The sequence below is a fragment of the Meleagris gallopavo genome, chromosome 1, assembly GCF_905368555.1.
Source record: "Meleagris gallopavo chromosome 1, MGAL_WU_HG_1.1, whole genome shotgun sequence".
Taxonomy (NCBI): domain Eukaryota; kingdom Metazoa; phylum Chordata; class Aves; order Galliformes; family Phasianidae; genus Meleagris; species Meleagris gallopavo.
The window spans coordinates 112,115,187-112,186,806 of record NC_139404.1 but is presented as its reverse complement, the minus strand read 5'-3'; the positions used below and the strand labels follow the sequence as shown (position 1 = coordinate 112,186,806).

At 41.8% G+C, this 71,620-nt stretch overlaps 3 protein-coding genes and 1 long non-coding RNA gene across 4 annotated transcripts in view; 3 read left to right on the top strand and 1 right to left on the bottom strand.

Moving 5' to 3' along the window:
• Positions 1 to 29,442: 29,442 nt before the first annotated feature.
• LOC146545576 (uncharacterized) lies at positions 29,443 to 32,136 on the top strand. Its single transcript, XM_085223365.1, has 6 exons — positions 29,443 to 29,622; positions 29,781 to 29,903; positions 30,284 to 30,461; positions 30,635 to 30,786; positions 31,148 to 31,291; positions 31,789 to 32,136. Exons 1-6 carry the CDS (start codon positions 29,443 to 29,445, stop codon positions 31,978 to 31,980), a joined length of 969 nt encoding a protein of 322 aa, XP_085079491.1. The 3' UTR covers positions 31,981 to 32,136.
• Positions 32,137 to 32,144: 8 nt separating this feature from the next.
• On the top strand, positions 32,145 to 33,076 carry LOC146545575 (uncharacterized). The gene is made up of 4 exons (XR_014879887.1): positions 32,145 to 32,234; positions 32,354 to 32,467; positions 32,550 to 32,623; positions 32,956 to 33,076. It is a non-coding gene; the product is annotated as an uncharacterized LOC146545575 (long non-coding RNA).
• A 1,887-nt stretch (positions 33,077 to 34,963) lies between these two features.
• LOC146545574 (maestro heat-like repeat-containing protein family member 2B) lies at positions 34,964 to 37,274 on the top strand. Its single transcript, XM_085223285.1, has 7 exons — positions 34,964 to 35,251; positions 35,408 to 35,530; positions 35,666 to 35,821; positions 36,045 to 36,167; positions 36,477 to 36,556; positions 36,848 to 36,983; positions 37,100 to 37,274. The coding sequence occupies exons 1-7, from the start codon at positions 34,964 to 34,966 to the stop codon at positions 37,268 to 37,270; spliced, it is 1,077 nt and encodes a 358-aa protein (XP_085079411.1). The 3' UTR covers positions 37,271 to 37,274.
• Positions 37,275 to 62,061: 24,787 nt separating this feature from the next.
• TMEM47 (transmembrane protein 47) overlaps positions 62,062 to 71,620 on the bottom strand; it is a 25,562-nt gene continuing 16,003 nt past the window's right edge. Inside the window, exon 3 of the mRNA XM_031556829.2 lies at positions 62,062 to 64,719. Within this exon, the coding sequence (XP_031412689.2) occupies positions 64,541 to 64,719 (179 nt within the window). The 3' untranslated portion in view covers positions 62,062 to 64,540. The remainder of the gene's footprint in view (positions 64,720 to 71,620) is intronic.

Below are 71,620 nucleotides of genomic sequence, written 5' to 3'. Positions count from 1 at the left end.
TTATATATTCATGCACTTCTAACTAAGAGAGTGGAAGAATTCTTATAGTAAGAGTAGGTTTTACATGAAGGCTGGCAGATATGATTCTATGATTCTATGATATTTTCCAGTCATTGCTGATTATCTGCCAGAAGATAGAAAAAGGAGACAGAGAAAAGTGCTAGTGGAGAGGAGAATGAGGAATTATAACAATATGTATTTTTTAGATCCAGGTGATGTTCAGCAGAATTGAATGTCTTTTTTTGGGGGGGTGGGGGGGGTAGAATTAATGGATGCTAGTTATGCTAGTTACAGAGCAGTAAGAAAAAGCACAGGTCACATAATTTTAATTTCAATGCATCAGCTTCTGTGGTGAAAAAAGCATTTGATGTTGCTATATCAATATATTTAAATTTGAGAACTGCTCAACTTTCTTCTTTTGTGTCAAGGTTAGAATTGGCTGTTTTTCCTTCATTGCACCAGTTATTTCTACATTAAAATAATAAAAGAACAAGCTGAATTCATAATTTTCTGTGCAAAACAGTACTTTGAGGATTGAGAAGGACCCAGTTATGCTGAAGAGGTAACAACGCCATGAATGAAAAACCAAAACATTTTTCTTAAGAGTGAATGTATGGGTGGAAATTCTTAGTACTACCTACTGTTCCTAATAGAAAGGAATACCTTTCCTTTAGAGAAAGGAAAGCTAGGTTTTTTGTGAACTGCTTATAAGTCACGACTGATTTAAATAATGACAACTACGTGTTTACGCTATATTATCATATTTTGCAGATGTTCAAAGCTATGAGTAAGCCTTTGAGTGCTCAAAAATAAGAATGATTATGAGGACCGAAGAACTTTTATATGCCTCTCCCCTCAGTGCTATCCATGGATATTCTTTGAAGAAGTTTTAGCGTGAGCTTCAGAACTGAATCCCTACAGTTTATTCTTTTTTTCCAGGAGACAAGTGGCAGATTTTCATAGTGAAGCCAGAGCAAATAACAAAAGCTTCTCTTACATTTGTAAATGTATTTAATTTTTTTTTTTTTAACATTTTAAAGAAAGAAAGAAGCAAGAAAAGGACTTTATGGAACTGGCCAATACATATAAAGTAGGTGAGCTCTCCTAACTATATTGATAGAGTACATGCATATATTTTCAAGTTGACCTTTATGTAACTATGTGCTGTTCAATATTGCAGTCATACATATATTGTAATCTTGACTATCAGAATTCTCATATATTGATTCTTCAGCTTCTGTTTCCAGGCTACAAAGAGGAATTTGCTTTTCTCTTTATGTTCCCAGGTATCCCAAAAGAAAAACAAATAACACTGCTGAAGAGCCTGTGTTTGATACGCAGCATTATGTGTAAACATACAGTATGTATATATATAACAGCGGAAAAGGGGAAGTTTCACTTGAAGTATGCATAAACATTTTACATATTATGAAACTGTATGTAAATAAGAGTGTACATTTCATGCTGATATACTGCAGGTAAATACTTTTATTAAGACCTACCTACAAGCTATTACATCAGTTAAATTGATTTAAGGCATTGGAAGTGAAATTTGGAAAGTCTTCCCATGCAAAGGGGATTTGAGAAATTTCACCACACATTTTCTGCAGTTAAATAATCGGTGCCTTTTAAGCCAAATGAACAAGTTAACATACTCTTTTTAGCTCAGCCATTTTAAAGGCACTTTAAAAATGTGGACAAGCCTTTCTGTAGTCCATGAGTACGCAAGTTACCACATGATCAGTCAGAGAGGCATGGTAGTATTGCTAAGATTTGGAAGGAGCTATATGAATAACAAGGAAGACAAGCTATATGCAGATCAGAGAGACATCTGCATAAGTCCTGAGGGAACCGGATAGACTGAAGCTGTGAGAGTTACTTCATTTTGTGTAGTGCCTATTGCTGCTGGAGCCAGCAGGGATCCCCACAATGGTGCAAAAATAGTGTGGGATGAACATGTGGGAGAGGAGGCCGACAGCAGGAATAACCACAATTAGGTTCAGCCTGCAATTAGACTGGTTTAGTACAAAATGAAACTGCAGAACTATACGACTCTCATTACAGCACTGTCTCAAACCTTCGAGTGCTCAAAGCATAAATGTTCTTGGAGCTCCCATGAAGTAGGGAGGAGTTATCTCTGCTTCATCAGAGAAAAACTGTGACGCATAGCAGTACTTTCTCCAAAGTGTCAGAGCTTATAAGACCCCACTAAAATACAGCATAGCCAAGTATCTGCAAGCACTACTATTGCTAATGCGGCCTTTACTGATATAGGTCATATTAGCTCCTCAAACAAAATAACACCTACCAGCTGAATTTACTGTTTCTAGTCTAGATTAGGACTTCTGCTGTCATTAAAAACATACTTGAAGAAATATATAAATCCTAACCATTGTTAAGGTGTGGTTTCATAGCTACCTGGTGCTGGTTTAAGGATCTGCCTCACCTGTGTATCACACTCCCACTCTTCCCCTTATGCTCTGTGTACATATTCCCAATGACATCCTTTGTGTCTCACCAGGTAATTCCAGACCAGACCGTAAGTGAAACAATTTCATAGAATTAGTCATTTCGCTCATCCTTGGGGTCATCTTTCCCCCAGACTGCTTCATGCCAGAAAGAAGATAGCAATACGGGAGAGTATCCAGGGGCGCTGGGAGGGTGGATTGTGTTTTTCAGAAGCAGCACAAGTTAGGTAATCTTAAAACCATCATATAACAGCACTGTTATTTTAGCAGTACAAAATGTTTGGATCGGGCAACCCTTATTCTTCTGAACATAGCAATTGACACATATAATCGATACACTTTGACTTCTTCTCTAGAGAAATAAAATACCTTGTGCAAGGTCCCACAGGATACCTGTGGAAGAGCTGCAAGCGGAGCAGAAATCTTGTGAGCTTTAATTGTTGTGATATATATCCTGCAGAAGGCTTACACTTCTCCTGTTATAAAATGTTTATCACCCCATATTTCAGTATCTGAGGACTTTTTTTGTCGTCTTTTTAGAATGTTCATCTCTGAGCAAAGATATTTGTAATAAATACTACTACTACTGGGGAAATCCAGTGGTGCGTCAGACAGCTTACTGAAAGTGCTCTGGTGATAATTTGGGGATTTATTGGTACTCTCTTCTAATTTTGATGCAGAACAATTTTAATTATTTTTTAAATTTATTGTTAGAAAGTTGAATGGCAAACGAGAAGCTCATTCAGCTACTGCGTGATATGGGATGCGTTCCTCACACATGATAATGAATCACTTGGGGGATGAACAGCTGCATATGACTCTCATAGCATAATAAACCAAAGGTTCATAAATTCCAGGTGCAACAATTTACAGTGTTAATATGCAATAGAACAGAGTTGATTTTGATTTACAGGATTTTCTGACTAGCCAAGAAAAAGAGTAAGTGGCAACAGAATTTCAAGTTTATTTTTGAAACCAGCTGACCAAGGAAGTCCAGATTGCTGTGTAAATTACATGACTTCCCAGACAGAAAAGAAATGCTGTGCGTGTAATCACTTACTTTACTAAAAATGCACCATGGCCTTTCTTTTCATCTCATGCTCAATGAGTATGGAGCTAAAATGTTTTCCATCTGCTCTTATTTTCTTCAGATAATGTCACTGAAGTTTCCAGATGGAGGTGCAGACATCAGGAAAAACCTACTTGAGCAAAATGAGAAAACCATTCAAAACAAGTTGGAGGAGAAAACAGTGATACAACGACCATGAATACTGTTTCACAGCTTTTTTTTTTTTTTTTTTCAGGTGTTAGCAGTCACTCTAAGATATTTTTATATTTGTTTTTTATCAATACATTCTACAGAGTGATTTTTTTCTCTCTAGATACTGGATTCCTTCCATAGTAATTTCTAATACTAGGAATCCATAGTAAATATTCTTCACTGGGTACAAGACAGTTGACTGCCTGTGAGAAGACCAATAGTACCCATGTGCTCACGTGAAGAATTTACTTTCAGTATTCATACAACAGGAAATACTGAAGGAAGTAAAAATTGAACTACTGCTGGTAGCAATTGCCAGAACTTCAGTTCAGGCAACCAGTTTCCAAGTATCTCAGGATGAACCAACTACAGATTTTAAAATAAAACAACATTTAAACAATGCTGAGAGGTTATTAATTGAATTATCAGATGTTCACCTCCAGGCTTGCTACAATGGCAATTTTTTTTTTTATTCTGTCGTGATTCTTCTAACCCCACATGGACTTTCCTTTCCCTTCTCCTGTGTCTTGACATCTGAAAGAAGACATTGTACAGACATAAGCCAGCACATTTAGCTGATAGGGGTTGAAGTGTGAATTTGAATAGTCTCAGAAATAGCTCCTGCCAAGTGCCCCAGCACCAGGATTTGGGGCAAAGAGAGCAAACTTCAGTGACATTATCTGAAGAAAATAAGAGCAGATGGAAAACATTTTAGCTCCATACTCATTGAGCATGAGATGATAGAAACTTCCTTTTCTAATGTGTGCTGTAAAAGGAGAAAACTTTTTTAAAACTCCAAAAGTTCAGCGGAATTGGTTCTTGTTTCTGCTGCTATTCTTGGCTCCTAACGATGCAGAAAAGAGCCTTGGATATCTTTCAGATTCAGACCTAAGACTTCAGTTTTTCTGAACAGAAATAGATAAGGTATTTTAATACTCCACAGTGTAATTCTGTGTCATAAATGCTCCTGCTGGAAGCTTATGGCTCTGGAAAAATTGAGAAGCAATCTACTCTGTACGAGGTGGCCACAACTTTACGACTTCCAAATGATAACACCACCTGCTAATTTGAATAGATGGCTGTGAATGTGATGGATCATATGCAGTACCAGATGGCATTTTGTACTAGACGGCACCTAGATAATACAGAAGGTAGGGGAAACAGCTTGATATGCTGGCAGCTGCAGAGGAGAGGGAACAGCACTGGTTGTGAAGCTGCAGGTTGCTGTCCTCACTGGATCATCCTGCAAAGCTGGAAAAGACTGATGTAGCCAACATCATCTTTCTACAAGGAGATTCTCACTCCAAAAACCTTTTTCCTCTTTATTTTTTTTCCCCTCCCTTGTCAGGCAGGACGAAAGCTCTGACTGGTCCTGTCTCTGACTCCACACTGAATCCCAGAATGTGTGCGAGGAGCACGGGCTGCCAAACTCATCACCAGAGCACCACACTCATCTACAGTGGACATCAGGGGCTTTGAGGTCTCTTGCATGGGGCCATCCAGTTTTAGGTCTCTGCCCAGACAAGGTCCCTGGATCCCAGGCTCTTGAGAAGGGAGCTGGGCTACAGTGAGCAGCCAGGTCTGATTTATAAGGGGCCTGCAGGAAGGGCTGAAGACCAAACCAGGGATGACTTGTATACTCAGAGAGTACCTTTTCAAAACTAAAAAAAAGAAACAAACAAAAGAAAACCCGAACAACAAACCAAGAAAACAAAATAACCTGTGTAGTAATTGTTTTCTAGCCTGACTATTGTCAGTTTTCCCTGCTTCCATTGTTGATAAAGTTCCCCAAGGTACCATACAACAAATGCAAACGAGCACTGTGCAGCTGTGCTCTTCTGTCCCTCCATGCTTCTTATGCCTGCTTTGGTGTGACTGATTGGTAAAGAAGTTGGGTAAACAAGCTACATGCCAGTGGAAATTTCCCTTTCATCACAGATATTCCCAGCTGGACAGATGCTGCCAGAAGCAGACTATTTTATTCTGCCTAGGCAAAGTAATGGAACTGATTCAGTGGAAGGGATATTGGCCTACATATTTGCTATTTAAATAGCTTTCAAATTTAAAGGGATGAATGAATAAAAAGTAAGCAATGTAAAATAATTTCATGTTACTAGGAGACCTCAGTGTGTGGAAGAGATAGTGAGGATATAGTTTATTCAATTGACAAAAAATTTCAAAGACTACATGAATAGCAAAATATAGTGTCTGCAATTCCCAGACTTCACTCTAAGACATTATTTTGATAAATGACAATACTCTTTAAATAAAATATTGACTATTTTAAGTTCAATATATAGTCACTACAGAAGTTGTTACTGGTAGATAATTAAATTCTTAGTTATTTTTGATGAAAATGGAGATAGAACGAGAGTGGACATAATGGCAGACCATTATTGGAACATCTGATATTCAGACTATTAGAGTGAAGATATATTAATGGTTTTCTTTTTACATATATTTTAAGTTCCATTTCTAAATTCTTTAAGAAAAAACAAACAAACAAACATGTTGGATTGGCTAGATTAATTAAAACTGTCAAATTCCATAGCTATCCCTTTTTTTCCCCCTTATTTTATTACAAATTCACACAACTAATTGTTCAGCAAGCATGCGATAACTGAAATTCACGTGAAAAAGACAACCTTCTAAAGCATAAAATACCACCGTTCTCAGTATCTCATGAATTTATTACTATTCCTATTACGATAAGGTGCTGGTAATTCACGTCCGCCCTTCACAGTTTTATTTTGTTTTGGTTTGGTTTTTTTTTTTGCAAATGCATCAATGCAAAAATGTGAACTAGCGTATCTTTAATTTAGTAAACATCTATTGTAAAGCAACCTGAGCACCGCTATGATTTCCAGCACTTAGAATTCAACCCAAGAGGGACTGCACAAGATTTTACCAGATAAACAAGGGAAATCATGTCTGAGTCCAAGAGCATTTAGGAAAAAAAAAAGTTGAAAAGGAAAAAATGGAATTATAACTTAAATAGATTAAGAATTAAATATTGATTTGAACTTCTGACTTATAACATTTTCCTCTAAAAGGCTATCTTTAAGGGAAGGAGTACTACAAGGAAGAGAGATATGAGACTCACATGTGGGAGAAAATGGTTAGTACTGGGATACTAAAATTGTGTAATTAAAAGGGAATCTCCAATACATTTATTTTTGGCAGGAGCTGGCATCTTCGATTACTACTAGACTCCATTTTTGGCAGTTCTCTGTAATAATGATTATTGACTGCTAAATAAAAAGTAAGAGAAAACATTAATATGATGATAACATTGCCATATACAGCTCATGTGCAAAATGAGCTGCATAGTTTTTGAGACAAAATATCCTGGGTTATCTCACCTCTTTCTGCTGGAGGTGACCTCCCAGCTGAAGGGCCACGAGGCTGCGCTGCCTGGCTGCCAGCTGGCAGAACATTGGACAAATCGCCTCTGCTCCTCAAAGTCTCTCTAAGAGGTCTTTCCTTCTCACCAGGGCCAGTCCTAGGGACACTGGCCTGCACATACTGCCCTCTTGCAGTGAGTAAGAAAAGTGCACCAGGCAGATCAGTTGAAATCAGCCCCAGGCCCCCAAGGTGACAGGCAGTCAGATATGGAGGTAATAATGTGTCATCACACCTCACATCTCCACTCTGCTTCTAGTTTGAATTGCAAGCAACATCGATTGCTTTCACAGATAATTAAATTAAATTAAATTAAAAAAAAAAAAAGAAAAAAGAAAAAAAGAGTTCTGTACCACCAGATAAAAACAAGAAGTAAAGGAAGGAAAAAAGATTCATACTTTTCATGGTTCACTTTGCTTAGTCATTAATTCATTGCCTAGCTCAATTTTTATAGAACCATGGAGTTACCAAGGTTGGAAAAAATCTCCAAGATCATCTAGTCCAACTGCCCACCTACCACCAGTATTTCCCCTCTAAACCATGTTTCTTAGTATAGCATCTAAAGATTTCTTGAACACCTTCAGGGACAGTGACTCAACCACCTCCCTGGGCAACCTGTTTCAGAGACTGAACATTCTTTCCGAGAAGATATTCTTCCTAATATCCAGCCTGAACTTCTCCTGGCACAACTTGAGGCCATCCCCCCTATTCCTATGGTGGGAGAAAAGGCTGACACCCACCTCTCCATAATCTCCACGTAGCTGTAGAGAGCAATAACCTCTCACTTAAGCCTCCTCTTCTCTAGACTAAACAAGCCCAGTGCCCTCAGCTTCGCCCCATAAGACTTGTGCTCCAGACCTCTCACCAGCTTCACTGTCCTCTGGACACTCTCCAGAGTCTTGATGTCTTTCTTGCCCAAAACCGAACACAGTACTCGAGGTGCAGCCTCACCAGCACTGAGTAGAGAGGGACAATCACTTCCCTGCTGCTTTTGGCAACACTATTTCTTATACAAGTCAAGATTGGCTGTCTTGGCTACCCAGACACACTGCTGGTTCATGTTTAACAAAGCATCAACCAACACTCCCGGGCCACTCCTTCCATATAGTCTTCCAGCCACTCTGCCCCAAGCCTTTGGTGTTGCCTGGGGTTGTTGTAGCCAAAGTGCAGGTCCTGGCACTTTGTCCTGATCTGCATCCCATTGGTCTCAGCCTAGCTATCCATCCTGTCCAGATCCATCTGTAGGGCCTTTCTATCCCCAGGAAGATCAACACTTCCCACCAATGTAGTGTCGCATGCAAACTTACTGAGGGTGCACTTAATCCCCTTGTCCAGGTCATCAGTAAAAATATTATACAGGACAGGTCCCGGTACTGCCCCCTGATTTAACTCCATTCACCACCACTCTCTGGGCCTGGACATCCAGCCACTTCTTTACCCAGCAAAGATACACCTGCCCAAGCTATGGACAGCTTCCCCAGAAGAATACTGTGGCAGACAGTGTCAAAAGCTTTGATAAAGTTTAGGTAGGCTACATCAACAACCTTTCCCTCATCCACCAGGCAAGTCAATCAATCATAGAAAGAGATCAGGTTGGTCAAGCAGGACCTGCCTAGCATGCACCCATGCTGGCTAGGCCTGATCTCCCACTTATCCTGCAAATGCTATGTGATCTCACTCACTATGATCTGTTACATAACCTATCCTGGCATTGAGATTAGGCTGATAGGTCTATAGTTCCCTGAATCCTCCTTATAACCCTTCTTGTAGATCAATGTTACTGGAGGCTATCTCACTGGCAAGCCTCCAATCTGAGTATTTTGGATTCTTCCCTTAGCTCTTTCACATCTTAAGTTAGTTTAGTTCAGTTTACTTCTTATCTCATTGCCTCTTTAGTAAACATGTCTTTGCAGACCTTTCACTGCACTCTGAGGCATAAGAAATTGTTCACAGAATCATGGCATATCCTGAGAAAGAAGGGATCCGGAAGGATCACTGAGTCCAACTCCTGGCTTCACACAGGACCATCCAAAATATCAAGTATTTCTGAGAGCATTGTCCAAACATTTCTTGAACTTTGTTCCATGACCACTGCTCTGGGGAGCCTATTCCAGTGCCCGGTTGCACTTTCAGTGAGGAACCTTTTCCTAAGATCATTGCTATCAAAAATGGCTACCTCCAGTAGTCAAGACAACTGTCCTGAAAAGGTGAGCATGCTTATCCTTTGTGTACTAAATTAAAGTAGGAGTTTTAACATTGAGAAAAGACAGGCTGCTCCAGGTGTCAGTACTAGGCAACGGGAGTCAAGCTGTGATCCAATCAGCAGGGCAGCATTGGGGCAGATTTTATGTTGTCACCATGTAGCAAGATGGAATGGTTGCGCCTTGCTTCAGTGAACCCTCCTGATGTACAGTTCTAGCCTACAAAACAGAATACAGATTAATTCTTCAAACAAACAGTCACAGTGTAAATCAATGCCTATATTATCTCAGTCCTTTTCATATTCTGGGGGCTCCAAAGTAAGGGCCTTCAGCTACAACTACACTTTATAAATCTGTAGAGCAGATGCTTTTCAGGAAATTTGAGGGTTAAACCATCTTACCTCTGCATTATTGAAGCATAAAGAGCATCACCCAAAAGCGTGGAGGTCTGAAATATGTACTGCAAATAAAACAATTCAGTCACAACATTACCCATCTTAAAAATTCTCTGCCTCTTCCAAATCATAGCAGGATCCAAAAAGAAACAAGTTTTAGACTCTAAAATACAGTTCATGGTCTGCTTCATGACATATAAAAGTAAAAAAAAAAAGATTTATGCTTTAAGTCAACGTTTAGAAAGAAAAATGAACCTACAGCAAGATGTGCCGCCCTCAGAAATATGCAGTTCTTAGTTGTCCTAAAAACTGTCAGCGTGTCATCTCATTTTTCCATTCTGGTAGAAGCGGACAGATGATTAAAATGAACAGAAGAAAAATTTTAAGTAGAACAGATGTGACTCAGGGCTCAAACTAAAGACAGATCAGTTATCTTGTGACATGCTGGAAAGGCTGGTAAATAGAGGTATGTTAAACCATCTAGTGCACGAACTTGCAAAAAACTGACATTCTCCAGAACTATCTGCCTCAGCCCAGTATCCTCCTCAGAACATCATTTATGCTGTGCTTATCTTTGTTAGGCTTATGGAATCCAATAAATATCTCAAAAGAAAATTTATAGGGCATCAAGGTAATAAATATCCTTCATCACCTGTTGTACATACGTACGTTTCATCCCAGCTAAACTCTTTTCAGTTAGACAAATGGCTTGTAAGCACTGATGTCCTGTTTACTGTTGAAGTCAGTTCAAGCGCAAAGCTGAATTTTAGGATTAAATCTGTCCATTACAGAGGTTGCTGTAGCAACAGTGATGTTTTGAAACCGAAATGTTAGTTTTACAATGGCCTTCTCTTTCATTTTCTGATCATATCCAGTAACCATTTCATTGGGTTGGATGTTTGGGATATGTCTAGAATGTGATTTAATTTCAGTAATTTACATAGCAGCTAACCTAGTGACCCTAAGTTCTGTTTTTTTTTTATTGAAAACAATGCATTATAGCCCTAACCTGTGCATATCAACCTCATTTGTGCGATATATTTTGATTAAATGTTTTATTCAGAATCAAAAAATTTAAACTTAGCTTGTTTTATAGATCGCAAGCACAAAACCAAGTATGAAGAAGAAACAAACAGACAGCTCCAAGTCCATTTTTCTTCTAACTGAAGAGTCCTGGCCAGTTCAGATGCCTCTTAGAAAAACAGATTCACTACTGATCAAATTCCAGACTTTGCCATTTAGTTCTGCATCACATTTCAGCATTTTCGTTGCACAAAAACCTCTTTGTGTAATTAACGCACCATTAACAGTTCTCTCTTCTCTCCTGCACCACTGAAACACAAAGGTTCCAGATGCTGTATCAACAAGTTTGTCTAGGCTGTCTAAGTGAGAAGTGTAACATTCAGGAGATTTTACTGGCATTTAAAACTAGCAAAACCACAATGATGCAAACTGCAGCAACTCTCCCAGACATTCCCAGTCAAGGCCAGCATGGGCAGTCCCCATTGTGCCAGTCAGATTTGGTATGAAGCAGTCTTGAATGCATTTAGCTGCTTCCATTGTCTCTCTCCTCTTCCCCTTCATTTTCCCTCCAAAATCCACGGCTGGCCAGCTGTTGGAAAGGCACAGCCAACAAAGTCAGGTAGGCCTCTGCCTACCATGGCAGCCTTCTCTGCCACAGGCCGTGCAGCTATTGGCAGCACTCACGGGGCTGACAAGCTGTTGCAAAGGTCAGTCACCCATCTAACACCAGCGAAGCAGTACTACCAGCATCCCAGATCCCGCTATAAGATTCTGAGATGCCTGTGCTTATGAGCCTGCTGCCAACGTTTGTGTTGCTAGCACCTGGGAAGAGGGAAGTACAGAAGCGTTCCTTGCCGCATCCCTTGGAGCAACATCAACCTCATTATTTTTCAATGAGAGGAACATCAAGAAGAATGATGCCACCCAGCCTAATTATTTTATCAATCTTTGTATTGAATTGTTAATTATACTCTTCTTAAGTGCTTTTCATTTCAGATTGAATGTTATTTTTAAAATACCTTTTGCTGATAATATTTTACATTATGCTTCTTCAAGATGACTGGTTACAGCAGATCTATTAATAACTTCTTAATGAAGTGAGAGTTTCTTAATATGTCTTAGTCTGAGCTGTGCTAAAATTTCAGTGTGAGAGTAATTAATTTAGGAACTTCAGATATGGTTTTCATTTAAATAAGATTGAGTGATCCGAGATTCGTGCATCTGCACAGATTTCTGCTTCTGTAGAAAAGGAATTCTACAGTATCAGATATAACAATAGTAGATTTCTTGCCTATTGTTTATTTACATGGAAGAAACAGAAGCTGTCCGTTAAAAGGATATATTCTTATTTTCTTTTTGTCAGGAACATGTTCACAATGTTCTCACTCTTCCGTTTCTTTCCCCTGAACAATGCTCTAGACATTGCTGATATGCAGCTATGGCATTCACAGTCATATTAAAGTTATTTACAAAATTGTTGGAGGCAGTTACAGTCTGGAGTACATGTCCCAGAATATATTGCCTTTAGAAACACAAGTTACAAAGTCATTTCCTCTAGTTTAATCAGAGCCCTGAGATGTTTCAAATGGCATTGTATAAACAAAGCAAAATATTAAACAACATCCTCCTTGTTTCCCTCAGCAAATGAATAACTCTGTGTTTCCCAAGGGAGAGAAGCTCCATAAGACCTGAAAGAAAATGAAGTTAAAGGATTACAGTATGACCTTGGAAGAAAAACTGCAATCAGGGTATTGCCACATTTCATTTCATCTTCAATTAAAAACACCTTGAAAAATAGTGCTTTCTGGCTCACAGAGGAGTGCTTGATATTTAAAAATAATGCTGCATCCCATTTTGATCTGTTCAGTGGAAATATTATCACCACAGTCTATTAATTTAGATATCTGATCTGTATTGTGAGAGGAAAAACCAGTTTCCTTCTTCCTTGTAAGATGGTTTTATCAGATGATAGAAAAAGAATGTCAAGGGAAGAAAAAAAAGCTCTACAGATAAATTGAAAGAGCCTTCCAAGAAAGCTCATGTGTAAAAATAGTTTCTGGAAACAGCAAACCCCACAGGTTTTAGCTCGTTTCACTAGGTTCAGCCTAATGCACACTCTCACATCAATGCAAACAAAAAAGGAAAAAAAAAAAAAAAAAGGAATAAAACTCTTTAGCTCAGGTGTATGATCCATCAGTTCATTCTTTATGCAATCAGCATGTTTCCAAAGGCAATTTTCTCATTAAGAAAATCCTGAGTGGGTTGCTTCATGTTCTTAAGAATGTTCTTCATGTCATAAATTGAAGGGAAAGGACCACATGGTGCAGCATAGTTTTTGTTTTTTGAGTAAAAGAACACTACAGGAAAAATTGTAAGTAAAATTTTCCTTTGCTAACTTTTATTACTTATAGTGTCTCTAAATGAACTTACTATGGACTGGGGGGAGGGGGGGGGTGAGGGAAGAAGGGGGAAATGGCAGAATAGGAAACATAAAATTTCTGCTGCTGTTAGGATTCCCTGCATTTGTTCTTCAAGGTAGAGATAAAATTATTCTTTGTATATTAAAAGAAGATAAAGTATACTGTTATAGAAAGATAAACAAGTCAGTGTTAATAATTAAAAGCCCTGGCTTCAAGACCACTGATCTGTCAGCTTCTGTTCTCGTCAAAAGTTAGAGGTGAAGTTGCAGTACACACAAAAGATGAACAAGCTGAGTTGCAAGACCACAGCTTTCACAAATAAATCACACAAATTTTCACCCACTGTTGATTTTGAATTAATGGCAATTATCATTCTTGTTTATGTCCTTGAGGTTTAGCTGTGCATTTATTGATATATCCCACCTAAGGATGTCTAAGTGCAGTGCAACTATATATATATATATACACACACACACAATCTTATAAAAAAAGGTTTTCTATGTAGGGAAATAGCAGATTATCAAGTTTTGCAGTTCTCCTTGAAAACACTATTTAAGATAGGACCAGTAAACTTTTCCCTTTATGAAAAGCTGCCAAGTCCCTAATCTCAGGTGATCTATGAAGAATGATAATCCTAGAGTCACAGAATAACAGAATGGCTTGGATTGGAAGGAACCTCAAGGATCATCAAGTTCCAGCCCCCCTGTCATAGCCAGGGCCAACAACCTCCATATCTGGTACTAGACAAGGTTGCCCAGGGCCCTATCCAACCTGGTCTTGAATGATCTGTACCATGTCAAAAACACAACTTGGTAGGATTACTACTTACTGCCTTCCCTACAATCAGCTGGAAGTCCCTAGCAGAGATCTTCCCTTATGATTCCTGTGTGGCTTTATGACCACCTGAAAAAGAACTGAAAGAGAAAAAACAGGCATGTGAACTAAATCTACTACCACTTTTTCAAACTGAACAGCCCCCATCAGCTTCCTCTGTACATGAGTATGCACTCAAGAAACAGAGTAATTTGTTTTGCAGATTCCTGATTCAAGAGCTCAAACGTGCTTAAAAAGTTAAGTAAATGTTCACTCATCTATATTAAAAAAAAACACCTATTCTACAGAGAAAAGCTCATCTCCTTCACGCTTGTGTCTATTCACATCTATATAGGCACCAGTGAGTCATACAGCAATTCTCTAAATTATGCAGAGTACCTCACAAAATTGTTTAGTCCAATTCCAGGTGAAATGTTTTCCTTCCTGCCCCAGATAGCAAATAACATACTGTAACACATTTGCACACACACAAGGCCTTTTCTGTACACTGTACACAAATCTTTCCGAAGCCTCTTGCCCAGTGACTGTTACACATTAATGCTGTAGAGTGACTTCCTTTGCATTCAAAATAGCAGAGAGCATCACTAAGCAGCACTTAGAAAGATAAACATTTTTTTTTCTAGATTTCAAGGAAAAAAACTTACTGTGTGCACATGAAAGATTTCTGTGCATTTACAGCTGTTTTCTAGTCTTGGAGCAGAAACTTGTTGGACAGAAGTAAGCAGGGCTATTACTCTTGTCATTAAAGAGCTGCCTTAGCAGTTATACAGTCATGGGTGACTCACAGCATTTAGATGTCATAGGTAGGTTACGGCAGATTAAATGTAGTTCTGTATGGCTGGCCTTTTAGGACATCAAGTAAATGACTGAAATAATTGAAAGCAATTGGCCCCCAATAGTGACATTTCTTTCCCCTGACTAGAAAGAGAACTTTGTAAGCATCACAAGTAAATAGGATGAATCCTGACTGATTGCATAAAGATATTTTTATTTTTTGAAGATCCTTTCATAACCTTTTGTCACCTCGCACTTGTGTTTATACTTAATCCGACTTGAGTGTGCTGCCTAGTTACCTCTGGATACCTCTGAGTACTGGAAACTGAGTACCTTCACTGGCCTTGTTCTCCTCCAGTGGTAATTATCCCAGGTGGTTCAAAAGCAAAAAGTACAAATGTAGCCTCTAGCAAGTTCAGCGTCTCTTTCAGAAACTCTTGGGCAAACAAGAATTTCAGAAATGTTGTCCTGGAGCCATTTTAAATCTTCCCAGTTACTGTCAAAATAGTATATTCTATTTTAATATAGTTACTTGAAATGAGTGGACAGAAGCAATAATTGCTTTTAGTCAAATGTCAAAATATGGACCAATTTTTATTAACACCTAGTGTGAAAATTATGACTGTGGTAAAATGTTCTTCTATATGTCTCTGAGGATAAAAAAAACCACTATAGTAATTGCAGAGTACAGAATACTCTTTGTGACCTCTTCATAGACATTTGTGAATTACCAGTTATTTTGCAGCTTCGGCACCTGTCCTCAGCAATATTATGGAAGGAATACTATTTCAAACTCTTCTGGTGTAATGGTGACTCAGCACTTAGAAGGAATCAGGGTGAGTTTTGGGTATTCCTTCAAATAGTAATATAAGGGTTAACTTGAAGCACAACACAGTTTGAGAAACTATTGATATACAGTAATTCAACACATAAATAGAAGTCATCTTTCTCATCAGAAGTGGGGGAGTATCACTGAATGACAGAATTGTAGGGACTTGAAGGGACCTATAGAGATAATCTAGTCCAACTTCCCTGCCAAAGCATTCTCCCTACAGCAGGCTGCACAGGTAGGCATCTAGGTGGGTCTTGAATATCTCCAGAGAGGGAGACTCCACAACCTTCCTGGGCCTGTTCCAGTGCTCCATCAACTTCACTGTGAAGAAGTTCTTATGCACATTTGTGTGGAACTCCCTATACTTCAGTTTGTGGCCATTTCCCCTTGTCCTATCACTATGCACCACTGGCGGTGCATCAGACTAACTCAGAAATACCACAATAAAAGGAACTTCGTTTTAAGTTACACCACTAGTGACAAGGTTACTACAACAATCTTTTGGTTAAAATCTCATCTGAAATTAGTGGACAAGATCTATTCCCCAGTGGGTTTTGCCCTCCGCAATGGACCTGGCCCTCAGCATTCCTAGCATAATGTCATATTGTATATTCAAACCTATTGTGTGAGGTAATCCCAAGCTCTGTTTTCACAGTATAATACTGCCACAGGGAGAAAAATTTTCCCATGGCATCTCAAGCAGAACACCAGCATACCTGCAGTAAGATCAAGATGGAATTCATAACAGGATAAGCTACATAAAAAGAAAGAGTACTGCTAGGATTATTCTGTCCAGGGTTCACTTTTCCTGAGTGTCCTATTGCAAAGCAAAATAATTCTCACTCTTGTGTTTGCAGGATTTTTTATTTTTTTTTTAATTATGGCCCAGAAGTGAATGGTCAAGTACCTTTACACCAACCTATGGGCTTCTGGTAGCTCTGAAATCAGAGACTATCTGAGGTGAGGGGAATGAAATAGATCTATTTACCAGTCCTGTTCAATGAAGACTGACACACTAGCTCACATGATTGAGTTTGTGGAGTTGCCTTTCTGTTAGTTTGGATATCAGTAAAACAAAATACATTCAATACAGGAGGCTTCCTAATGCCTTCTCCTAATGGTTCCTCAATGGATCCAACATTTGAGAGAATGCAATCAATACCATGGCATATGAAGTTGGAATTTCCAAAATACTTTTCTTATTTAGGAGGAAGCTTTTCACTCAGAGGGTGGTGACACACTGGAACAGGTTGCCCAAGGAGGTTGTGGATGCCGCATCCCCGGAGGATGTGGCTCTGGGCAGCCTGGTCTGGTGGTTGGCGACCCTGCACATAGCAGGGGGGGTTGAAACTAGATGATCTTTGTGGTCCTTTTCAACCCAGGCCATTCTATGATTCTATGATTCTAAAATTGATTTCCTATGAAATAGTTTTACAGTCTTTTTCCTTTGGTTTCAGTGCATAGTATCACTGATAGAACAGGTCTTTGGTTATTTCTTTTTGACCAAGTCTTCTCTTAATCAGTGTTTTGTTAAATTAAACATAGGTGCTTTAAGGTAACCATTTCCTTTGAAGGTAAGCAAAATATGTGACAGCTGCTCTGAAAGTAATGCCTCCTACTCTATTATGTTGATCCACAATGTCAGAGGTGGATGTTGGTGGTATGGCAGGCAGTACAGGTAGAAACTTCCCACCAATATCCCGTTACATGTTGTTGCTGTGTGACAAATGGTAGTAAAGGGGCACTGACATGGAAGTGTGTATTAGCCAAAAGTATGTCCCTGTACTTCTTCAAGCAAAAAAATGGCATCCACTGACATTCATTAACAGCAACAGTGGGTCAGCTCCACTGGTGCAAATTTTTAGGAGTGAAGAATGCTGTTAAAAATGCATAGCTCATGGAGGTGACTGTGTTGAAAAACAGTGCTTTGTATCTGAAAATTTGCACTTTGAGACTGTTATTGTGCTCTTTGTATGTATTGTAGTTTCCATGGAAATAAATAGGAGGCCTTACTTTCAGGGCAACCTCTGTATTTCTAATTTTGTATTTTCTAAAGAGCTCACAGTATTTTTACTGAAGCTCATATTTGAAAAGAAATAGTCATGTGAATTTGATAGCTTAGGTCATACACTTAGCCAGGTGAATACATGTCCAGCAAATATCACCTCAGATAACCTTTGATTTCTGAGTTACAAAGGATTTTATGTAGATTGGTGAAAAATATATAATTATTGACTCACTGGCCACAAAGATTAAAATGAAATTCTTTTAGAATCTGAGTGTAGCCAAATGTGGTATTATTATAATTTTGCACGAGATGTGGGGATATGGAAAAAAATAAAAATATCCACAAAAACCAAGAAAACTTTCAGTAATGTACTGATGAGCTAAAAGGATCTAGTTGTATAGAGCCAAAGTTATTATTTCTGTTACATTGTTTTGAAGAAATTTTTATATCAGAATAGAGATTCCTAAATCATTTGAAGAATGAGAAGTTAAAAAATTGCAAAACCTAAAAGAAAGACAGCCTAAAGCAAACACTAAAATTGATGGAGCAATTAAAGCTTTCTGCGTTTGCCAAATTATAGGCCAAGTTGTGAGGATAAGATTTTGTTTGTATTATGGGAAAATGGGCATCCCAGAGCAAAGACAATAGATTTCAGTCAGTTAATTGAAGCAAATAGTCCCATATAGCATTTTTTGTTTACTGAAATATCATTATGAAAAGATTCTGGAGCTAAAAATCTTCACACAATATATCAAATTCACATATAGTAGGCATTGCCTGAGAATGGACCACCTGAGAAACATTCACCCCGCATTTGCATGAAACCTTGGAGAAATTAAAAGCTTAATTAATTTGGTAAAATATGACTTCTGCTCAGCTACTTCCATTGGAATGAATAAATTTCTTATTAATTCCTGACACCTTTCTCATTGCAGTGGTGGATTTTTCAAACAAAGGGGTTTTTTCAATAAATGTGGAAAAGATCCTGGTAAGCACTATCAGGAGAACATGTTTTGGGAGAAAATTAGTTAATCAGTAGTTATCAAAGTTAATTTTTTTTCCTTAACATGAGCTCTATATGTACTCCTTTTGACGAAAAGAAAAAAAGAAAAGAAAAGAAAAGAAAAGAAAAGAAAAGAAAAGAAAAGAAAAGAAAAGAAAAGAAAAGAAAAGAAAAGAAAAGAAAAGAAAAGAAAAGAAAAGAAAAGAAAAGAAAAGAAAAGAAAAGAAGAAAAAAAGAAAAGAAAGAAAAGAAAACAGCTGATTTCCACCAGAGCCTTCAGACTTTGAAACAAGCATCTTTTGAAGGGTGCAGCTGCCTTCTCTACCTAAGGCTTGATGATTTCCTGATGGAAAAGACTGGACCATGCTGATTCCCCTCAAAACTTTGATAGCACTGGGGCTATAATAAATATTAAACAAATTTCATATAGAAGCAAAGGATCAGAGGCACTCACACCCCTCCTCCTCCACAATTTCATAACTTTCTGGGCTTCTCAAATAAGGAAGAACAAAATATAGGATCCAAAAAAGCAGGTAATTAGCAGATGAGGGAAAACAGTAGCAGATGAGGGAAAACAGTAACAGTGAGGGAAAAGCAAAGAACTGGAGTTTGTTTTTTTTTTTTTTTTTTTTTTTTTTTTTTCCCCCCCTATGTGCTTATGGGAATCACCTTTTTAGTATTTTCTTGAAGGAAAACACCAAACTACGAATGCTAAGTTGGATCCTGTGCTGTATTTAGAGCATGCATATTACAGAACCAAAGGTTCCAGAGTTGTCAGTAGCTAATATTTGGTTCCACAGAAAGATGGACAAAAGAATATCTGCTGTCTAGGAACTGACAGACATGCAAGGACATGCAAGTGACGGATAAAGCAAAGAGGGAAAGATTGCAGAGGGTATTGCTTCATTGATACTGCACATTTTAGGATGAGAAGCACCAATAAAAACAGATGCAATTTTCCCCATCTGGATAAAGTCACCCCAAAATGTCCATACTCCCACAGGAAACAGGTCATCTGCCAGAAAGGAGGGATATGAAGCACATGTTTAACTTTTTGCCTGTGGATAATCAACAGCAAATTAGAGGGAAATCCTGGGGGAAATGAACAGCAGATCCAGATTTCAGCACTTTACCAACAATGGTTGTTGATTGTCTTGGAGATGCTGCCTGTCTCAGGCCAACCATGCAATGTCATCATCTAGTTCTTTCATTTCTCTTTGCAGTACTTGATCATACTAGGATCATTCATACTGGAATGAGCATGTGTATTTAGCAGAGGAGATGAGTACAAGTTTTGTGCTGAGTGCAACTCAGATACAAAACCCATTAAGCAGGCTCCTTGCTTCAGAGTAATCTCTGAGAAATTTGTGGCTAATACATATTCATATCAATATCTAAATTGTGATAGCTGGAATTCCAAACTTAACTAGTGATCTTCAGTTACATTCCCAACATCTTTACCAACAATAGAAAAGAGCAATTGTTTATGAAACAGATGTAATTTTTTGGGTAGTGTAAAACTGAAATGTTTCTTTATGTTAGGTAACTTAATATAGTATAGTGCGAGCAAGTCAGTGCTATGGCAACTAAAATATAAAAAAAGAAGTTTTTTCTTTTATTTTCCTTCACACTCAATAATTTGGATTGCCAGTTTTCATCTTGTTTTGTGCCCTGTATGACCTAAGAAGGGCAGATGAACAAAAGAGTGAAATATGTGTGGCAGTTAAGTTGGCTTGTAGCATGGTTTCAGGCCTAACTGAATTATTTCCCAGTGATGCAGCACACCTCTTCTATGAGAAGAAATATTAGAGAAATTAAAATCGCTACTAGCCTACTTTTGTATCCAGGAAGAAATTATCTGATTGAAATAAATAAGCAAGAAAGAAACTTACTGCTTACCTCTAAAGTCATAAATAATGCCTGCAAATGAAAGTCTACTGGTAGTGCATCTTGAAGATATTTTTAAATACATTATCCTATAACATTTACTCTGAAATATATTATACTGCAGCCAACAATATTAAAGGGTTAAAAGTATTAGCTTCTCTTAAGTTTCCTGGTATCTTATTCACATTTCCTGGTGAGTGTGGGTCAGGATATGAATACCCATATAATGCTTCGTATGCTGCAGAAATGACATGAGTAACAGCGAAACACAAATTCAAATTTTGCTTTCCTTTCCCCATAAAACTGAGGTTGTCTGAACAACAGACAGCATAGAGAGTTATAGATATTCCAACTTAAGTCATTCCTTTCCTATGCTAAAATTGAAAGTCTTATTGTTAAGAATTATGGAGGCCTTTAACCACAGATCATACATGCTTTTTTCTTCTATGACCACATCAAATTATTTCCCAGGTACTTGGTCTTCCAGACATAGAATCACAGAATCATAGAATCATAGAATTACTCAGGTTGGAAGGGACCTCAAGGATCATCAAGTCCAACTGCAGCCTAATCGTAGTACCCTAACTCTAACAACCCTCTGCTAAATCATATCTCTGAGCACCACATCCAAACGGCTCTTAAACACATCCAGGGACGGTGACTCAACCACCTCCCTGGGGAGCCTATTCCATTTTTTAACCACCCTTTCTGTAAAGAAGTGTTTTCTAACGTCCAACCTAAACTTACCTTGGCGCAACTTGAGGCCATTTCCCCTCGTCTTGTCACCTGTCACCAGTGAGAAGAGACCTACCCCGCTCTCACTGTAAGCACCTTTCAGGTACTAGAAGAGAGTAATAAGGTCTCCTCTTAGCTGCCTCTTCCCCAAACTAAACAGCCCCTGCTCCCTCAGCCTCTCCTCATAGGGCTGATTTTCCAAGCCCTTCACTAGCCTCGTTGCCCTTCTCTGGACCTGCTCCAGTACCTCCACGTCCTTTCTGTACTGAGGTGCCCAAAACTGAACACAGTACTCGAGGTGAGGCCTCACCAATGCCAAATACAGGGGTAGGATGACTTCCCTAGTCCTGCTCACCACACCATTCCTGATACAAGCCAGGATGCTATCGGCCTTCTTGGCCACCAGGGCACACTGCTGGCTCATGTCCATCAGAACACCAAGGTCCCTTTCCATCAGGCAGCTTTCCAGCCACACCTCCCCAAGCCTGTAGGGTTGCCTGGGTTTGTTGTGATCAAAATGCAGGACCCAACACTTGGTCCTATTGAAACTCATGCCGTTAACCTTGGCCCATCGATTCAGTCTGTCCAGGTCCCTTTGTAGTGCCCTTCTCCCCTCTGGCAGACACCAAGACACCAAGACACCAAGCTTCCTAGCTTGGTGTCGTCTGCAAACTTACTGAGGGTGCACTCAATCCCCTCATCAAGATCATCAATGAAGATGTTAAATAGAAGCAGCCCCAGTACTGAGCCTTGGGGCACACCGCTTGTGACTGGCCACCAACTAGATCCAACTCCATTGATTACGACTCTTTGGGCCCAGCCATCCAGTCAATGCTTCACCCAACGGAGTATACACCCATTAAGACCATGGGCAGCCAGCTTCTCCACGAGAATGTTATGGGGGACCGTGTCAAAGGCCTTAATGAAGTCCAGGTAGACCACATCGACAGCCTGACCCTCATCCACTAAGCGGGTCACCTTGTCATAGAATGAAATCAGGTTTGTCAGACAGGATCCACTATTCATAAACCCATGCTGACTGGGCCTGATCCCCTGGTTGACCTTTAATTGATCCATGATGGTTCCCAAGAATTGATGGGAGGTTTCCTTTAAAGTTAGCAAAACTTCTCATGTTGCTACAGCATTTTGTTTAAGAGCGGAGAAAGAAACCTTAAGGTATTGCTTCTTCATTTTTGAATCATGTGACACAAGTACAGTACAGAATGCTTAAATGAATGCTCCAATAGGCTTTTGACAGACTTTTTCGTTACAAGATAGTAGGTAAGGGACTTGCCTAGATTCACACCAGCTTGAACTATGGTAGTCTTGTCCTATGGTAGTCAAGCAACAGTTACCTGTGGTTGAGTATACAAGCCCATGCTTTCTCATATCAGAAAGTTTCATTTATGATGAATTTATATCATGATTTAAAACAAAACAAACTGCAAAAAAAAGCGAGGGCCATATTTAGGAATGTCTGCTGAAGGGATCCCGGAGTGGTTTGAAATTCTACAAAAAATTTACGCTGTACTTAGAGGCTGAAGGGTCATCTTCTCTCCCATCATTCAGGCAGTGGATATAGCTGGGACTGCAATCATAGCTATAACTTCGGCTAGAGAAAGCTGGTCTCCAGTTAGCACCAGTAGTGTGGAAGTTAGAACCAGCTGCTAAATCTGCTTGAAGATGTTAAGTCAGGCAGCAATGAACATCATGCTGTCAATGTTATATACCTATCACCATTCAACTCATTTAAACTTACAGTGGGCTTATCAATTGCTGGGACTGTAGTGCACACACAACTTTACATTTTTACCACTCTCAACGATCCAAGATCAGAAATTAAGCAATGAGGAGCAAGAAACTTCCACCACTGCTTCTCACAACACACTATGATCCCAGCACACCATGGCAACTTGACCAGGACAGATAAATGGAGAATTCACCCAGAGAAGTCTGATGAAACCATGCTCTGAATAACACTCAGGTATTCTATATTCCCACTCAGTTTCACAAACCAGCCACAGACATGTAAAACAAGCAGAAAATGACAAAGAGAAAAACGTAGCATGGGGAGGGCTCACATCTTCTGTCACCATTTGAGAAGAGCATTTTCTTGTGATATATAAGCATTTGGAAAAATAACACACCTTTTTCCTGGGAAGCTTTTTGCCTAGAAAGCTAAGATAGGAAAAGACAGGGAGAATTAAAAGATGCAGAGAGAAGTGAAGTGATTTACACAAGGAAGTAGCAACAGTTTTGTTCCCTGTACATTTTAAACTTGCTATTTCCGTTTTAGACTGGAGAGTTGTATGCACAGAACTTCAAGTAAGGTTATGCAGGAATAAAAAAATCTGTTGGGCTTACAAACATCATATCCACAGCTTCCCACATGAATCAAGTGCCTATTAAGACACTGGAGAGATACCAGGGGATGAAGTTATTCTGTGACTTGGAACTTTTTTGGAAAACAAACCTAACCTTTCAAGATATTCTGAGTGTAGGGGCAGGGGTTATTTACAGGTCTTAATATCCAAATTGCAGTGAATAATAAAACTAAAACTGCCCAAAGTAGATGGGAGTACACTATGGATAGAAGAGAAAGCAGAGTTAAGCTCACTTGTGAAAAACAAACACATTGATAGCACATGCTGAAAGTAATGATTACCTCTATTTCCAGGCTGGATTTTGCTTTACTGCTATAGGATATGGCAGTCCTGCAGCTACTGTAGTGACATAGAGAGAGAGTGCAGGCACACCCTGAATGAGACAGTTTGGGCACTCATAGGCATTGTAACCAGTAGCAGAGAACTCAGCATGAGTCGAACTCCTTAGTATTTACCCAGATTCTCATGTGAGTTTTAGAGTAAAATATGCTCCTTGATCTATCAGCATAGACCTATCAGCAGCTGGAAACCTAGTTTAAAGCTAACTTAGCTATATCCATTTGTACTGCTGTCACTGCTTCAGAGAGGTAACTTGAGACAAGCTTGACTGTAGAAGGTGTTCAGTTAAGTGCTGTGGAAACTGAAGGCCTTTCAGAGACTCTAAATCAGCTCTTAAAAATCTGGAGTGCTGAAAAAGACAAGGTAGGGTCCTGGTAAACAGAAGTAGCATACAGGAAACTTGACAGTGGGATTCTGTGGGATGTTTCAAGCAAAACTGCATCAAACCCCCAAATTATCGTGTAACAGGTAACAGAACCATTGAACCATCCAGACTGAAAGTATGATGTACAACAGTAGATCACAGAATCACAGAACCAAAGAATCATAGAATCATAGAATAGATTGAGTTGGAAGGAACATTAAGACCCTCCCACCAACTCAGGCTGCCCAGGGCCCCATCCAACCTGGTCCTGAGCACCTGCAGGGACAGGGCACCACAGCTTCTCTGGGCACTTGTGCCACACTTCACCACCCTCTTGGTAGGGAAATTCTGCCTAACATCCAACCTAAATCTTCCTTCTTTCAGCTTAAAATTGATCTCTTATGTCCAATTCATATCAGGCCATGAAAAATGTCAGTCTCTTTGTTGTTTACAGGCTCCTTTTAAGAACTGGAAAGCCACAATGAGGTCTCCACACAGCCTTCCCTTCTCCAGGCTGAACAAGTACAACTTCCTCAACTTGTCTTCATAGGATAGGTGCTCCAGCTCTCTGAGCATCTTTGGGGCCTCTTCTGGACCCTCTCTAACAGCTCCATATCTTTTTTGTGCTGGGGGCCCTAGGCCTGGACAAAGTATTGCAGATAGGACCTCTCAATGGCAGAGCAGAGGGGCACAATCAGCAATGCATGAATAAAACTAATGCATCAATAAGTTTGTAAGATATTTTACACATCTTGAAGAAAAATGAGAACTGTAGAAAGAAATAACACTTTTAAGTAGTACTTGGGGTAGAGTTGGCAAGGCAGGTATCTATAATTGAGCAGTTCATAATTAAGAGCCAATTGAGCTTTGCTAGGTGAAATAAAAGGTTGCTAATTTAACACGGTGAATTTTGCATGAATTGCTGGATAAAGTGAAATTAAGGCAATCAATGGTGACAAAGAGATCTCTAGAGAAAATAGTAGTTTGTTTTTTTCTTGATACGCATATCAGTAAAAAGAAAATGTTGCCTATTAAGTGGTCATGACAAGTGTCATGAACTTGAAGGACAACACTGTGTCTATATTCTGTATATTACCTTTTGTTTTATGAGCCAGTTTAAAAAACGCTTTGAACGAAGTGCTTTAGGAGCTACACTGAGCTAGGATTGATCTGTTTAATGACTACAGCAGGGCAGGAAAAAAAGAATGAGTCAACAAATGGAAGACCGTACAACCAGAATTACAATTTACAATACATTTTGTACCAATAGATTACTCAAACTTGCAGACAATGCCAGTTCTAGGTTCCAATTGATTTTTACGTACTGAAATGCCATTTAGCTACTAGACTGCACTGTACCAGACATATTCCCCTATGTGAAATTTTTAAGGCTCCCATTTAAATGGAATTTATTTTGTAACAAACTTCTGAGAGGATATCACATTACTCATAAACCAGAAAACTTGAATAGTAAATACATAGTTTTTTTGAGTCTCAAATAGTCTTTTTGAGATCATTCAATACAAGACAGTAATTTACAACAAATCATAATCAGCATAATTAAAGAACAAGCATTCAATAGGAGCAAGTAACTTTATCTGGCAAGCTACAAAAAGCCTAACTGATCATTTTGGACTATATTTTCACATTCTCTCTTAAAATCTATCGAGTAGGTAGGTATTGCAGGATGACTGTGAGGTAAAAAAAAAAGAAAAAAAAATTAAACTTGGAAAAAAAAAAGAGATAGATGGGAATTACTCTTTTAAAAGAGCACTTAAACAGAAAGGATGGAGGACCCAATTTTTAAAAATCCAAATACATGTCTTAAGAATGACATTTTATTCCTACAACCCTGTTTCTAAGGGAAAATAACCAGCCACTGCAAGAGGAAAGTGTACACTTAAGAAAAGTTCTGCCTATGGATCTTGTTTGAGACGATGGAAATTTTATCACTTTCTTTAGGGAAACCAGAAGTTAGCCTGCCCTGTGGCATAAAAAACAGGTCTCTGGGAACACTCTGAGTGCCTTGGAAGATCACAGTCGTGTTTTCTGTGACTGAGTTGCTGCAGAGCTTACTTGAGGGATTGTAAGTATTACAGTAGAGGGAAGTACAGGCAGGGTGTGTGAGAGAGGGCATGTATTATCACAGTGAAAATTTACACTAGCTAGCAAACTTCTCTCTACACTTATGCGACTATATTAATTTTAAAAGAAAAACAAAAATAGAAGAGCTGTATATTTAAACAAATTTACATGAAGTACTTAATCAAATTGTCTTATGAGCAGTTACACTTGCAGTTTTAATCTGATTGTTCAGACAGCCCACATCCATCTAGCAATACATATGTTATGGATATCATAGAATGGTCTGGGTTGGAAGAAACGTTTAAGGTAGCCTAGTTATATATATGTGTGCATGGTTCTGATCTTTCAGGAATGTGTCAGATATCAGTGCTGGCTCATGGCCAACCAGTTGTCCAGCAGAACACCCAGGTCCTTCTCTGCAGAGCTTATCTCCAGCAGGTCATCTCCTAACCTGTACTGATGCTGTATTCCTCCCCAAACACAAGACTCTACACCTGCTCTTGTTAAATCTCATCAGGTTCCTCTCTGCCCAGCTCTCCAGTCTATCCAGGTCTTGTTGAATAGTAGCAAAGCCTTCCAGTGTGTCAGCCACTCCTCCCAGCTCTGTATCCCCAGCAAACCCACTGAGAGTGGACTCTATCTGGGTCATTGATGGAAATGCTGAACAAGATCAGATCCAGTACTTCCCCCGATGAACAGCAGTGGTCACAGGTCTCCAACCAGACTCTGGACCACTGACGACAACTTTCTGAGTTCTGCTAGTTGACCAGCTGTCAACCCACCTCACAGCCCACTCATCTATCCCCACTCTTTCTAAGTTTCGTAACAAGAACGGTGTGAAATATAGAGTCAAATGCCTTGGTGAAGTCAAGGCACACAACATCCACTGCTCTCCCCCCATCTACCAAGCCAGTGATGACATCATAGTATGCTGTCTGGTTGGTCAAGCATGTCTTCCCCTTGGTGGATCCATGTTGACTACGTCCAACAACCTCCATCTCTTCCAATTGCTTGGAGAGGGTATCCAGAACAAGTCGTTCCATCACCTTTCTGGGGATGGAGGTGAGGCTGACTAACCTGTAGTCTCCCAGATCTGCCTTCTTGCTCTTTTTATAGACTGGAGTGGCACTGGCTATCCTCCAGTCTTCAGGCATCTCTCCCATTTGCCAAGACCTTCCAAAGATGATAGAGAGCAGTTCAGCAACCACCTCTGCCAGTTTTTCCAGCACATCTGGGTGCATCCCATCAGAGTCTGTGGATTTTGGCTAAATGCTGTCTAGCTCGATCCTCCTTGACCAAGGGGAAGCCTTTCCTTCCCCAGTTGCTCTCTTACCTACAGGGTCTGGGGTTCCTGAGGGCTAGTCTTAGCATTAAACACTGAAGCAAAGAAGGCATTCAGAATCTCTGCCTTCTCAGCATTCCCTGTTACCAAGGCACCCAGCTCATTTAGTAGGGGTCCCATGTTTTCCCTCATCTTCCTTTTACTGTTGACATACTTTAAAAAAAACCTTTTCTTGTTATCTTTACCTCCTTTGCAAGGTTTAATTCTGAGAGAACCTTAGCCTTGCTTGTTGCATTCCTACAGGCACTGACAAGGTACCTATATTCTTCCCAGATGGACAGGCTCTTCTTCCACTGTTCATGGACATTCTTCTTTCCTTTTAGTTTATCCATGAGTTCCTTGCTCATCCCCACAGCCCTCTTGCCACCTTTACCCAGCTACTTACTCTTAGGGATGCAAGGATCTTAAGCTCCAATTTATAGGAGGGAGAGGAGGTTCTTTTAGTACATGTATACCCAACAGTGAGATTAAGACACAATGGATCAAATGTTAGCCTGACCAGTTTATTACAAGTCCTAGTTGCTTAGGGATACGGGGAAGGAAAGACAGGTGATAAAAAAGAAATAAAAGCAAGGAATCTTTGTAGAAAGCAAGAGAGATAGTCATCACCATGGATCCAGTGTGGTTTGTAGTATGTCCATTGATCTCAGGATCTCGTCTAATCACTGCTGAGGATGGGAGAAAGCAAGGAAGCTTTGCAGCAAGCAGGTCCCGGGGGGTTCTGAAGAGGTTTCTTCCCCTCAGGGAATTCCTCCATCAAAGGTTTCTTTTCTTTGGGAGTTCATCTCCCAAGTCCTTAGTTCATTGAGGGACTTTTATCCCCAGTTTCTCAGTTTTTTTCTTCTTCTTCTTTTCTCTTCGTTAGTGTGGCACACCTGGCCCTACCTGATGTTCTGCCATTTCCTCGTGACAGCCTCCCATGACCCTACTTGAACGACAAGCGGATGGTGGTCTTCTTGTTTGATAAGATGCGGTGGAGTCTCCTTACTGTCTCTGACATGTGGCCATGGAAAACAGCAAAGCTCTCTGGAAAGGATGTCTGGGCAGCAAATGGGGGCCTCAGTGCCTCCCGGCATGGAGTTCCCAGTCTCTACGGCAATGCCAGGCAATGGCGCCTGGCAGCTGCTCCCAGGCAGGGGCTCTCCCTCACCCACTGCGGTGATTCCCTGCTTTGGCGCAGAACCAAGTGTCTCAAAAAACGAGCTGTGTTTTGGGGCGAGCAGGGTTGCCCTGCATGCTGTCTGGTCCCCAGCCCAGGGCACGTCATTCTCTGTGAGGTGTCATTCCTTGCTGTGATGTCACAGTTGTTGCTTTCACCCCTGTGGCAGCGGTGGGAGCGGTGGCTCAGTCCGCTTGTGGGACGCGCAGGAAGTGAACCCAGAGAGAGCGTTGTGTCTATCTGGAAACATCCTGCTGTGATGGAGCGGCTGAGAGCCCTTCGAGGTGAGGTCCCTCCACCTCTCTGGACACCGTGATGCTGCCTGAGCACGTGTGTGCCACCAGTGTCTCTTTAGGATGTGCCAGCAGCACTGCTCTTGCTCTGCTGAGTGCAGCCTCCCACCATGGTTTCCCCAGTACCCCAGCAAGGGGAAGGCTCTCTCCCCTCTCTGCGCTGACCACACATATGCCAGCGCAGTCCACCCCCACTGTGGGGCTGGAGGAGCGTTCCTCCCAGAGCTGGCCGGATGCTCGGCCCTGGCTCCAAGCAACACCAGCGACAGCTGCTCTGCTCTTTCCTTCCAGGTCTCTTTGCCTGTGTGGGCTGCTTGCCCAGACGTACACGTCGCAGGGAGAGCGGCAGGGTGGAAAGCCCTGTCCCCGTCTGTGCCGTGAATTTACTGCTGCAGCGCCTGCAAGACCAGGAGGTGAGCTGGGGACGTCCAACCACTGATCCTTGCCCTGGCCCAGTGCCACGGTCCCGTGGGTGCCAGGCCCCGGCAGCACATCGGCACAGCGATGGGTGGCAGCGGGCGGCTCCCCGGGAACAAGGGCAAAGCAAAACGTGACCTATCCCTGTCCCCAGGGTGACCGAGCGCAGGCGTACTGCGAGCTGGAGCACGTCCTGAGGGAAGATGACAGCCGCCCGCCATGCGGAGTGGTGAACCGGCTGCTGGCAGAGGTGTCCCAGGACCTGACAGCAGCCCAGGTGAGGGTCACTCCCGAAGGCAAAGGGAGCCGCCTGCCCGCACTGGTGTTCTGCTGGCGTACAGTGCTGGCTTAGCCCTTCCAAGGGAAGGCCTCGGGCAGTCTCCTGTGCCGTGTGTCACCAGTGACTCTTTTTCAGGGCGTGATGGACAGCGTGAGGACGGCTGCCAGCAATGTCCTGGTGGCTCTGGCCCGGACACACTTCAGCTTGGTGATGGCCGAGCTCCAGGGCCACCTGAAGGCCACACGGGAGATGTCCAAGGAGTTTGTGCTTGTCACCCTGAGCAAACTCTTCAGCACCTATGGTAGAGTGCCCTCAACCTCCTGATACCAATGACAACTGGGCAAAAGGGTCTCTCCCCTTGCGCATGATCTGCGTAGAGCTGGGGGGTGCAGGGCTTCAGCCTCTCCTCCCTCACTGCTGAGGCTTTGACCGTGCCCCTCTCCTTTCTTTCTGCAGCTCCACAGTGCATCTCCTTTGTGTGGCTGATGCTGGCTGGCCTGCGCAGTGTGGTGGGCCAGGTGAGGAGCGGCCGGACCCTGCGCATTGCTTGTGCTGGTGAGTGCCAGCCCCAGAGCAGGGGGGCTCAGGACAGCCCTTGCACCTCACCCTGCTGCAGACTCTCACAGGCTCCCTTTTCTTTCTCTCTCTCTCTCTCTCTCTCTCTCTCTTTTTTTTTTTTTTAAATTAATTATTCATTTATTTTTTTCATTTTGTTTTGTTATTTTCAGTTGTGAAACAATGGTTGGAAGGAGTCAAGGTTCACTTGTACTCTGGAAAGCAATGCCCTTGGCCTGCCACGGAAAAAGAGCAGATCCATGAAAATCTTTACCAGCTCTTCTGCTCTGTGCTGAGCAACTGGCAGGACTGCCAGGAGGAAAAGGTGAGCACTGCTGCATTCCTAGCCTGGGATGGCGATGGGGACATCCATGTCATCAGCTCTGTCTGTGCCCAGAAGGCTGAGAGCAGAGGGGGTGACGAGAGGGAAATGGCTGGCTATGCAATGGGTCCTGAACTAGATTTGTTCCCAGGGCTGGATCTCCCTGCCAGGGAGCAGCCGCATGTCACAGCACTGTGGCAGGGAGAGCTGGGGATGAGGGTGTGGGGAAAACCTGCTTGCCCAGGGAGAGCGAGCCCATCTCCTGCTGGCACGGGTGAATGGGGAAGGGGAAGGGAAAAAGTCTTCTCTGTAGGAAGGGCAAACCTTCAGTCTTTGATGCCGGGCTTCTGCCATCCCTCTCCAGGACAAACAGGCCGTCCTTGGGGCTGTGGCTGCCATGATGACTGTCCTCCTGCAAGAGGAGCTGCCCCGAGAGCACGTCTGGGAGCAGCTCCTCTGGCTCGTGCACCAGTATCAGGACGTCCAAGACACCTGCATGGTGACCAAGGTGAGATGTTGCGCAGGGCTCAGTGTGGATGTGGGGCCCATGAAGTGCCATGAGGGGTCAGTGGGATGCAGGGAGGAGGCTGGGAGCCCTTGGAGAAAGAAGGAATAGGTGTTGAAGGGAGGTCTGAGGCTTCCTGAGTTCTTCAGTCAAGGAAGGAACAACCCAGACAGGAGCTAGAACAGAGCCAGGAGTCACTGGGGCCCATCCTGGGAATGGGAGGCTTCACCACCATGGGGCTCTGAGTGCCTGAGGAGCTGTGTGCTAACAGCCAGGGGGACCAAGAAGAGGGCTGCTGGGTGGGAAAATGCCTGCAAACAATGCCCAAACAGGGCTCGGTTGAGCACAGAGACTCTCTTGGTGCTGCTGGGAGGGGGAGACAAACAGGAACGCCTGTGCGGGAGCTTTTCCCAGCAGACAAACCACTGGGAATCAGTTCCTCCGCTCCCAAGTGGCTAGATGTGGCTTCAGCCCTTTCTTTCTCTGCTGGTCTCTTGCAGAGCCTTCATATGTTCCTGGAGGCCTTAGAGGGAGTTCAGTCTGTCATCTCCAAGGACAAGTTCTTGGCCATCACCAGTGCTGTATTCTACCAGGTAAGGGAAGCCTATCCTTGTGCCCACAGCAGTTTCCCTCTTGGCAAAGTCTCAGAAGGACTGCAAAGCTCTGAGCCTCTGTCAGCTGCTCAGCCTTAGCTCTTGCATGCCCATGGCTGCTCCAGGGCTGTGCGTGTGCCCTGGGGATGCTGTGGGGCGGGCTGTGTTTTGTCTGCATGTCCTCCTTCCAAGAGTACCAACAGGAGACTAGAGCTGGCAGCACAGTGTCTTTTCCATCCTCAATACTGATAACGATTTTCTCAAATGGACTTTGTTCCCACAGCTCTCTGATGACACCAAACAGCACAGAGAGGCTGACAGAGCAGAGCTGACCCACTGCATCCTGCTGCAGGGTAAGGAGAGGAGCTTTGGCGATGCTTGGCGGTGCCCTGGCCAAATCCTCTCTCTCAAACCTCACAAATTAATGGGCACGAATTGCTTGCTAACACAGCGCGGGATTTCCTTTCTGCAGCCCGAATCTGCCCAGAGGAAATGGTCCTGTTTCTGCAGTCGCAGCTGGGCGGTGAGAGGGAGGCTGGATGCGTGGCAGCCCTGGGACTCCTCGGCGTTCTGGTTCACTCTGATGGTCAGTACCACGGGTCGGGACTTCCAGGGATCCCTTTTGCCATCGTGGTGCCTCCACTCATGCTTCTGTGCATCTCTTGCAGAGCCCGCAATGACAGAGAAGCTGCCCCAGGTTGCAGAGGCTCTGCAGTGTGTGTGCAGTGACCCCAGGACCCAGGTGAGCTGATTTGAGAAAGGAAAGCACTGCTGGGGTGGCAATGCTGATGCCAACACTGGCAGGGCTTGGGTGCCCAGGGAGGTGCTGGGGTATTGACAACAGGGTTGCAATGGCTCCTGTGGGGAGAGCAGGCACAGTGGAGCGGTCAGGTCCCTGTACTGCGCATGGAAAATGCAAAGCCTGGTGCTAAGGCCTGGCCCTCACCTCAGGAGCCAAGGCTTCCTCTCTGCTCTTGTTGTCTCTGCTCATGCCCAAAGGGCTGCCCCGATGAGCAGGTGGCTTCCCTTGGCCTTCTGAGCAGGAAAATCAAATCCACAATTGACTCCTGGCAGGTGAGGAGGGCCATTCTGCACTTCATCAAGGATCTGCTCAGCGTTAACACCTGGAGCTGCTCAGCCTGGGATGTGGTGGGGCACATTTTCAGTGAGTTCAGCCGCACCACGAGAAGAAGGGTAAGGACAGTGGGCAGCATCTTCCTTTGGAAGATCTGTGCTGTTCAGAGGCTGGCACAGAAGCACCAGCGGGGCCACACCTGAGCCTCCCGAGAGGCTCCTGAGAACTGAGAGTAACTGGTGTTTCAACAACACTGTTGTGCAGGCAGCTGGAGACCTTTCCGCCCAGGAAGCCAAGGAAGAGGGAGCAATCCAAGAGATGTGCATGGACATCCTGGGGTCACTGGATGTCTCTGAGAGAAGGATCTCCAAAGTAAGTCACACTCTGCCCTGCTGCTACTCCTTGCCTTTGCACCACATGCTCTTCATCCCATTCCAACACCCCAGGTCTGTCCTCCTATGTGCTCTGAAGCACATAAAACTCAGGGAAATTCAGAGTCCATCTCTGAGTGGAAGCAGGAATGCTGACACGCTCAACTGCCTCGTTCCTTACAGCTCCTGTGGCCGCGGCTGCTGCTGTACGTGGTGCCAGCCGAGTACACCGGCATGCTTATCCCGGTCTCCCGCTGCATCCATGCCCTGGCTGAGAGAGGGGACCCGATGGTGCGGGACATGGAAGAACTGGATCCCCATTTCCTCAGCTCCATGTTTCAAGGTAGGAGCAGAAACTCCCCCTGTGAGCTCTGCTGAATGCAGAGGGAGCACCCAGAAGGGAGAGCGGAGGTGTGTGTGGCAGGGCACAGAGTGTCTTGGAGTCTTACTCAGCTTACTCAGCTTACTCAGCACTTCTTTCTCCTTGCAGGCCCACTGCTGACTCCCCAGACACTGCTGGCACGTCTGCTGGTAAGTAGATGCTCCAGAGCCTGGTGCCACAAGCCCCGAGGAGGAAGCAGCATGGCCGAGCGTGCCAGCACCTGCCTCACTCCTGGGGATGCCATTCTCTTCCCTAGCTTGCAATGTCATGGGCAAAGCTTTTGGCTGCTCCTTGCCCATCAGGACAGAGCCAAGCTGCTTTCTTCTTGGGGGAAGCCACTGCCCTTGCTGCAGAAATGACCCTATTTCTCCTTGCTCTCGCTCAGGTGGTGGCAGGGAGTCCTTTTGCAGGCAGCGAACTCCAAGCCGCTGCCTTGCTGCTCATGCAAAACCTCCACAGCAGGATCCACAGAGCTGTGGGGGCCATGTGGGCTGCTGAGATCCCCGTGCTGCTGCAGCGTCTCAAAGGTAAAGTGCTGATGGGGAGGGAGAGGTGCAGTGGGCAAGTGCCCAGGCCAAGCCAGGTTTGCTGCAGCTTTTCTTTTGTGGCTTGATTCCAATCAAAGCTCTTTTGCTTCTTGTTGCTGTGCAGGGAAAGATGAGAGCTTCCCGGATTCTGCAGAGTGGGAGCACCATCTGATAAAGGTACAGCATTGCAGGGAGACACAGTGCAGAGAAGTGCTTGCCTGTCCCAAGGAGCCCCGCTCCCATATGAGCCACCACGGGACAGCAACTGCCTCTCAAAAGCTGCTGTGGAGCGGCTGCACGCCTTTGCAGCGCTGCCTCTTCCTCTTTGTCCCAAGCCCAAGGGGGGTCCTAGGAGAAGAGTGGCAGGCAGCTTTAATTGAGGGAATGCTGGGGGGAGCTGGGAGAGGGGCTGTTCTTCCAGGCACCTGTCCCCAGAAGTCTGCAGTGACTTGGGAACGTGGGAAGAGGCAAAGGGCAAGGGAACATTGGTTTCTCCTGCTCTCCAACAGTTCCTGAGGGCATCGCTGGACATCGTGGAGGATGAGGCCTGGACCAAGGCCCTGAGCTGCGAGCTGAGCCGGCAGCTGAGCAGCTGTTCCAGCAGCTCTGGAGAAAAAGTGAGTTTGCCCCAGCTCTACCTAGCAGTGCAGCTGCAGGTGCCCAACTGGAGCTGGGGCTGGGGCTGGTGCTCTGCCCACGTGGGCTGCTCATGCTGCTTCCACGGCCCATGACTCCCAGAGGGCCTTTCCCTGCAAACTTCCTTGGGGCTGGCAACAGCTCGGCCCCACGGCTGCTCTCAGTGACTCCTAGGGAGCATGAGTCCTTCCCACCTGGCCTTCTTCCACAAAGTCAGGCTGCTACCACACCTCAGCTTATTCCTTCCCTTCCCGCGCAGATTTTCCTGTACAAGGCTCTGGGGACCGTTCTGGGAGCTTGTAAGGAAGTCCTCCACATCCAAGAGAAGCTGCTGCAGCACCTGGAGGAGGCAAATGCAGAGGAGACATCTGAGGCCAAGGTGAGCTCTCCTCCCTCCAGCTCCTGCGAGCATCCCCACTCTGACCCTGTGGCAGAGAGCTTCTCCTGGCCCTGCTCCGAGCCTTTCGATCTCCTCAGTCCTGGCCGTGCCAGTAGGTTCAGGCCTGCACCAACTGCCCCTTGTTCTTTTGTGCAGGGAATGATCTCTCTTCTCAGCCATGCTGCTGAGAGCAACTTCCACACAGTCCTGGACACACTCACCATGTTTGCGTCCAGGCTGTGCAAAGGCCAGAGTGGGAGGATTTCCAGGAGCAAGAAGGTAAAGTGTTACGGGTTTCCATCTTGGCTATTTTCTGCCTTATTTTCACAGCAGCTCCTGCCCTGGGGGCCCAGGTGCATCACAGGGCACTGGGGGCTGTTGGGCGAGTGTCTCAAGGCATTTCTCCTCACACAGATGGAGCTGAACAGCAAGAGAGCTCATGCTACACGCAGCGCTCTCATCCTCGCCCATGGCAGCTTGGCACTGCAAGCCTCCAAGGAACAGCTGCTTGCCCGCCTGGAGGGAGACATCGTGGGCAACATCCTGCTGCTGTACAGCTGCAGCTGTCGGGTGAGAGCTCAAAACGTGCCAGGGTGTCTGAGCGCCCAGCTGCAGCCCCTCCACATGGGGGGATGCTGAGATGGGCCTTCTCTTTCCAAAGGTCCCTCGGGGAACGGTTTGTGCCCAGATGAAGATCCAAGCCTTTCCCTTAGCGTTGCCCCCACATGTCTCCCTTAGAGCCCGCAGCCCTTCCCGCAGTTCAAAGAAAGTTTTTTTCTCTCTTGGGCCTCAGGACTTGCAGAACAAGCTTGCGCTGGTGCAGAGCATCACTGACTTCAGCTCTGCCTTCCATGCTGTGGGTGGCTCCGCCTGCTTTAACACCTCCTTGAAGGGCAAGCTGCTGGAGATCCTGATGGTGAGTGCCTAGAGCCAGGGCTCTCTGCAGAGGAGTTTTGGGCTGTGCCACAAGGCTCGTTTCCCTGGAGTCATGCAGGTCTCCCTCAGCCACACTCTCCAGCTGGTGGGGACCTTGGGAGCTAGCAGACAGCGGCTGGGTGGCGGGCTAGGTCCACCAGCTGTGGAGCTGCTGCATCCTGCAGTGTCTTCATGGAAATATGAGAATGATGGGGCTGGTTTGTGGCAATTCTGTCTGTCTATGGGTCAGGCAGAAGAACTCTGGCGTGCCCCTTTGCCCACTTTGACAATGTCTCTCTGGTACTTGCAGGGCTTGCTGAGGAAGTATTACTTGGGCACCCCTGTCTCCCCAGTGCCCCTCAAGGTGGTTCTGGCCCTGGAGCAGTTGAGGTAAGGGTGGAAGTCTCTGGGGTTGCAAGGCAGGATGGTGGTCCCCCTTTCTGGGTAGCTCCCGAAGGCCTGGAGGGGGAGGGGGTGAGGAGCCGCATCTGCAAGAGAGATGACTGGGCTGCTGTACCCAGTGAAGCTGAGATTCTGGGCAGGCGTTGCTCCAGCAGCACGGGTTGGAGGTGTTGGCTTTGCGGTTGTTGATTAGGAGAATCTTGGGTGTTGTCTGAATCAGTCCAGAGAGCAGTGGTAAAGGCCCTTTCTGTTTTCTCTTCCTTTTTTTCCTCCTGTCAGCAAGTTGAAGCCCTCTTTAGGAAGCAAAGATGCTTGTGAAATGTTGGCTCTGTGCTGCAAGAACATTGTGTCACACCCTTCAGCAGAGATGATGCTGAAGATCAGGAAATCACAGCGAGCAGCACAGTTCCTGCAGGTAACCTGCTGTAACTTTCCCGGCCACCTCCGCCTCAGAACCCTACCTCAGCATACACAACCTATGCTCTGGCAGCAGCCATGATGCCACACCTCAATCCCCTCTTCTGCTTTCAGCTTCAGCAAACATCGTTGAAAGCTCTGGGCCGGCTCATGGTGGTCCTGCTTGAGACAGAGACCCCCCATGGATTCTTCCAGAACATAGTCCCTGTGAGTATGTGTGGGGCAAGGGAGGAAGCATGCTGCCTGTCGATAGCAGGGACAGAGATCTGGGGACTGAGAGGATGATCGAAGGGGGAGAAATCTCCTGCTAACGGGCCAGCTCACTGAGAGCTGAGAAATGGGCAGAGAAATGTGCCTTGCAGGGAGAAAGGCCGGAGCCAGCCTCTGGCAGGCCACAGCTGAGGAGAACCTTCCGAGTTAGGAGGCAGGAGTGTCTGCAGAGAATGGGAGCAGTAGTGTCAGTGCTCAGTGAGGCGGGGGTCCGCGTGGAGCCACAGGGCAGGCTCTGAGGGAAACTGTTGGGAAAAGAGGGACAGGGAGAGGGATGGCAGGAAAGGAAAGATGTCCTCAGTAAGACAGATGTTCTGCTCCAGGTCCTGCAGAGATCAGTGACCTCAAACAACGTGTGGGAGCGAAGGAGGGCCCTGCAGACCTGCTCCCAGATGCTGGCTACATGTGAAGAGCTTCAAGTGAGTAAAGAGCCCCACTGCATGCTCCCTGCTCCCTCCCCAGTGCCCCTGTGCTGGAAGGCGAGCTCCGCCCAGCTGTGCATGCTGTGTCACCCATTGTGTGGGGAAGGCACAGGCAGGAGAAGCTAGGGAGAGCTGGGGCTGCCTACAGCTTTGTTCCTGTCTCTCGCCACTGCAGAGAGGAGATGCCTGCGAGCACTTTGGCTCCTTGGTGGGATTGCTGGCTCCGCTGACCTGTGACCCCATGCCCACATCCCGCCAGTTGGCTGCCACCTGCCTGAGTTCCCTTCTCCGAATCCAAGGTGAGTAGAGAGGGCGTGCACCAGCCCTGTGCTCTCCTCCGCAGCACTACCAGAGCCCTACAGGCTGGGCCCTGTTTACAGGGGGGAGAGGCACTGTGCACAGCTCTCTTCTTGTCCTCTGTCTCTCCACCATGGAAAGCAGTTCAGTTTCCAGAAGCATGACTTCCCTTTTCTCCTGTACTCTTTCCAGCCAAGGCGGCCAACAGAGTCATTGAGACAGGAGACATCGGGAGCCTGTGTGAGGGGCTGAATAACTGCAGTACCATCGCTCAGCTCCAGATGTCATCCAAACTGGCAAGGGTAAGTAGACCCAAAAAGGGATGATGGAATCTCAGTGCACAGGCTTCTGCACGACCCTATGCTGCCCCCAGCCTCTCACACCATTTCCAGAATGAGCTGTCACCCTGAGACCGCTTTTCTCAGCAAGTAGTAGGAGGCTCTGAGCTATGTCTGTCCTTCAGGCGCCCCGTGCAAGGAGCTGATTCCATGACTTTTGTGTGCGTGTGCATGACCACGTGAGTTTGTGTGTGTGTGTGAGCACATGAGTTTGTGTGCATGTGTGACTGTGGCTGCTGGGAGGTAGGCTTTGCATGTAAGCAAACACCATGGGTGGAGAAGCTGAGAGAAGGCTCAACCGCCTTCCGTATAAATAGCAGGGTACGGAGAGCAGGAACGCTGTGATTGCCGCCTGAATGAGCGGCAAGCTGCTGAGCTAAGAACGCCCTCAAGACTGCTTTCTGTTTTGAAGAGCTGCTGCAGAGCAATGATGAGATCTCTCCTGCTTCTCTTTCCTCTGCAGATCGTGTGCAGAAACTTCCCCCAGGAGCGCACCGCTGACTTCCTGACGGCCATCAAGGAGACCTTGCGGAAAGGCAAAGGAATGCGCGTGCGTGCAGCTGGGAAGTGGATGATCACCTTCCTGCAGATGTACAGGAAGGACATCTGTTGGAACGTAAGAGACTTTCTTCCACGTGTCTTGGACTTCTTCTGGCTGTTGCACTATGCCTTGTGCCGTTTGCCTCTTGTGCTAAAGAAGCACAGCCTGAGTGCAGAGCCAGGGCTTGGACAGGGTGGCTGGCATGCAGTTTAGGCTTAGGCCTTGGCAGCGTGTCAAGAGAGCAGGCACTGTTCATGTGCTGAATGTCCATGGTTAGGCACTGCAGAGTCAAGGATGCAGCAAGTCGTTCTTTCTCCTCCTCCTTTCAGGTGCTACCAATCCTCCGCATCTTGCGCAGCTGCACATCATCCACGTTCATGCCCTTCCTATGCCAGACTGTGGTCATCCTCATCCGCTGTCACAGAGAGTTCATAATTGACAACTTCTCCCTGCTGCTTGATCCCACAGACAGGTACTGGCACTCCTGCCTTTGCTGTTGCTGCGGTCCCAGTTGTAGCTTGCCTCTGTCAGAGGGACCCTGGGAGGAAGCAGTTTTTCTTTTTTTTTCTCTCAAACTGTGTTTGAGGCAAAAATTTCTCAGTCACAACTTGTGACTCTCCTTTTTCTAGTGAGATGTGGAGGAGAGTAAGAGAGTTTTGTCTACAGCGGTGGGGCTGATAGAAGAGAGAAGAGAAGAGAAAAGAAGAGAAGAGAAGAGAAGAGAAGAGAAGAGAAGAGAAGAGAAGAGAAGAGAAGAGAAGAGAAGAGAAGAGAAGAGAAGAGAAGAGAAACAGAAAAAAAAAAGAGAAGATCACAGAATCACAGAAAAAAAAGAGAGAAAAGACAGGAAAAGAGAAGATCACAGAATCACAAAAAAAAAGAGAGAAAAGAAAGGAAAAGAGAAGATCACAGAATCACAGAAAAAAAAGAGAAAAGAGAAGATCACAGAATCACAGAAAAAAAAAGAGAGAAAAGAGAAGAAAGGAAAAGAGAAGAGAAGAAGAAGAGAAGAGAAGATCACAGAATCATAGAAAAAAAAAGAGAGAAAAGGAAAGAAAGGAAAAGAAAGGAAAAGAGAAGAGAAGATCACAGAATCACAGAAAAAAAAGAGAGAAAAGAGAAGAGAAGAGAAGAAGAAGAGAAGATCACAGAATCATAGAAAAAAAAAGAGAGAAAAGTAAAGAAAAGGAAAGAAAAGAGAAGATCACAGAATCACAGGAAAAAAAAGAGAAAAGAAAGGAAAACAGAAGAGAAGAAGAAGAGAAGAGAAGTGAAGATCACAGAATCATAGAAAAAAAAAAAAGAGAGAAGATCACAGAATCACACACACACACACACAAAGAGAGAAAAGAAAAGAAAGGAAAAGAGAATATCACAGAATCACAGAAAAAAAAAGAGAGATCACAGAATCACACAAAAAAAAAAGAGAGAAAAGAGAAGAAAGGATAAGAGAACATCACAAAATCACAGAAAAAAAAAAGAAGAGAAGATCACAGAATCACAGAAGAAATAAAAAAAGAGAGAAAAGAAAAGAAAGGAAAACAGAAGAGAAGAAGATGAGAAGATCACAGAATCATAGAAAAAAAAAAGAGAGAAAAGAAAAGAAAAGATCACAGAATCACAGAAAAAAAAAGAGAAAAGAAAGGAAAAGAGAAGAGAAGAAGAAAAGAAGTGAAGATCACAGAATCATTGAAAAAAAAAAAGAGAGAAGATCACAGAATCACACACACAAAAAAAAAAGAGAGAAAAGAAAAGAAAGGAAAAGAGAAGAGAAGATCACAGAATCACAGAAATAAAAGAGAGAAAAGAAAAGGAAAACAGAAGAGAAGAAGACGAGAAGAGAAGATCACAGAATCATAGAAAAAAAAAACGAGAAAAGAAAAGGAAAGAAAAGACAAGAAAAGAAAAGAAGAGAAAAGAAAGGAAAGGAAAAGAGAAGATATGATCACAAAACCACAGGAAAAAAAAAAAGAGAGAAAAGAAAGGAAAAGAGAAGAAGAAAAGAAGTGAAGATCACAGAATCATAGAAAAAAAAAGAGAGAAGATCACAGAATCACACACACACAAAAAAAAAAAGAGAGAGAGAAAAGAAAAGAAAGGAAAAGAGAAGATCACAGAATCACACAAAAAAAGAGAGAAAAGAAAAGAAAGGAAAAGAGAAGATCACAGAATCACACAAAAAAAGAGAGAAAAGAAAAGAAAGGAAAAGAGAAGAGAAAATCACAGAATCACAGAAAAAGAGAGAGAAGGGAAGAGAAGAGCAGGGAAGAGAAGAGAATCACAGAAAAAGAAAAGAGAGGAAAGAAAAGAAAGGAAAAGAGAAGAAGAGAAAAGAAGATCACAGAATCACAGAAAAAAAAAGAGAAGATCACAGAATCACAGGGAAAAAAAAAGACAGAAAATCACAGAATCACAGAAAAAAAAGAGAGAAAAGATCACAGAATCATAGAAAAAAAGAGAGAAAAGAAAAGGAAAAGAAAGGAAAAGAAAGGAAAAGAAAAGAAAGGAAAAGAAAGGAAAAGAAAAGAGAAGAGAAGAGAAGATCACAGAATCATAGAAAAAAAAGAGAGAAGATCACAGAGTCACACACAAAAAAAAAAAAGAAAAGAAAAGAAAGGAAAAGAAGATCACAGAATCACAGAAAAAAAAGAGAAAAGAGAAGATCACAGAATCACAGAAAAAAAAAAATGAGAAAAGAAAGGAAAAGAGAAGAAGAGAAGAAGAGGGAAAATCACAGAATCATAGAAAAAAAGAGAGAAAAGAAAAGAAAAGAAGGGAAAAGAGAAGAGAAAATCACAGAATCACAGAAAAAAAAAAGAGAGAAAAGAAAAGAAAGGAAAAGAGAAGAAGAGAAGTGAAGATCACAGAATCATAGAAAAAAAAAGAGAGAAGATCACAGAATCACACACAAACAAAAAAAAGAGAGAAAAGAAAAGAAAGGAAAAGAGAAGATCACAAAATTACAGAAAAAAAAGAGAGAAGATCACAGAATCACAGAAAAAAAAAAGAGAGAAAAGAGAAGAGAAGATCACAGAATCACAGAAAAAAAGAGAGAGGAGATCACAGAATCACACACAAAAAAAAAAAAGAGAGGAGAGGAGAGGAGAAGAGAGGAGAGGAGAGCTTAATAATGTATTATTTATTTAAAAAAATTAAATGCCAGAATTCTGGCTAAAAAGAGTATTTTTTTCCCATGTCTTCATTTTAATAGCCGCTGTCTGTTCTCCATACCAATTGCTGAATCACAGAATCACCAAATGTCTGGGTTTAGAAGGAACCTTGAAAGATCGTCTAGTCCAATCCCCCTGCCTTAGCAGCAATGCCTTGATTAGGTCACACAGGAACACGTCTAAGCAGGTTTTGAATGTCTCCAGAGAAGGAGACCCCACAATCTCTCTGGGCAGCCCATTCCAGTGTTCTGTTACCTCACCATGAAGCAATTTTTTCTCATTTTTTTGTGGAACATCCTGTGTTCCAGCATGCACCCATTACCCCTTGTCCTATCACTGGATGTCACTGAGAAGAGCCTGGCTCCATCCTCCTGATGCACACCCTTTGCATATTTATAAATGTTAATGAGGCCACCTCTCAGTCTCCTCCAAGCTAAAAGACACAGCTCCCTCAGCCTTTCCTCATAAGGGAGATGCTCCAGTCCCTTCATCATGTTGTGGCTCTGCGCTGGACTCTCTCAAGCAGTTTCCTGTCCTTCTTGAATGGAGGGGCCCAGAACTGGACACAATACTCCAGATGCGGTCTCATCAGGGCAGAGTAGAGGGGGAGGAGAACCTCTTTTGACCTACTAACCACGTCCCTTCTTGTATACCCCAGGATGCCATTGGTCTTCTTGCAGTGCTGGCTCATGGTCACCCTGCTGTCCACCAGGACCCCCAGGTCCCTTTCCTCCACTAGATACAGTCTTCCAACTAGACTCACTCTGTCCCACGGACCACAGCTCTCTGGCTTCTTTCCTCCAGCTGGTTCACAGTCCACCTCACTACTCGATTGTCCAGACCATGCATCCTCAGTTTAGCTGCAAGGATACTTTGGTGTCAGATGTTCTATTAAAATCAAGATAGACCACATCCACTGCTTTACCATCATCTATCCATCTGGTTACGTCTTCATAAAAGGCCACCAGGATGGTCAAGCATGACTTCCCCTTGGTGAAGCCATGTTGACTGTCCCTAATGACCCTCTTATCCTTGATATGCCTAGAGGCAGTGCCAAGAATTAAGTTTTTCCATCAAAGGATGGAGGTGAGGCTGATCAATCTGTAGTCACCCAGGTCCTCTTTCTTGCCCTTTCTGAAGACTGGAGTGACATTTGTTTTCTTCCAGTCCTCAGGCCCCTACAAGAGGTCGCACATCTAGCCAGACAGGTCTTGAATTTCTCCATAGGAGGAGACTCCAAAACCTCTCTGGGCAGCCTGTTCCAGTGTTTCATCACCCCTACCATAAGGAAGTTCTTCTGCATGTTACTATGGAACTTTCTATGTTCCTATGTTTTAGGCCATTACTCCTCGTGCTATCGCTACACACCATCAAGATGAGCCTGGCCTCATCCATTTGCCTCCCACCTCCCTTGAGATCATAGAATCATTGAAAAGGTTGAAAAGGACCTCAAGTTCATCCAGTTTTAATCCATCTGCTATGTGCAGGGTCGCCAGCCACTGGACCAGGCTGCCCAGAACCACATCCAGCCTGGCCTTGAATGCCTCCAGGGATGCCTTCCGCCATCCATTCCCCCTTGTCCTATCACTTCAATTATCAATAATCTCTCTATATATCATTGCTTCTATAAAATACTTTACAAGAAGACAGAGTTTTCACAGAGATTAGTCCTGAGATATGTTTGCTATTTTTGATATTCAATTTGAGACTATTTGAAGAGTTTCAGAGAAAACCATCTATCACTTTCTAAGAAATGTGTTCTCTTCAGTTGCCCCCCTAACCTTTTATATCTAGAATTACTCAGGAAAAAGTCATTTGAACTTTTTCAGGAATGGATACCTACAAAAAGGATCTACTCATATTAACAGTCCTAGGTAAGGGAATGTAGCTCTGTTGTTGTTGGTTCCTTAGACATACATATTCACACAAATAGCTTTCCTATAGGAGAAGAAAATCACATATGCAACATAGCCTAAAAGACAAAGAAACTAAGAGGAGATTGTGTGGTTCACACTCCCAACTTGCCATCTTTGCTGAAAGGGTTCACAGTGCAGCTAAAGAAGGGAAGAAAAACTCAAGGATATACTATCTGTGGCTGCAGCAACTATTTGATGTGTTGATCTGTGTTTACTAGAAACCACACAGTGGACACATTCGTTTTGCTGAGGTCAGTGTCCGGCCATTTGAGATTCAAGGGTTTTTTTACTATTGCTGACTTGGTTCTGGGATAGATGGGTGACCTAGAATAGAATGGCTCTGCCTTATGTTAACAAATCTTTGAAAGACAGACACCACATGCCTGCATTTCCACTCATTTAGAAGTAATTCCTTACTATGAGTATTTGCATTCACCGTGGCACTTTTTTATGATAACAGAGGTTTCACAGAAGATTAAAGATTTTCTATCTGGATATGTTTAGGGAGACAGTTGCTGAGTAAAAGTAAAAATACATTAGGAAAAAAAGAAAAAAGCTTTTTTTTTTTTAAAGTTACTTTCCAGTAATGAAAGGAAACAATTTCTCCATAACTACACAAGCTTTTGTTATGAAGGAGCAGTGAGTCTTTTCACTTCTATTTGCTAGGCAACAATTAAATAAACAGAAATAAATCCTACTGAATTCTTGTGAAACAGCCTTAAAATAGATTAAGCACAAGTGAAATCCTTAGAATATGTTATGAAGGAGTAAAAGTGGAGGGTGAAAACTAAGGACTTAATAAGCTGTTCTTAGAACTTGATAAGGTGAAACTGACAGCAGTCTGTACCACCTTAGCAAGTTAAAGGAAAAAGATGGTTTTTTTCCTTCAGCTCAGACTCCTTCAAATATACATGCTGCAGAAAATGGGACTTGTTAACCTTATAACACTGACATTTTAAAAGTAGAGACAATTATAAGCAAGGTGAACAAATCCTACCAAGCAAATTGGTTCAAGTGGAATACTTATATGGTGTTTTTCTTTTCTTTCTTTTTTTCTTTTTTTTCTTTTTTTCTTTTTTCTTTTTTTAAGAGCTAAATATGTGCTAGACAACTTTAATGAGGCAGTGCAAACAGGAATTATCTCAAAAGACATTCACATAGAGATAACAGTATCCAATTTCTGTTTGGTTCAGAATTTCACTCACAGCAGCAAGCACTTATCCTATTTAATTAAAAGAAACATTCATACAAGGAACAGGAGGTTCCTGAATATGAATTTAAATATAGCATCCTAGGAAAGCAGTTAAGAGTAAGAATGGATTGAAGTTCTAAATGAAATTATTTGCAACCTCTACATTTCAGAAGGCTCAATAGCTACACAGATATAATAAAATTTGAACTCAGGGTATTAGATCTCAGCTAAGGAAACAGTTTAGATGAGTTGATAGACTGACAGTGCCTGCAAATAACAATTTTAACTTATTTATACTGGTGTTGTTGCCGAAGCCTTCAGCAGCATCTTTGGTGTGTGATTCCTACCACTATAACATATCACGCAGAGCCTTTTTTTAAAACACCAGCTGAGTAAGTATCAATAATGCTGAAGCAAGGTATGGTTCTCCTCTATAATAGTTCAGTAGATTTGCTCCATTGGTATTCAGTGAGATTGGGTCACTTCAGTACTAGTTCTTCAGAGCTATTTAGACGATGTCAACTAAAGTTAAGCTGTAGTTTCAATTTATTATTTATTTCCAAGAACATCAAGATCAAGAAGATAGTTGAGTTATCAAGAGCAAATAATTCCTGAGTAACCTCATTGCCTTTCACCAGACATCTACTAATTGTGATGACTGGTAACATGGATGAGGGGAGAGCTGTAGGTGTTGCTTTTTCTTGTCTTTTGCAAGGTCTTTGAGACTGAATGTGTATAAGTCTATGGGGCCAGATGGCGTGCATCCCAGGGTTCTGAAGGAACTGGCTGACGTGGTTGCTGAGCCACACTCCATCATATTTGAAAAGTCATCGCTGTTGTGAGGTCCCGGATGACTGGAGGAAGGGTCACGTCACTCCCATTTACAAGAAAGGGAGCAAGGAGGACCTGGGGAACTACAGGCCAGTGAGATCACCTCTGTGCCTGGGAAGATCATGGAACAGATCATCCTGGATGATATGCTTGGTCACATGAGGAATGAGCGTGTGATCTGAGACAGCCAGCATGGCTTCACCAGGGGAAGGTCATGCTTAACCAATCTGGTGGCCTTCTACAATGGAGTGATGGCAACTGATGTCATTTATCTGGACTTGAGCAAGGCCTTTGATGTGGTCCCCCACCACATCCTTATCTCCAAATTGGAGAGATGTGGTTTTGATGGACCACTCGATGGATAAGAAATTGGTTGAAAGGCCGCAGACAGAGGGTGGTCATAAATGGCTCTCCGTCCAGGTGGAGGCTGATAACGAGCAGTGTCCCCCAGGGATCTGTCTTGGGACTGGTGCTCTTTAACATCTTTATCAATGACATTGATGACAGAATCGAATGCACCCTCAGCAAGTTTGCTGATGACACCAAGCTGAGTGGTGCAGTTGACAAGGTGGAAGGAAGGGATGCCATTCAGAGGGACCTCAACAGGCTTGAGCCCGGGTGGGCCCAGGTGAACCTGATGAGGTTCAACACGGCAAAGTGCAAGGTTTTGCACTTGGGCTGGAGAAATCCCAGGCATCCACACAGACTGGAAGGAGCGGACCTTGAGAGCAGCCCTGTGGAGAAGGACTTGGGGGTCCTGATGGATGAAAAGCTTAACATGAGCCAGCAGTGTGCCCTTGCAGCTCAGAAAGCAAATGGTATCCTGGGTTCCATCAGAAGAGGAGTGGCCAGCAGGGACAGGGAGGTGATTGTCCCCTTCTACTCTGCTCTTGTGAGGCCCCATCTGGAGTACTGTGTCCAGGCTTGGAACCCCCAGTACAAGAAAGACAGAGAGCTGTTGGAGAGGTTCCAGAGGAGAGCTGGAAGGAGGAGATCATCAAAGATGATCAAGGGACTGGAGCACCTCCCTTATGAAGACAGGCTGAGGGAGCTGGGCTTGTTCAGCCTGGAGAAAAGAAGGCTGCAGGGTGACCTCATTGCAGCCTTTCAGTACCTAAAGGGAGCCTACAAACAGGAGGGGAGTCAACTCTTTGAAACGGTAGATAACAGCAGGACAAGGGGAAATGGTTTTAAGTTGAGGGAGGGGAGATTCTTTACACGGAGAGTGGTGAGGTGCTGGCACAGGCTGCCCAGAGAGGTTGTGGATGCCCTGGAGGTGTTCAAGGCCAGCCTGGGCAGCCTGGTCTAATATTAAATGTGGAGGTTGGTGGCCCTGCATGTGGGTTGGAGATCCATGATCCCTGAAGTCCCTTCCAACCCTTTCTGTGATTCTGCGATTCTGTGATTCTGTGTTTTCTCATTCCAGTCTTATAGCCAAATTAGAGAGATACAAACTGGAAAAGCAATAGTGTTGATAATTGGCTGGACATCCTGGCTCTAAGGTTTATCACCAGAGTTAGTAGCACAAAGTGCAGCTCGTTTCTACTGACTAGTGCCACTCCTCAGGGAGCAACACTGGGACCAATATTATTTAGTGTTTTTATTAATGTCCTGGATGATAGGATAGAAAGCAAGTTTGAACATTACATCAAACTGGAAGAAAGAGGAAATTCACTGGGAGGCAAGGAACTCAGTAGCTGCAGAAATTGTCTGAATGAAACCTAATGAACTTCAACAAAAATGCAAAGCCCTGCACTGAGAAAGTCCAGCTCACTGCAAGGGCTTAGCAAATAGTCAGCAAACTGACTGGGGAGCAGTTCTGCTAAAAAAGGTTTTTAGATAAACTCAACATGAGCTAACAGCATGCCCCTGAAGGCCAAGAGCATTCAGAACTTTGTTAGGAGAAGCGCAAATAGGAGAGTGAGCCTTCACCTTTGTTTAGCACTTGTTACTCTGTATTTGGTGTGCTCTGCAGTTGTAGTCTCCCCAGAACAAGAATGTCATGACATGCTGAAACAACCAGCGCAGGACAACCAGGACAATCAAGAGGCTGGAGCATTGGGCGTATGAGGACAATCTGAGAGAGCTGGATTTGCTCGGCCTAGAGAGAAGATAGGTCAAGAGAAATCCTGCAGTCTACAGGTATTTAATGGCAGGGGGTATGGGAGGCAGAATCACAGTTTTCTTAAAGATGCACAGGAGAAAGATGAGAAGCATCAGTAACAAGTTGGAACACTGAAAATTCTGTTTAGGTACAAGGAAATGAGTGGCCAGATACTGGAATGGGGGCCCAGAGAAGCTGAGGGAGCTCCAGCCTTGTAGTTACTACAAGGAATTAGTTACTACTGGAATTATCATCATATCCTCTTCAGTTTACTACCTGATGATGTGGTATTTACCTTCTAATTACTGGTTCCTCACTGCATTAAGTATGAAGGACTATCAACAAATTGTAAGAATGAGGGATTCTAACATGAAAAGATTTAGAGATGCTCCCAGAATACCACAAGAACTTCATAGGAGACCTGAGAATTCCACATATAGTCTCGGAACCTTTTTTCTTGGAACTTTAGGAAGTAGACATAATTTTATAAAGGTAAAGCAAAGATGCTGGGATGCAATTCCAGTACGTACTTCTGAAAAAAACACAACTCTCTCAAATTACCCTAGAAGAAGTAATTTGGTGGCAGATGGTTGTAGGTGACAGTGTGTAACAAGTCCTATGGTAGAGTGTTAGACAGTGGAGAATAAAAGTAATGCATAAGCAAAGTGTAAGAAGTGCCATATGATACTTCAAATGTGGAATCTCTGCCTATCACGTTTTATAAAGTCAATTTCCAAAGTTCAGCCCCAGTTTAAACATCATGTGCTGATTCGACCAACTAATCAAAGGTGACAGGTACTGAGTGTAACTATTTTAAAACAAAACTTGTTTTTTTCGTGTTTTTTGATTCTACCTTTCAAAAAGATGAAGTGGACCGAACCAGAGGAACGTTTAGCACCATGCATAAGGCCAGCTCACTTCCACTGCATACGATAATGCAAAATACTCTTTAAAATTTAATACAATAACCTTTCAGCTATTAACTAGCAATGATAAATTTTTTGAGTGCATTACCTGGAATACGTTGCCCCCACCCTCTGATTCCCACAATAAATTAAACACTGCATCTGTTTAAATTATATGTGTGTGGGGAGAAAGTTCTAAATCAGCAAGGCGTGACTGTATTGCAAAGTTAAACGGGTAGGTACTTCTCATCTAAAAGTTTTATGGGCTTGTGAAAATTAGGTAATATGTCAGAACAGTTAGGAGGGGATGGGGAATCCTATTTGCAGTTCTCCTTCAGCAGGCTTACTTCTCAGGCTGACCTGTTAATAAAGGCAACCTGTAGACCATGGAGTGAATTACTGAAGCAGAGCAAGGTGTAATGACCTGATGCAGCATTAATATCAATGCTGAATTACATTTTATTTAGACCAAGAAGTAATATAGAAAAGGATACTTTCAGGGGTGATGAAATGGGGAGTGGAACACTGTATGGAAGGAGTGGGCCTGGGAGCACCGGTTCATGCTTGGTTATACATGAGCCAGCAGTGTGCCCAGGTGGATGAAGGCCAATGGCATCCTGGCTTGTATCAGGAACAGTGTTGCCAAAAGGAGCAGGGAAGTGAGCATCTCTCTGTACTCAGCCCAAGTGAGGCCTCACCTTGAGTACTGTGTTCGGTCTTGGGCCCCTCACTACAAGAAAGAATTTGAGGCCCTGGAGCATGTCCAGAAAAGGGCAGTGAAGCTGTGAGGGGTCTGGGGCACAAGTCTTATGGGGAGTGGCTGAGGGCACTGAGATTGCCTAGACTGGAGAAAAGGGTGCTCAGGAGTGACCTTATCATTCTCTAAAACTACCTGAAGGGAGGTTACGGGGAGGTGGGAGTTGGCTTCTTCTCACATGTAACTAACAATAAGACTGCCAGGAAAGATTCAGGTTGGATGTCAGGAAGTACTTCTTCTCCAAGAGTGGTGAGGTGTTGGAACGGGCTGACCAGGGATGTCGTGGAGTCACTGATCCTGGAGGTGTTCAAGAAATATTCAGATGTACTGAGGGACATGGTCTAGTGGGAAATACTGGTGATAGGTGGACATTTGTACTGGATGATCTTAGAGGTATAAATTTAAGACTAGTCTAAAGACTTTGTTTGCTGTACTGTTCAGCATTAAACTTATATAAGATTCTGCCCATGTACAAATAGGAATTTGCTCCAGACTTCTGTAAAAATATTTTCAGCTCTAAGCAAGCAAGATAGCAGAAGAGCTATGGGATAAAGATATGAAATGGTGCACAAAGCAGCAAAAGCTATAAAATCCTAGTTAATATACATGAGAAAATAATTAGTATGCATTGAAGCCTTGGGAAGAAAGCAGATGCACAAGCAATTTACTGTAGATAAATGCACTGTGCTGCTGCTGAATGTAAAATGCAGAAGACAATTTTTTTCTTATTCTTCGTCATACTTGATGATCTTGCAGTGGTTTGCAATGGTAATGAAGTAGCGAATTCCTGGAAATTAATGTTTTACCCAGCCTATTTAATCCCATTTCCAGCATGTGACTGTATGGATTGCAATCAAGTGTCCCCATTGTCTAGGAGTTGTGACTGCTCTATACTGAGAAAAAAATCTCCACACAAGTTTTGGGGAGAGTGTGATTTTGTTCTAAAGACCAAGTAGCCACCCCAACAATCATCTTGGTGTTTGATTTTGCTATAGATACTCACAATATCTGGTGACAAATATAATCTTTCCCACTTCTTGAGTGTAACTATTGAATCTATAACCAGAAAGTAGCTAAACCATAGTAGATTACTTCCACTCCGGAATTTAAAATAAACTATATCTCAAACAGAAGTAAGATTTGGCTTGTTTCAAGATTTGAAACACAATAATCTGTTGGGTGCTGTACTTTTGGGAAATTTTAAAAATAGGCACACTTGCAAAGATGAGATTTATGACATAATAAAATGCTCAAAAACTGTTTAACAATGACTTTCCTGATACTTAGTGTAAAAGGATCTCTACGCTTTGAAACTGGTGAGGGACAGTAATGAAAAAGTAAATTTAGGGCCAGACTAAAGTAGTTGTTGCACTTGGCAATTACAGTGATTGTTTTTATTCTGTTTGCAAGTACTTATATTTGAACCTGAAGGCGTCGTCCAGCATTTTATACACCAATAGCTCAGCTTTACATCATCACAACTGATGGCAGTGTGCTCGAAGAAAGGTACAAGCCAACAGAGCTAGAGGGTTTCTGTTTAGAAGGAAATTAATAAAATGTACCCCTTTGTATATATCTGATCACATTTCTAATTTCTTAGAAGTCCTGTCAAGAGAAACAGTAACAATACTGGAATAGAGAATATTGTCCTTTGAAAAGCTTTACCAGAAACCACCCACAGTCCCTCTCAAAACTAGTCCCTAAATCTAATTATTTGACTTGCCAAAAGCATCCTTTTCTCCACAATAGTCCAAACCTTCCTTTGGTCTCTCCATGGCATTAAGCAAACATTACAATCCCATTTAGAATTCTGTTTTTCCTAGAAGCACATTTCTGGCTACTACTGAGCTAGACAGGATAAGAAGTACTAGTAGCCACACGTTCATCAACCACCTTTTAGATTACACTTCCTCCAAGAAGAGCGTGTTTCTTAAATTATGCATCATGTCTGAGAGATGAAAATTGAAACAAAGCTCGGCAGGACTCATCAGTTCTCAGCAAGGACTAAATAGCATAGTGAGCTATTTTGAATGCTCGTTTGAGGGTGTTTTTTTTTTTAAAGTATACATATAGATACCTTTAATTAACATATTCTACTGTTCCATCACGAGTAACTAAAGGCAAATTGCAGCTGTCAAAATCAGAGAACAAAAAGTCTTTGTGAAATATTGATATATTGAGATTTGTCACTAGCACACAACATATTACATCTTTCATATCTTTCAGATATTTCAGAACAAATTGTACTATATAGGACCTAGCTCCAGTGCCATTTTTTGTATTCCTGCAAATACAGTCCCGCTACTCTAGCATACAAATCTATGGTATCTTGAAATAAAAAGAAAAAAGGAGAAAGAGGAAGAGCTGCCCCATGGTCCTTCTGCATGTATTGCAAAGAAGAATTTGCAATTTTGATTTGAGATAGTGCAAGAGGCACTGGAAGGAAAGCTTATTAGCACTCCAAGCATTATCTACTTTGTATTTTCCCTTTAAAAAAAAAAAAAAATCTACTTCAAATTGTCAATGGAACCAAAAGATATACAGCACACATACTATAAATGCTTATCTTCATTGCCAGCATTCATTTGTCATTGTGTATATTTTGAAATGGATGGTGCCTATTCTCCATCATTTCTTTTTTTCCAGTTTTACAATTACAGTTATATTCTTCAAACACCTCACGAGACTGAGAAGAGGAAAATATTATTTGGTGGAGATGCTCAACTTGACTTTGCTGTAAGGACAAAGGATATCCCTTCTGATGTTTCATATCTCCTTCCTGGCATTTGGTGCTTGGTTTCCTGAGGAGCATGGCTGTTTTTGTTTGCTTGTTTGTTTGTTTGTTTCAACTGAACACTGCTACTTCAAAGCAAAATACACTGGGTTCAATTCAGATCAGCACTTTAGCTTACAGTAGCTTGAGAGTTGCTTGCCCTACAGATGTCAAGGATGGAGGTTGCATGCAAGAATGTCAATCTTCTTATTTCAGATGATTTGTTACAGATAGTTTTCTTCCCCGCAACAAAGTTCACGAAAGAAAATGCTAAGAAGTAGCCACAGATCATTTGGAGCAGGAAAATAATATTCTTTCCTTTGGCCCAGGATTGTAATCAATTTACATTGACCATGGAACCTATGCTTCACAGATGGAAGCTGCTCTAAAACCCACAAAGTCAAAAGAAATCTTCCCACCGACTTTAGTGGCTTTCAATCCAGCTCATACTCTACAGTACAACCTGTATTTCCTCTTCAGATCAATAAGACACCAAAGAAAATATTCAGTATGTAGTGTAATCTGTCCTGCTCCAACTCTGTAGCAGACAAATGGGATGTCCTTTATTGAAGCTTGCAATGAATAAATGAGACTTTCTGCAAGTTTTATATGTACATCAATGTTCATTACTTTTCAATTGATTTTCTAAGGTCTGAAATATTCTTCTACCTGTCTTTACTACATGCCCTTACTTAAGTTTCTTTGACTGCCATTCCTGGCTTTGATTCCAGGTTGAAAATTCCTTGTGCTTTTATGACTACAAGATAAAGTAGTGCTATCTGCAGTCTTCACTAAAGAGGGATGGGAAAGGGCATATGAAGGTGAATGCCTTAAAACTCATTAGCAGTTTATAGGCCAATAAATGAGTTTACTGAATTGAATATCTGTAGCAATGGGAATTTACAAATGAATATTACATAATATTAATAGAAAACATAGCTTGAATCCAATCTTAGTTCATTTCAGAAATCTCTTTTTAAGAATTATGTGCTGTTTCAATCAAAGAATGAAAATGTCAGCATTACACGACCCACATAAGTTGTTTAAATTATATTTAAATTTCAAAAGTAAACATTCAGGATGGCTATCTTAACAGACCAACATCTAGACATGAGAATTATTTATTTTGAAAGATAAACTAGCTCTCACATATTCATCCTCTCTCCTGTGGATATTAGTAAAGAAAATTATAGTTTTCCATATGAAGCATTTGAAACTTTCACAAGGTGTGCTGTAGCCTGCAGACTGATTAGTTAAGACAGTTATGAACAAACATGTGGTCCACACATCCATTCCTTCCACAAGCTGAATTTTTTTATAGACATCTTGCAAACTCTCCACTCTCCCTTCCTTGAGGTGATGAGAGTTCTCTTGAAGGAACCACATGCAAAACACCAGACTTCTTACTCAGCTGCTGCTCTGTACCCCACTTCCACTTGAATGTGACTAAGCTCAAATCTTTGCAACATGGAAGATCTGGTTTCATGCTGACTTGATGCCTTTACGTGTTTTAAGTAGGAGCCCTGCTGAAATCTGATGGCTGTGGGTTTTGTGCTGAGATTAGAGTTGCTGTGACATCTCAAATCCAAAGTGGCATGGGTGCTAAAATTATAGAACCATAGAATCATAGAATCATTAGTGTTGGAAAAGACCTTTAAGACCATCTAGTCCAACCAGCAGTCCATCACACCATGCCCACTGCCCATGTCCCTCAGTGCCACATCACGACTCTTGAACACCTCAAGGAATGGTGACTCCACCACCTCCCTGGGCAGCCTGTGCCACTGCTCTTTCTGAGAATAAATGTTTCCTAATACCAAACCCAAACCTCTCCTGGCACAACATGAGTCCGTTACCTCTCATTCCATTGCTGGTTACACAGGAGGACACACCCACCTCACTACGAGCTCTTATCAGGTAGTTGTAGAGAGCAATAAAGCCTCCCCTGAACATATGACCACTGCTTGAAGGGAATTGATGTTTTGGAAGCAAATGAGGATTTGAGTTGATCATAACATTATGTACTGGAAAAAAAAGGACAAACAAGAAAGGTTGAGCCAAAGCTGCTGGAAGCACCTGCAGAGACAAGAGATGCTGCTTAAATAGAATTTAATTGCTGCAGAAAATATTGGGGAAGCCTCCTGGACCTGTTAAGAAGTCAAACTATATCAGAATAACTCATTCTTGATTCAGGCTCCCTGATTTGTGCCTTTTGACATTTTCCAAGACTGACCTTAAGAACAGATATTATTTGGGAGTGGCAGCAGCAGCAAAGTGCTCTTTTCAGTAAGTGCTTGCAGTACAGAAACAGGTTTTGATGACATTGACTGCAGCACTGAAGCTGGTACAAGTTATTTATTCCTGCTGCCTCATTGCTGAAATGACCTAATTTGAAAAAGAACACTCCCCATACTCATATTTTGTCATGGGTCATGTCAGAGGCTCAAATTATCACACAGTCCTTGATACAAAATATTGTATTACAATAATGAAGTTGTGGACATGGCTATGGTAACTAGAAACAAGAAGCCAGAGGGAAGTAAAAGAAAGAAGCATATCATATCCTTGGAAGAAAACCTGTCTAAAAAAAATTGAGGAAGATAAGATGCCCATTTTATATATGAATGTATTTTTTTTCCTTTGGTCTGCAAGCAATTTTCTCTTTGGATTTTAACTAATTAATATCAAATAAATGTCTATACAGGTTGCTAAAGTACTCCTTGGAGCATCAATCCAGACACAAATCATCCTTTATTCTTCATCCAATAGTGTTCTATTTAGAGAGCATATCTCATTGCAGTATTAATTATGAAGCCTTTACTGGAAACTACATTCTACAGAGAGAATGAAAATTTCAAGGGGCTCTGTTTTGCTGCTGGCTCAGTGCTAACATACCAGAGTCCTAATCTGGATTGGAATTCTCAGCTATGATGAACACACAAGTAACTACAGAAATACTGACTTCAGGACCTACCCTATCCTTGTTCTGATAGCTCTCAATCCAAGAATACAAGACCCAAAGATGTCAGAAGAAAATTTAAACACTTCTTTTTAAACTGTGCTGTATTGAGAATAGACTTACAAAAATACAAAAACACATTCAGCATTGGATTGCCAGCAGTCTCTAACAGTGTTCTGTGAATTACGTTAGCCATACTGCCGACTGCTAAAAGCTAGAACAAATTAATTTTAATTTCACAGTATTTGCTTGGTAAGATTTTTCACTGTAAGTGCACTTTTGTTTGTTTGTTTTCTTTTTTGTTGTTTGTTTTTTTTTGTGTGTTATTTTTAAAGCACTTGCTGTTTCAGGTTTTTCTGGCAAATAGTGCTGAACTCATTCAGTCTATTTGCTAGAGTTAAGGTCACTGCAGCTTTAGTTTTACAAAGAACACTATTTTTCTGTTTCTCTGTTAATCTTGGCCTGAAAAGACCACACGTAACCCTCCCCAGCTGAACAGTTTAGGCTTTGTTCCTTTGTTTGGGTTATACTATTAATCTGCTAGGTCGATAGCAAAAATGTGTGAGCTGCTTGTGTGCCAGATGATTGATGGGCAATTAGCAGCTTCTAGAAACCGTGCTTTGAATTCCGCAGATCCATGACTACATAGGGAAGCAGAGGCTGCTGATCTGACTTTTTTTGCAAACTTTTGCTGGAATAATAAAAATGAGACCTTTAAAAGAATTAATGCAGCTATTCTCAGGAGCTTCATCTGCTAGAAACTGGCAAAATTGAATCAGAAGTTTGAAGAACTCCATTGTATGCAAATAATTAACCTGTAGCTATTCAAGTCTCCCAGAAAATAAGGCTTGCAAAGCAGCACAAGTTTTTAATTTTTCATTGCGAGCAAGGAAACTTCCAGATTAAAAGAAAAATTTGGGGAAAAGATGTGTACTCTATGGACAAATAATCTTTCATGCTTCATTTTACTTTTTTTTTTTTTTTTTTTGAAGTTCCTAATTTTTTCCTGTGCTCTTGTTTCTAAGATGATCATCTAGTTTCTCTGCTGTTAGTTCTAATAGTGTGAACAGCATCCTAGAATGACCTCTGCATACTGCTGAATGATACACATTTGCACACACGCGCACACCAAAGCGCTGCCCACTCACCAATTTCAACATTTTTGTAAAGACGTTGAGACTTGCTCAGCTGCCACCAAGATGGTTGGTTACACCTTTACCCACTCACATTTCATGCACATAAATCTGGATAGAAGCATCATAGGGAAAAATCAGAAATTGATTACTTGCTAGCTCTTTTGACAGTGTGAGAACAGTTGGACAAAGTCCTGTGGTAGCAGCAGTGGTGGACTAAACACCTCCCTGACACAGAGAGCCCACAAACACACATATTTGAGTGCAACTGCCTGTAGAGAGGGAGAATTCTGCCCAGGCGCTATTCCCATATCTGCTGAAAAAGCCATCTTTTGTATAGCCACAGAGCAGTCAAAATCTTGAAGGGGTTAGCTTTCGTCAATAGAATCAAGAATTGCAAGCTGCAAATAGCATCAAACCAAATTAATAGAGGGCACCTTTCCAAGATAAAGACTTGAGCTGAGGGCAGTCTCAATTTGCACAGTTCCCAAGAGAATAGGCCATTTTTAAACCTGAGGCCTAAGCCACCATGTTGTCACACTCACGGCTTTAAAAGCAGCCATAAAAAGAAGTGTGTGAGAATTACAAGGTGTTTGGTAAAGTTACAGTGGCATAGGACTTCAGTCAGGTATTTTCAAACAAATGGAGCTCAATCTGTTCACACTTAAGCATCTCAGAACAGCTTTGCCTGCTCCTCTGCTAAATTACTCTAAAACAGCCTGCATGATCTTTTGTGTAAAAACATGTTAAAAAAATCAGAATTATTAAGTAGTTTTTCTTTTAATCCAACAGCTGCAAAGCTTCTCAAATGTTTCACAGTGAAAATAATTTTCTCCAGATAGGACTTAATTCATTACACGAATCCCCTTTAGCTTCCCCTCAAGCAAATTTTATTGATGCAATCCTGTTAGTTGTTTCCAATTAGGCCTTGGAAATTAGGGATTCTAAACATTTCCATTAGAAATTCTTGATACTAGTTTAACCAGTTTTATACATCTTTACAGCAGGCATACTTCTTATTTCAAAAGATGTTAACCAACAGATCCTGAAATAAATGTTTCTTTTCTTGTAGATTAAAGAGAATAAATGGGAATGGATAATTAAAAAAAAAGTCTGAGTAGGAAATAAGGAGCATATTTTTCAGTTGCTCTTCATTTCATTTTTTCTCACACATTTTCATTTCTGAGCTTTCTGCTGAAAAAATCACCCCCAGTCCTATTATTCCAAGCTAAGTGTAACGTTCATCATTGCTTTCCTATTCTCTTACCTTCCAAGTGGCTCAGAAGAAATTATTCAAAAAAGTTAAAGCTTTACAACCTGAATACATTTAAGTACTTTAAATAAAGCTAATATTGTAAAAATCCTAGTAAAAAGCCAAACATCGCTTTTTCTCAATTAAAGAAATTAAGATAATGATTGGTTTCATCTCCCAAGATAGGTCTTATAACAGAAACTTGTAGCTGAAGGTGAGTATTTAGAGCCACAGAAGCTCTGAGTCACTCAGAAAATATTCTTCTTATTTAGGAAAGCATTTACGAATCCACTCATCGCTGTTATATACCAAGGCTTCTGTGCTACCACAGAAATTCTTTTGTACCCTGCTGCATTGTTATATTTTAGTTACAGAGTTTCATATTCACCAAGAGATGAAGCCACTTTGGCATCTAATACTGAATTGTGGCATGACTAAGGACCACCCCAAATCCCAGTGTGCCCCGCACAGATTAAATTTCATTTTACTCCCTTCAGGACAGGGTTTTAGTTACCATAGGATTGTAAAGCTTGGAAAAGTCCACTAAGATCACCTAGTCCAACCATCAACACATCACCACAACGCCCACTGACCACGTCCCTCATTGCCACAGCACAGCATAGCGGTGCTCAGAAATACCATGGTAACTAAAAGCACCTCCAAACATGCTATGCTGGCTGACACCTCTCAGGGAGCCTGCAGTAATTGAGCAGATCTTTTGGGAGCCTTGTCACATTTTTCACCCTTGAAACTTAGCTCTGGGTCTGTTTCTTCTACAGATAGGAAGGGCATTTCCTTCTCCAGGGTTTCTCTCATCCTAAAGTGGGATAGTGGACTCCCTCTCTCCCTTTCGTGCAAAAAAGGATTAGCCCTCATTCAGAGTACAACGTGAACTGGGTGCTGCCCTGTTATACAGCCTCTTCAGTGTGACGTAGCACATACGGTAGGTACCACTACCATAACCACGCTCACACACACAAAACAGTTTTTCTGTCTGTCCCAATATTCATACGTAATGTGTTTCAGCCATATCACTCTGCAGCATCTTCAACTGAAACGTGCTGAATGTTTAGGCTCTCTCTGGGGCAGGCTGTGGGGGAATCATGCAGCATCTGCATGAGCAGCGCAGTCAGGAATCAACCCACTCTTGAAATGCAAAATCATCCTTCATCTGTCACAGGATACACTGCTTCCATCAAGGTAAATGCATCATGGTGAAAGTATTAACTGTACAATAGAAAATCGTGAAACTTAGCTCTCCTGTAGGATGTAATGCTTGTCATATCAGATTCCATACACACACCAGGCTTTTTTTGGATTCTTGAATGATTCAAAGCCCTCTTTGAAGCTACTGTGTTTGAAAAGTTACAAGTACTTTTCATCAAGAGTGCCAGGAAGTCATTAAGACAGTAGAACAATCTTTTATATCTCCAAAATCCCATCACTCCCACACTTTCAACACACAAACATCTCCTTGGGAAGTACCCCTTAGAGGCACAAAAATAAATAAGGCATACAACCCATAGGCAAACACCAAAACCAACAACTTAAAATAAGATTTTTGCAGTGTTCCAAAGAGTTTTACGTTTATTTAAATCCATAAATCAAGAATACGTTATTTGAGTGTAGCAACACCCACTGAGCAACACCTACTGGGCATTTTCATCATTTCCACTGCCTTTGCCTCAGTTTGTACACTAGAGTTTTCAGCATCGTTTACTCATGTTCAAGTTGCATTTTGGTAGGAATGAACTTGGGCTTGTACACCATTCTTCACAAATTTTCTTTTGTGCGTAGCATGCCATACATCCAGCCACACCTTATCTGGTTCAGGTGGCACAGCACAGATCTACTTTTATGTCAGATACCAAACATACAGCGAGACACAGGTTAAGACTGCCAAGTCAGCTGGGACAACTTTAGTAAATCAAAGGCACACCAGTTCAGTAACCCTATCATTAAGTGCATTCAGAGACACAGCGTTGGCACTGTCACCTTGGACTTCATTTCTTGCCCTGGTAAACCAGTGTGCCTCTCTGATCTTTCATCAACACGTAGGCACATAGATAACCTTGAGTTTGGGCTCCAAGCACTGGTTAAACCATTGAAAAAACGTTTCCTTAAAGCCACACTCACTAAAATGATCATTTAATGCTGATTTTAAGAAAGACACCTTCACCTCTGGTCTGCTCTCACTCTCCAGTATCTGCACACTCATGTTCCCTGTCAACTTCCTCCCTTATTGTACTTGCATTTCAGAAGGAAACAAACCTTCAAACAACCCCCACCCTCCACCCCTTGTCACCCATCCCACTCCCTCCCTGCTCTGAATTCCTTTGCCATTACTTGATTTCCACTTTGTGCTCCCCACCCTCCTGCAGGTACTCAGTCATACCAAAGCCACAGACTTTTGTCTCCAGTTTTCCTATTGCTTTCTGCTGACTGCTCCTTCTCGCCACTGCTGCCCACTTACGTGACCAGAATCCAGCGAGGCAAAGATGACAGTATTTTTCTGAACAGCAGAAATAACACCATGGCATATATTTAGTACATAAAACACACTTTTTCCATCTCTGCAATGGTTCAAAACCAGCATCTATTTTTTCAGTGTGAACCTTTGGAATCAAAACAGAAAAAAAATTATAATCGTTACTGGAAATGTGAAAAGCAGACTCGTAAGTAATAAATTTCCCCACTGGAACAAGGTGCTGAGTATAGATTCTAACTTCAACACATTGTCTTATTATTTATCACATTAAAAACAACTTGTTTTTATCCTGATGTTACAATAATTGCATTTATAGAGGCATTATTGGGCTCTGGGACACACTGATGCTTTCCCTGTACTATTCTACAGCCTGTGAAGGTAGAGGGGTGACACAAGCAAGATCTGACATCTCCCTCCCTACAGATTTTGACAAGATCCCTTAGTAGGACCAATCGGGAGTCCAACAGAAAATTTAGGTGAGCCTCAGCTGCACAAGTATTGCACTTAGAAAAAAACAGGCACGTTTGATTAGTGTAACCTTTTTTTTTATTATTTCAGTTACTTTTTTCACATATAACTTCATATAAGCTACAAAAAGTGTGAAATGCAGAAATGATATTAAAACTGCAAACTTAAAAGTTCTGATAACAAAAATAAATGTGTATTTCCCTGTTAACAATAACCATTTAAAACGAACCATATTTTGATGGATTCATTTAATAAACATACCATACACTTCCCAAAAATAAATAAAGAACAACATCAGAAAAAAAAAAATAAGTCAATACCATCATCAACAACATGAAGCATTTAGTTGTCCTTTTTTTTTTTTCCCTTAAAGACAAATTAAATTTCTAGGCACAGTTTTAGGCATTATAGAGGACACAGAGGCAATAGGTTAGTGTGCACTGCTCTGTACAAAAATACAGTCTGAATAAATTACATTGCTAGCCATAAGATTAGACTTCACTTACCAGTCAGTTCATTGCATGTTTAATAATATACAGGTACATGCTAATCCATATATATCATTTATATTTCAAACACATAGGTCTCTCTATATTTGTTTTTAAAATTTACAAAAACTAACCGAAGTTGTGCAAGAAGTCCAGAAGAGGTGCTAGGTACTTGTCAGCACCGGACGGTATACTTTAAGCCTAAAAAATACAAATAACTAGCCCTGCTTGCAACTCCACTATATATATATATATATTTATATATCTTCATTCATATATATTTGGATGATAAACAATGGATTTGAGTGGGGAAAAAGAACATCCTGTCAGTGAGATAAAGCCAAACAACTGAAAAAATGATGGTATGACACAAGCATAACACTCAAAAGGAATAACTCATTGTACAGACACACAAAGACATGTGCTGTTTTTTTTGTTTGTTTGTTTTTGTGTGTGTGCGTGTGTGTGGCTAGAACAAAAAATAGGGTAACATTGTAGTCACTTTTCATTCAGTCCTGAAAAGCAGCATTTACTAAGAAAGAAGAAACTGAAGTGGCAACATAAACTAACGAGAGGTTTCCAAGCTGATTAAGGTAGGTGCCTAAATCTGAACGCTGGATGCCCAAATGCTAACAAACCTGAGGAGTTTGAGAGGTGCATCCTCACAGCTAACATTATGCTCTGGAGGAAAATCAGGTGCTGAGACTAAAAATTGTTTCTCCAACTCACATATGAATGAAGAAGTTTGTTATTAGGCATCCATGTTTGTAGGTTTTGTTGCTTTTTTTTTTTTTTTTTTGCCTGAACATCATTCAAATTAAGAGCTGTGTGACTTTAGGAGTGTTAGCGATTAACCTGTGTGTGCCTTAAGGCTGACATTTGATTTCATTCAAATTCTATATTAAAAAAATTATCTGGTAAATTAGAAGATGTGATACGGGTTCAGCATAGTAACTTCCTGCCAGCATAGGCATAGTGCTGTGATACGCTGGCACCAAAACCCTGCCCTCCTAGAAAGGTACAGCGATCTTCTCACAGTGGGCTTCTCTACGTCAGCCTAACTCCCACGCCAATCTACAATATTCTTTGTGCTGCTAAGTAACAGCAGAACTACACAGCTGTTCAGAAAGATATAGAGTTTACTGTATACTGATTATCTGCCTTAAGTCAGTCTCAGGAAGAGCAGAGTTACGAATACTCTCTGGTGCCTGCAAAATAAGTGGACATATTTTTCCCTCCCATCTTTTTTTTTTCCTCCTTAGGCACTGCCATACAATCCCTCCTAAATGCAGCTATCGTTTTGCTCTGCCTAATCTAATTACTCACTACTGGTTCAGGAAGGAGTGCTGATACAGAATATTCTGCTGCGATAGTAAAGACTTAACTCCCAAGAGGCACCGCGTCTTAAAAATCACCTCCACACGGCAGCAGCACTTTGAGAACAGCTTCCGAGAGGCAGTCCTGGGGTAGCACGGTCCCTACAGATCCCCTGCTCTCTGGGCACTGTGGCACAAACATTAACACCGCAAACGCATTTTTAACATTGAGGCAATCGGCAGCCTTTTCCCTGGAGCCAGCAAAACCGTTTGTGCAGAGGTGGACAAGCAACAGCAGCATATCTGCTTGTGCAGAGGCCCACATAGAATATACTTTAAATTTCTCCATTAAAAAATAGTCATTTCTAAAGATTAGAATTGTATAAAAATATGTTCATAATTAATTGAAGATATGAAAAGAAGGAAATTGTAAACAAAAATAAAAGTGATGCGGATTAAATTCACATAGAAGTTCTCTCTATTTTAACTTGGGTTCCATTTGGTGGGTACAGTCTCTGGATGTTTAAGTGGGAAGCATACCAAGCAAGGGTAATTAGATACACAATCATCAGCCAGTCTATTAGAAACCCAGCCTTTAAAAACATGAGATTAGCTCCTGCAGTGCTAATATTTTAATATGGAAGTGATTGGGCCTTGGCTATATTCTTGATTATCAGAAACACTTGCAATCTAACTAGATTTTTTTTTTTAAATGGTAGTTTTTCTTCCCTGTAACACCTTTTTTTTTTTTTTTGTACAATTTTTATTAAGTACAGAATTACATATGGAATAGAAAGTAGTTATTTCATCCACTTCTACCTTAGATTGATGTGAACTTCTATGCATTTCCCACAACAGAGTCTGTACAAGGACATATACAGAAGACAAATCATTTTAGGTTTATTTTGTAACACCAATCATGACCGTGGGTACTGGTCTAAGACCCCCAATAATGTGTACAACGTCAGTATTTTAACCACTGCACCACAGCTCCTATTACAATTTAAAGATAATTCTCTTTCTTCCTCTGCATTTATATATGTATTACACATACTCACTTATACTAATACCTTCCAAAAATATAATCAAACTTGTTCCATATGCATTTTTTCATAATGCTGTTCAAAAGTTAAATGAGTACTTAGGAAAACTGCAATTCATTCATGCATTTCAGATGTCTTAGGGACATATAAGGTCTTTTTGTTCTCCTCCTTATCTTCCCCCCTCCCCCCCCAAAAAAAAAAAACACTCAAGAATTGAGACAACTTCCAACCACACAGTCAGAAGCACATGTCTCCGGGTTTGGACTTCCTTCAACAATCTGCTACAGCTGGCACGGTGATGTCAATTCCTGAAATCCTCTGTCTGTGTAGTTGTTTTACTTCTCCCAGAAGACTGCTGAATGCAGATATTAGACAAGCCATTAACCAGTTACATTCACTGCCCTCGACACAGTCACTCGCAACTAATTCCTTAAGAGCTTTTCCGAGCAAGCAACAAGAGGCCAACACAGCCTATTGTACAAGATGCCATTGCCTGCTTATCAGACATTTGAATCCTCTATGATACAGGGAAACTTCTAAATGGAGCCTACACCAGCTGCACCCCTGAAGGCAAAAGCAGATGCTGGCCTTGCATTCACATTCCAACTACATTTCTCACAATGATCGCTGTCATGTAGATCCTTCGCTTGTTGTCAGGAAAAACAAAGCTTATGTATCAGCAGCTTGCAGCATCTGCCTACGTAAGATCAGCAATCCTAGTGTTTGCAGTTCTTCTAAATGGTTGTAAAAGCTGGTTACAGTGTTCACACCCAAAAGGCAAAGGCTATTTTATCAACAGAGCAGACTGGTGCTCCACAAGTGTTCTAAAAAAACAGTGAGTTAGAAAAGATGGGGGTAATCCTTCTGGTATTTTTCTTTTCATTAAATGATTCTAGTAATAGTCTTCATAGTTCTTAGGGTTCAGACAATAAAGAATGGCACCCCCAAATGAAAATATAGTTGCACCCCAAGCCAGGCCATAGCCCCAGTTGAACTCATGGTATATTTTCAAGCTGACTGTTTCGATGAACTTGATTGGGTAGAGGACTAAGCTGCACACCTGAAGAACAACTGAAAGAGAAACAAATCAGATGTCAGAAGAGGCCTTAATACATTTCCATAAAACCACCACAAAACCAAAATTTGCTTTTCCAAATGCTCTTGGTGCAGTTCGTCTAGTAAGTACTGCCCTTTTTGAGTACTACATATATATATGCATACACACACATATGTATGCTTATATATAATATTCATATACATGACATATGCAACCTTTACTTCATCTGAACAACAGAGCAGTTCTTGCATATTCCTCTGATGATGAAAAAATGTTATTGTTACGATATAAAAACAACCCATCAGGTGTCTGGTAAATAAATAGTGAAAGCAATCTTTTTCCAATTCTTTTCCGTCTCTCCTCATTGTATTTTGGTCTGGAGACATTATTCCTTCTGTAGCAACAAACCTAAGATCTCGTGTTCCACGCCTATTAAAACCAAGTCAAAACAATGAGAAACAAGAATAAATGAATATTAAGAAATAAAGCTCAGAATCAAATCATTTACTTAACGTAATAGTAATTAACTGCAGTAGGCGATCCATATTTATGTTCAGTGGAGGCTCACCAAATTACCTATTTCACATGCATTACCGTGTCGTGTAATCAGAATTAATGATATTACTGCACAGAATACCAAGGAATCCATAAAGTTTGATCAATCACTAAACTTCCCACTTGCAAGCATTTCCTTGTATTATGAATTTAGAAGGTGGGTCAGAGATGTTTCATGCTGAAAAAAGTTAATAAAACAGATCAAATCCAAGGCATGAAAAAGCTTAAAAACCATTAGTTTCTACAGCACTGTCTCTGAGCGCCAGATCTCATGCAACATCATCCACGCGTCTGCGGAGAAATTCAGTGTTGTATTACATCAAAATTGCACAAAGTAACCTGAAAAGGAAAATGCAGATGAAGAACCCCAATTTTCATACAAAGAATTCAGTTTCATTGGTGTCCGTTCTCTTTTAAAGTCAGGCATACTGCTGACAGCACAATTGGGACAGCAGTCTCCAGAGTGAGCAGCTGAAAATTACACTTATTTTGAAGTACGAGAACAAGATACATGATTTAGTGATTCTCCAGGCTTCCAGTTGAGCCATCTACAAATGACTAACCATCACAGAAACATACAAAAACTTTTCTTAACCTTCAAATTCAAGATGTGGCTCCCTTCCAGCATTTAGCACGACCAAATTATAAAGACTTCGGCACATGACTTCCCCTACAGACCGCCGTCCCTCTGATGTGCTCAGGGTGAGCACACCCACAAAGCAGAGCACATGCTTAAGCATTTGCAGGCCTGGGATGTATTCGAATGAAAGTTCAGTAGCGCGTAACATAATGCCATAATGACAATATTAACATCGATTGGGAACTTCTTTTATTTTATTTATTTATTTATTTTTTAAGAGTTTACAAGGTTACAATCACTCTTTATAGAATTTTTTATAAAGCCAGTGCACAGCAAAGAATAAGACCACTAGGGTCTACAGAAACCCTTTTGAAATTACACAGAAACTGCAGGAAAATAACGTTAATTATATTCTCCTCTTGGTTGAATGTTTTGCACACCTGAAAACCATCATTTTCCTTTTAATTCCCACATGCCCTACTTAGTGTTGTCAAACTGTCACCATCCATTATGCACCTGGAGACTAATGCTCTCCTATCTTCAGGATGGGGACTGCATGGGGGAGAGGACTTTTAGTACTGATTACATACACTGATAACACTGTGTAAAACACACACTGGAAATTCATCCCTGCCTAGCAGCCAGATAGCTTACAGACTAGTCTTTGGACTCTTCCTTGGGACTGACAAACTGAACAATGTTTGGATAGAGGATTTTCTGATGTGGGTACCAAAATCCACAAGATGTTTTTTAATCCCAGAGTTATTGAAGTTTTACTGTGTGTTATTTCATTTTAATATAATTTTTGCTTGCCAGCTCACAAAATACCATGCAACACTGGAGAACTTTTGACAGCAAATACTAGAAAAAGCTCCTACTCTTATGAAAAGATTATATATTCTAATTCTATATAATGAGAGCATCATTACACCCCAAAACACCTCAACGTACGTTTACTTTTAGAAGCATCTTTAAGACCACTCAAAGTAAAGAGGATTTCCTCAGATGAATGGCTAAAAGTTCATTAATGACCTCTTGAACTGGGGCTGCAGCACCTTTGCTGGGTCAATATAGAAATTGCCCTCAGTGTGCATGTATCTATCAAGTTTCAACCAAGGAAACTCTCTACTTTTCCTCAATCTAATATGAGAAGCATATGGAATTTTATTCTATGGACTGGACTCATCAAAACAAAGCAAAAGAGTGGTTCCACTAAAATAACATGTGACCTAAGGAGCAACAGCTACAACAGATAGTGCTGACATTTTTGGTGAGGTTTCCTGCTTTTGCTACTGTTAGTTCATCTACGCTTATGAAAAAATTTAAAGTGTTGGTAACAAGTAGGCAGAAACAACCACACCATATAACATCGCTGTGACTTTGCACTAATTTAGTGTCCTATCATTGATATTCCCTATAAAGTGGAAAAAGACCACAAAAAGATAGTAAGTTATGAAAAATGGCCTGTGCGATCCAAAAAGATGCTAAAGTCAACGCTTGCAACTACTGATCTGCTTTCAGTGAATTTAAATGGACTCCATGCTACGTTGACCAGTTTCCTATGGAACGTATAGGTATTACACTTCTTGAGAAACATTGGTTCTTTCCTGTAGAAGAGAAGGCTGCAAAAGAAATCTTTAAAGAAAAAATCCACTTTAAAACTCTAGCTTGAGATGACTGTTCTCTTTTGAACAGACTATTCATTTCAAGGTTAGACCCATTTTTATGGCTAGAATCATGATAATTGCAAGAGAATCGCACAGGAACAAGAATAATAGTTTTACTCTATTTACATGAAGTATATACACTCATCATATTAAACATACCAAAAAAACACAACAAATTATTTAAAACTAGGAAAGTATAATTTTTTTTTCTTTGTTAAAGTGTTTAACAGACTTACTTATAAAGCAGCTTTTCAATTAGTCTCTACTTATGAAAATCGTGGTATTAGTAAGAAACTTGGGTATTTCTCTGCTACTCTCAACCATTCTTTCATTCACATATGCTTTATTAGAAACCAATGGGTGCTGCATTTTCGAGGATTATCAGACACGAAACTACTGTACAGGAAGTTTCTGTACTTAATACAACCCTGTACAATTAATTGGGAAGGAGCACAATGAGAAAGGGAGGGGTTATTCATGCTGATTTTTAAAATAGTGCTAGCTTAGAACAGGCTACCCTACTACACAGGAAGATGAGGAATTTCATCAGGAGGTCCAGCTGACCAAGCAAGGAGTTTTTCAATGAACATGTAAGAAAGGAGCATACAAGAGCAGGAAACAAAGATTGACAATGAGTGGGAAATATAAAAGCACAGTTTTGATGCATAGATACAAAACCAGGAAGGCTGAAGCCCAGCTGGAGCTCAACATAAAGCTGGGAAATGGCAAAAAAAAAGTTAAGAATTTCCACAGGTGCATTAATTGCAAAATGAAGTTCTGAACATATTTGTCCAATGATGGGAAGAAAAGCCAGTCTAATGACATATGGTAAAAACATGAAACCTTCCCCAAGATCTCCAAGAGTTGTGGAAGATTTGGGAAGAATTAGGACACTCAGCAGTTACGTGTCTACAGGGATGGATGGGACCGACACAAGTGTGATGAAAGAGACGGTCAATGCAATTGTGAAGCTTCTCTCATCCATACAAAACTCAACAGCAATTTGGAAATATTCCCAATGACTGGGAAAAAAAAAAAAAAAAAAAGGTTAAAGTTGTGCCTGTGTTTCAAATTGACTAGAAGTAAAAAATTCACAGAATTATAGGCTGGTCAGCCTCACTTCAAACCTTGGAAACATGGAGTGTATCTCCATGCACTGGCAGAACAAGGAGGCAATCTGTAGTCAGCACGAATTCACTGGCCAAGAGCAAGGGTTAAGAAACCTGACAAAATGATTGAAGCCTGCAACAAATCAACCTTAGGAGAGAGATGAAGGCACTAGTTTTACTTAGATACATTAAGAGGAGACAAAGGAACAATTTCACAGCAGCCATCATCTACCTTGAAATGCAGCTGCAAAGATACAGGAACAAAACTTTTTGTAGTGCCAGGAAACCCAAGATATTGGCAATGAACACAAAACTCAATTTCAGACATTCAGGATGGATATCAGGAAAACAAAAAAAAGCCATATGGAGGTAAATGTGACAGTAGGACAACATACTTGAAGGGTTTACACAATCTTATTCTTTGAATTCTTTAAGACTGGTCGAGATAAAGCAAAGTTAACAGATCAAATGTTAGTGATTGTTCTGCTTCAACAATGAGGTTGGGTCAGATGACCTAGAGTATCCTGCCAACTTGCTTCTTTGATGCTGTCATTCTTTCTGCTTTCTTGTAGCAACTTAACTACTTCCTTCACCTTAATTGTGAAGAGCACTCTGCCACTTCTTCACAATCAAATTCTGCCCTCCAATATAACTGCGGTTTTTGTAGCTTCATTGTAAGAGTAAGCTTAGCAAGTATACTTTTATTCTATGTTTCACAGTATTACAAATATAAATAACAGCACAGAACTCAAGAGTTAATCAAGCAGAATTGTGCTCTCACTTCCTGTCAGAATGTAAAGACATGTTCTTTAAGTATTTTCCAAATATTATCTGCTTGTCATTCGTCTATTCCCTCACCCATACTTTCACTTAGCCATCATTTTTCCAGCTTACACATAAGAACACCCTGTGAAATGTGTTAAAAGCTTACTGACCCCAAAGGTTCTTCTTCTAAGACCTAGTCGTAAAAGGTAATGAAATTGTTTTGACATAAGTCATCCGTACAAAATTTCATTACCTCCCAGTCAGTCAAAGTTGGGTCATAATGGGCTGAGAAGGAGAGAAATTATTAAGACAGAGAGAACACAAGCTCTGCAGCTTCTCAAAAAGCACTGTTAAAATATAGGCCATGAACACAAACACCTTTTAAATTTCCTTTTTTAGTTGCTTTTAAGGACTCTTAACAATTATATGCTTTCTTTCTATTCCTAAACTTTGACTCTGTTAGCATTCATTTGGTAACCACATCATGAAACTCCCCGACTGACGACTCTCTTAAACACTGGCATGTTTAAGAGACTGGACACAGTACTTTGAGAATGCAGCTCTCAGGGACAGTTTGAATCAGGAGCACTTTGATATCCCAGCAAGTATATAATCTAGTTAGGTCCCTACTAAACAAAAACAAAAAAGCTATATGAGGACACAGCCTACCAAGCTCAACTAAGACTGATTTTTGTTCTTCACACAACACACTGACACAAGCCACCATAAGATAATAACAGCTAGCAATGAGATAATGTCTACAAACCCCACTGGACCCAAGGTAGCGCCACACGAAAGTGTCCTGCCTCTGTATGCTCCACATTTTTCCATTACTTGAGGTATTCCTGTTCCTCTTCCAGTTACAGAGAGCTGATAGTGCATGGTCTAAAGATACACTTCTGTTGATTGTTTGCTGACTTATTCTCAGTATCTTGGCTTTATCATCATCATCCCTTCCAGCTCTGGTAACTAATTCATCTTCCTCACCTACAAAGTCACCAACTAAAACCTGAAACTAAGATAAAAACAAAATTTTAAAAAGATACACTAAAACTACAAGAAAAATGTCTCAAGTGAACTGCTTGGATTCTAAAGTGACTGGAGGCCATTTCTGTTCTTTTCCACAAATGCCACTAATATCTCCAGACAGTGTCCTCCTATGAGGCACCAGTAGAAGCATGCAGAGATGAGTTCTTAATCAGCCATACAAAATATTTTGTGTTACCAGTAAGTTCACAGAACAGAGTTTTCTAGCTTCACAGATGTTCTGTAAAAAACAGGGTAAAGGCTTGAACCTACGGACAGTTGCATAAGGCAGAACTACTGTGCTGCAACCTTGATTTTCCCTTTAACTTCAGCAGTGGACTATCCTCCTGATTCTTTCAAGACATGTCAGTCCATATTCATCTCTAAAAGTATCTGAAAACAAAGATAAAACCCTTAGAAAATGAACAGCAGCAATGTCAGCGCCAAATCCCCACATAACTCATCCTAGATTTGCCAGATAATGAAGAACGAAACAGGCCGTCTTAACCTCATCATCTCTCTTCCTCTAACAGACTTCAGGACATAACAATTTAAAATGCACGCACATGTGTACATATACAAAAAGGCAAAGAAAGAGGTGAACACAACTTGTGAGCTACAGCGTTATATATTTTCTTTTCTAATGCAAGCAAGCACTAAATCTAATTTCTCCAGTCACCAGAGGTAGGAGCTGTATTGGGGAGGGTCAGATTGGAGATTAGGAAGAGTTCTTTAGCAGATTGCCAGGCCCTGCAGACTATCCTGGGCAGTGGCTGCAGCCCCAAGCATTGGAGTTCAAGGACCATCTGGACAATGGTCAAAGACACAGGATTTGGATTTTGGGTGGTCCTTTATGGAGCCAGGAGTTGGACTTGATGGTCCTTGTAGGTCCCTTCTAACTTGGGATATTCTAGGACTCTAAATCTCTGCCTCTTCCATAACATTTTTAATAGACTAGAAATAATTTTATGCACAGGATTAAAAACTAAGCTATAAGTCAAATACTAAGATTTTTTCTTTGCTTTTCGCCCTCAGCTCCCCCCAGTACCAACTACCCACTGACTGAGCGATATGGCAAGATTGGTGCATACCTGAACAATTACTAAATTACTACACAATGTTATGATAAATAAAACAACAAATAAGAAACACCTACATAAATTCAAGAATCCCATTTCCTTGAAAGTTAAACACCCAATATGTTTTATAATGT

Bases quoted from the DNA above. Each gene is read 5' to 3' on its own strand.
- LOC146545576 (XM_085223365.1), top strand. From the start codon at position 29,443: ATGCTCGGCCCTGGCTCCAAGCAACACCAGCGACAGCTGCTCTGCTCT. The intron at 29,623-29,780 runs GTGAGCTGGGGA...CCCTGTCCCCAG, and splicing joins AGCGCCTGCAAGACCAGGAG to GGTGACCGAGCGCAGGCGTA. The intron at 30,462-30,634 runs GTGAGTGCCAGC...TGTTATTTTCAG, and splicing joins CCTGCGCATTGCTTGTGCTG to TTGTGAAACAATGGTTGGAA.
- LOC146545574 (XM_085223285.1), top strand. From the start codon at position 34,964: ATGACTCCCAGAGGGCCTTTCCCTGCAAACTTCCTTGGGGCTGGCAAC. The intron at 36,168-36,476 runs GTGAGTGCCTAG...TGGTACTTGCAG, and splicing joins AGCTGCTGGAGATCCTGATG to GGCTTGCTGAGGAAGTATTA. The intron at 36,984-37,099 runs GTAACCTGCTGT...TTCTGCTTTCAG, and splicing joins GAGCAGCACAGTTCCTGCAG to CTTCAGCAAACATCGTTGAA.